We start from the raw sequence: 71,089 nt of genomic DNA, 5'->3' as shown, positions 1-71,089 counted from the left end.
CAACGCCTGCTTCTGTTAAAACAGCCCTGTACCTCCTGTTTTCACACAAAAACGGCATCCTATTTACCCCTCTTTGGTGATCACACTTTTATAAAGGCTGCCAGTGCTTTTAAATCCCCTCAGGACTGCCACTTGCTCTGAAGATTTTGCTGGGTGCCGGTGGCGACCCATCTTCCTCGGAGAGATCTGCTGAGCTGGTTTGCATCATTTTCTTCCCTGTCACCCGTGTTAGTCATTTCATCAGCAAGCAGGTTGCTCTGTAGTGTCTCACTAGGTCACTAGGTGCAATGCTTCTCAATTGTCTAGAAGCTTTGAGTACATATTCTGAATCACCTTTCGATTTAAAAGTCTCCTGCCATTTCTGACCAGCAATTTTTCCCCCTCTTTTTTCTTTTTTATGCAGTTATTGTCTTCATTTCAGCTTCCCCTATCAGGTTGCTTTGCAGACATTTCTTTCCAGTTCTGCTCCATGCTTTGTCTCTAGAATTTCAACTTTAACTTAAGCATCAGTTCTGCTTTTGCTTGCAGATTATCTTAGCTGCGAAAGTTTCATGGGCTGAGATAGCTTTCTCAATATATAAATACCTGTTTAGGAAATTACCAGGTTTTCACCTGTTCTTTTTAACTCTGGTCTCAAAATTTCGTTTACTGAAACCAGTAGGAGGATGAAAAACTTTAGCGCGTAGCTAAAATTTGATCATTCTCTTTATCACATCGTGGTTACAATTCAGTTAAATTCTTTGTAACACTATTTTAGTCCTATCAGAGATTGTTTGCTTTCTAGTAAATACTTTGGGCTGTATTGTTTTGCACAGGTCTGTCCAGATTTTTCCATTTTGACTTTTCAAGTTCTGTTTCTCATATGTGAGATGTGAGAGTTGTTTTCTCCTGAGAATAATTAAATCTTGTCATACCTCAATGAGACACAGTTTCTCAGCTTTTCAAAGATGCAGTGCTGAGAACCTTTCACAATTTTTCTTTCAGTGGCTTAATCAGAAACGTAGATGATGTAGTTTTTAAGCCATCAGACATTCTCTCGTTTCACTGGAGAATTTATTGGGGGGGGGGGGGGAACACAAAGAAAAATGTCAAGACCTGCTTATTGTATCTAAAAGGAAAAAAAAGAAAAAGATAAGGAGAGGGGACTTATGTATCTTACTATATAGGTGATGCTATCACTAGAAAGAGCAATACCAATGAACTCTTCTAGCAGTGATCCTCCAGGGAACAGCACCCACACCGCCTCAAAAGGGAAGTCCAGAGAGGCTCAAAGGTTCTTGCAGGATTTGTTGTGGGATTACCTATTTGAATTGTTTGCATCGAAACTAGAAACCACTGTCTAGCTGAATAGAGCATGAGAACATCTCTCTGTGGTATTGTTCTTTCAAAGTTTTGACTCGTATTTTTGCACCATGCCATAAGCGCAGTGCAAGAAACTGTAAAAAAACAAGGGGAAATACTGCGCTTTGTAACCTGTCTTATCCCCAAAAGCAGATCTTGCTTTCCTATGGAAATGTTATTTCCTCCTGCTTTCTCGTATCAAGCTACAGCTCTGTTGTTTTACAGCCTTTCTTACCGAACCTCAGCCCCAAGTCCAGGCGATGCCCCCCCGCCCCGGCCTAGCCCACCCTTTCTCCATTCTCTTTCTCTCCTCGCTCCCCGCCCCACCGCGGGCAGCAGATCCTCCCCCTGCCCGAGCCGCAGGCTGGAGGCAGCAGCTGCCGTGCCTCTGCGGCTCTCTCCCGGCAGCCGCAGCCAGGACAAGCCGGCTCCCCCGCCCTCCTTCTGGCTGCTTTGGAGGCAGCCGGCACGTAGCTGCAAGACCGGGAAAGCGACCGAGAAACGCTCGGTCGCCCTAAGTACTTGCAGATGTGCAGCAGCATCGAGCTGGAAGCCACAGCAGCGTTCAAAGCTTTCGGGTTTTGGTTTTTTTTTTCGCTCAGCAGGGCGGTTGGAGCTCTTGGGACAGCGGCTTCCTGAGGGGTGCGAAGCTTCACCCCTTCCCCTCGCCCCAAGGAAGCGGCTTCCCCGTCCTCTGACTGCGAGACCCGGGGCTGGGAGGCCAGGCCCGAACAGGAAATGCCACAAGCCTTGCTAATGGAGTCATGAGGCTTGGCACCCCCCGCGGGGCGGCAGCACCGGGGCGGGGGGGGGGGGGGGAAGCGGCTGGGAGGGCGGGCCGGCAGCGGTTGGCGCCGGGGGCTCCCGGCCCTGAGGGAAGCGGCGCCTGACAGCACAGAGCGGCCGGGCCCAGCGGGGGAAGGCAGCGCGCCGCGGCCTCGGGGTGGCCGGCCGGCCACCCGCCCCCCCTCCTTGCGGCTCCCTGGGCGCCCCGCGGGCTGCAGCGGGGCCAGGTCTGAACCTGTTCCCGCCGGAGCCCGTGGCCGGGAGCCCAGACGCGCCGCGGGCCCTTGGCTGCCGTTTGAAAGCGGGGCGGCTCCACCTCGCCCCCCGCCTCCGCCTCCCGCCAGCCTCTCACGGCCGAGGGGAAGGGCTCGGGCGCCATGGCAACCTCGCAGCCTCCCGTGGGCGGTGCCTGGGGGCGGGAGTGGCCGGGCGCCATGGCAACCGCGCCGCCAATCGCAGTGGTGAGCGGCGCCTGCATGGTTTGGCGACAGCCAATAGCAGCCGCTGTTCCCTTGTAGGCGTGGCTGCCGAGGAAGGCCCGCCCCCTAGCGGGAAGACGAGGGCGGGGGGGAGGAAGCGAGTTCCTTTGTGGGCTTTGACAATAAGATGGCGGGCGGGGGGAGGCGGGGCCGGTCTCTACGGTTAGCCCCGCCCCCTCCCTCAAGCGCGGAGCGGTCGGTGAGGCGGGAGCGGGGGCTCCTGCGCTGGCAGGCGGCGGCGACAGCAGCGGCGAGGTGGTGAGTAGGGCAGGCTGGGCTGGGTCGGGCGCGGCGCGGGGCCCCGGGCCCGCCCGCCTCCCCCGGGGCTCCGCGTGGGGACGGCGCGGGCGGGAAGCTGGTGCCGGCGGAGCCCGCGGAGGAGGGAGCCGATTCAAAATGGCGGCGGGCCGTCCGCCGGGAGCGCGGGACGATGAGTAACCACCGCCCGGGGCCGTTCGCGGCCACGCGCGCGGCCCTGGAGCTGTGAGGGGGGCTGGGGCGGGCGGGCCAAGGGGCCCGTTTCCCCGTCGGCGCCGGGCGCCCCTCTCCTCCGCTCGGTCCCTTCCCCAGCCGCGCACTCTCGTCGCCCGCGCCTCCACCCCCGGGCACTCATCCGGTGCCGCCGCACGCCGTGCCGCTGCTGCCCTCCCACCGCCGGCGTGCCGTGGCTGGGGACCTCCCCCGGCTCCCCAAGCGCACGCATCGCGGCTCAACCCCGCCTCGGCCCCCGCCGCGCTCCCTCCCCAGCCTGCCTGTGCCGGGGCCGCGCCCGCCGGTCACGCCTCTCCCTGCCGACTCTGGCGGGTCGCCCCCCCCGCCGCCGCCGCCCCGGCCCCGGCCCCCATCGTCTGCGTTTCCACGAGCTTTCTGCTCGCCGCACCGCCTGCCGTCGCCCCTGCCCTGGGCGTGCGGCTGCCCCAGCTTCCCAGCCTGCCCTTCCTGGGGACCTAGTGCCCCTTCCCGAAGCCGTCGTGTCCTGGACGGGTTGCCTGCCAGCCCCCTACGCCTGGGGGGTGGACCAAACCCCAGTGCTTTATAGGTGCCTTTGTCCCAGTCCGAATAGGGATGTTGCTGGCCCTGCTAGCCCTCTGCTGTGTCTGCAGCCCACCTTACAATTCGACACCACCATACGCACACATACACATGCCTAAACAGGAGTACCTGGCTTTCCATCACACCACCATACACGCACATGCACATACCTAAAGAAGAGTACCTGGCTTTCCATCTTCTTTTCACCATTACACATAGCTTTGATTTCTTCCCACAGCTGTTATAAAGGACAATTTCGGAGTGGAGGGGATTATAGAATCATAGAATGGTTTGGGTTGGAAGGGACCTTAAAGATCATTGAGTTCCAACCCCCCTGCTATGGGCAGGGACAGCTTCCACTAGACCAGGTTGCTCAAAACCCCATCCAACCTGTCCTTGAACACTTCCAGGGACGGGACATCCACAGCCTCTCTGGGCAACCTGTTCCAGTGCCTCACGACCCTCGCAGTGAAGACCTTCTTCCTTACATCTAATCTGAATCTACCCTCTTTCAGTTTAAAGCCATTACCCCTTGTCCTATCACTACATGACCTTGTAAAAAGTCCCTCCGGCTTTCCTGTAGGCCCCCTTTAGGTACTGGAAGGCTGCTATAAGGTCTCCCCTGAGCCTTCTCTTCTCCAGGCTGAACAACCCCAACTCTCTCAGCCTGTCCTCATAGAAAAGGTGCTCCAGCCCTCTGATCATCTTCGTGGCCCTCCTCTGGACTTGCTCCAACAGGTCCAGAGGAGGGCCACGAAGATGATTAGAGTGGTAGAGGAGAGATACAATACCTTCTTACCTTTCCATGCTAACCATCATCACTATACTTATGTCTGTACAAAAAGAAAAAGCACCCTGCTTAAGTGAACCTCCAGTACTGGCATAGGTAGTTCTTGTCTGCTTTCTCGTAAAGATGAACAGTGCTAAAACTTCCTATCTTCTCTGTTACTCCAGCTCTTAGGAAGCGACTTTTCCCCTTAAGTACCTAAGTATATCTTTGGCAGCATATTACTACGTGAATCTGAATTAAGTGTGAATCTGGAATGTTTAAGTTGATGCTCTAGTAAGAATTGGATCAAATTTCAAGCACCTTATTTGTAAAGTAGACTGGGAGTTTGTCAATCCCAAAAGCAAAACTTTTAATGAATTAAGTAATACTGTGCTCTCTGTGCTAGTATTAAAAAAAAAAAAACACCAAAACCCACAAACACTCCTTTTTTCATACTGTATTGTGCTACAGATAGCTGTTGTCTCCTTGACAGCTTTTTTTGTACAGCTGTTTCAAACAGTGGTTAACACACTAAGTTTGGGCTCTTGACACTCGGATAGTAGTGGCAGAAGGGAGATGATACAGCTAGTCTAGATACTGCCTCTTGGACAGAGACAGATGCTGCTGGAAATTATTGGAATTTTGAACACCTTGACTCTAAAGAAGCAGCAGTCTTGCTCTCATGTACTAAGGGGTTTTACACGATGGCTAATACCTTTTTGAGTACGTTAATATGTAAATCAATAGAGAAACTTACTTACATTTTAATGAATTAGGTTTTAAATTTTGTATTCTCTTGAGTGCTTATTGGAGATAGTGCGGGGAAGTCTGGGGAAGGATGTTTATTTGCAAGGTTTTAATTGCATCTGATAATGGCCGTGAAGTTATTTTTACTGACAACTTAGGTTCTGAGGCACGCTCGTATGCCAGTTAATCAAATCTAAAGAAGTTATTGCTGTGATGGGCGTATTCTTTAAGTTTATGCTAACAGAGGTCCACAGGGTTTGTTATTGCTCTAGGGCAGAACCTGGAATCACATGCAGCCGGTCTTACACATTATTATATTGCATGGGAAAACTGTTTCCTTCTTTAGTACGTTAATAGATTACAGACTGGACTGGTCTGCCAACATCCCCTATGTCTTTTCATTTGTGGACGTGATAGTGGCTCTTTGACCAAGAACTTGTGCATTCCCATCAATGGTCCCTTCCTACGGTCCCCTCCTGTATCAGTCTGCTATTTTGGGAGGCAAACGGCCAAAGCCGCTTCTTCTAAAATTGTCAGATATCCAAAATAGCACCAGAAAATATTTTCAGTTATTGTTCTCGTGACTGCGTCATCTTTATCTGTAGTTGTTGTGGGGTTTTTTGTGGGTTTTTGGTTGGTTGTTTTTTAAACAAAGTTTATGCCCTTGTCACCTACCCTAAACTAAAAGCATATCTAGTAGGAACTTGGGGATTCAAATAGTTACCATATACAGGCTCTCAAAGAGATTGCCCTTCATGTATAGTGTTTTGAAAGTATACCCGGGGAGCAAAAACTTCTGAACATCATAAGGTGTTTATAGCATCATAAGGTGTTCGACAGAAATAAGAAATACTTTATTGATTTCATACTATGGTGTCTCACTGGAGTTGTAGTTCATATGCCTCATGACCTTGTCTTGAATGTTGCTGTGAGCTCAGTCTGTAAAAGAGAATGAGACTATGAGTTGGTTGAAATACAGTTTCCATGACATAACAGCATTTTAGTCTGAATATTTTGGGATCGAGTCAAAAGATTTTGGCTTGAGAGTGTTTAAGGTGGGTTTTTTGTTGTGGTATTTTAACAAGTATGCAGCTTGAGAAAAACGTGTTTTCTGCCCCCCAAGTCCTTTGTCAACCATCTCCTCCCCCCCTAATTTTGAGAGCAAGCACTCTTCAAAAATTTTTTATTACCAGCCACAATAGAAAATAAAAATAGATGTCCACATGCATCCTCTTTATTTGTTTCTTTTCTAGGTATGTAGTTCAGTTGCAGACACTGAACTGTCTTGTACTGTACAGACATGTCTAGAAAAGTATCTGAATTGTTTTCATATTTTATCGTATAAGTTTTTGTAGCCTGTTGAGACAGAGCATTCTTTTAGGTTTCAGTAATCAAAGGAATTGTTGCATGTGTTTGGTAGTTGTATTTGGTATATCAAATCTTATTTTGCCTTAAATGTGTTTTAAAAACTCAGCCTTTATAGTTAAAACAATTTAATTACTGTCATTACTTTCATTATTGTCATCTTGCAAAGTAAATCTTAGTCATAAAGTTTCTGTACTGGTAAAGGAAAATTCTCCCTGGTTTTGCTATGTTTCAGTTTTGTATTTGTGCATGCTTGCTCTTTTTCTGTAGATGCTAGAGAGAGAGATACATGGCTTTGTACAAAAAAGGTGAAAACTGTATAGTTTTGTGATAGAAGTAATGAAGACTTGCTTTCAGTATGCTTTTGTGCACGTTTAAATTTTTCAGATGATCGCTGAAGATTTTGTTTGCTTTTTAAGTGGCAAAGGTGTAGGGATAAGGGAGAGGCTGGTCCAAAGGTCAGGGTAATAGCCTAGGACTTGGACTTAAACTGGCAGTTTCCGTCTCCTGCCGCTGATTTTGGGTGTATTCTTGGGCAAATCATCTTTGTGCTCTAGCTGTAAATTGGGTTTAATAGTACTATGCAAGTTTGTAGTAGTGTTGTGAGGATAGAGATACTGAAGCAATTGAAAAGAGAGGTGTGTAAGTTTCTGAAATGGGAAACTGTTTTGTTCTGCATCTCGTGTACTTGCCTGACATCTTGCTTCCCGGTACTTGGTAGGTGGTGCTCTAACTTTTACTGTATGGACTCTTGCTCAGTAGCATGGGAGAAGAGGAAGGACTACATCAAACACAATTACTGGTATGTAATTTTTTGCTTCTTAATGAAACTGTAATCTAGTATTTTGTGCAGTTTCAGGAACAGGGTGACAAAGAACTGTTTTTATGGTGTACGATACTAATTGGAAGTAAGTGTTATAGAAAAAAATCCAGCAAATGCTGTGAAAGGTTTACTTTTAAGAATCCATAAACGTTTTTTCCTCTGCTTCTACACACCCAAGCGTGTGTGATCTGTTGAAGTTTTCAAGTTTTCTGCTGTGTTCTGTTCTTCTGTTGGTGTGCCTTAGAAGGCATTTAAATGCCAAATAGTAAATGTATGAAAACCAGGTTAACATTCAATTGAAGTTTTAATTATTCTTCACAGGAATATAAGTTGAAATAAAAGAAGCTTCAGATTCTGCACAGAGTGTTTAATGTTTTATGACATAATCATACATGGTTGATCAGTAGTCCCAAAAGATGTCTCTAGAGGTCAAGTTTCACATGGGGTGTGTGTTTAGAAATTACTATACATACAACTTTGTAGGAAAAATTAAATGGGATGTCCTCCGATAGGAAGTTGCAGTAATATCTAAAAATCTGGAAAAGGCACTATCAAGCAAAAACTTGGGTTGTATTTAATGGGAATAATGCAAATATGTTAGGTTGCAGGAGAAAATTTTAAAAGAAACTTCTAAAGCATTTAATATATTGGTAATCCATGGATAACTTTTAAGAAGTCTGTGAAAAATGACCATAAGACCAAGTTCATATATTCTATATTGTAGTCTCTGCATGTTATGATTTCTAAAGGGTTTTGTACCTTCAGTGGAAAGAAATGTTTAAGAGTCGGCAAATCCAAAAAAAGGTTATTTCATGGATATATACAGCAATGTAAGAAGTGTGGTACAGAGTCAGACCAAATGTTTATCTAGCTACTGTGCTATCCCCAGGTTTTCAGAGTAGATAAGTATGTAATGTATTTTGAAAGGAACAATGTTGTTGCACTTTGGTGGATTTTTAGTAACTCTGAAAAAGCTGAGAGAGTGCTCTCTGAAAATATGTGGAACATACCGTAGCAACCAGAAAGGCAAGGCAGAGGTTAGGGTTTACCAAGGGAAACGGCAAATGATACAGAAAGACACTGCAATAGTATCTTGGGTTTATCAGCTTTTAGTTGAAAAACTTTGTTTTGTTTGGATCACTACATTAAAAAAAATCCCCAAATATTGGGCAAACAGGAATTCTAAGGATAGAAGACTTAGAAGGGACATAACAGAGGCGCATAAATGTAAAGATCAGGTACTAGCTTTCACTTGCAGCCTAATTTTTCTAAGACTAAAAGAAGTGACATCTACTGCATTAAAAAAAAAGTTACTTTGTATTTCAAGAGATCAGCTGCAATATTTGCATGGCGCACTGTTGTCAAAATTAGTGCAATTCAGAAGAAGATCTGGAGGCTAGTGCTTGAAAGTCATACCTTGGAAAATTCAGCAAGTGATTTTTAGATGTAAATAACGAGAAGCCTGGATGCACCCCACTTATTTTTAGCTGGTGAACCTAAACTAGGAATACGGGAATTTTGCTTTCTTATAGTCAACTGGGAAAGAAGTACAGAAGCCCATACAGAGGATGACTGTGCCTATCCTTACTGGACTTGCACAATTCATATTGGAATTACACAGTTCATTTAGTCACCTGAGTAAGGGAACCAGAAGGACTGCTTTAGGCACCTCAGTTGAATGTCTCAAGTTTTATGGAACAAATCTAGATCTTACTCTCCCTGTAGCCAAAATAAGCTAACCTTTTCAAGTATGCTGCCCATGGTATTTTTTTCATGTTACTCTGTTAGGCATGTTGATGTTCTGGACGGGTCAAATCTTTTAAAGGTGGAGTGCCAGGTTGTATTTTTATTTCCAAAATTAGAGGTTAAGCATGCCAGTAGAAACTCGGGAGGAGCGAGGAGAAGCTGCCTCTCCAATAGGTGAAACACAGCCGTTGAGATGTTTGCTTCTGTGCGAAGCAGCGGCTCCTGACTTCCATCAAGTGTGGAGCTTAATGGGAGCCAGGAGCTGGGAGCCCCTGCCTCTCTCCGATGCCATGACTTGTGGACCTGCTCACCCCTGGTTCCCGAGTGCCGTCTTTGGGACCCAGTCCATATGTTCCTGACCCCTGTTGTACCACACTGGCCATTCTATAACCTGGTATGACAATTCTGATGTTTCTATCTTAAAATAATTTGCTGTTTAAGATTAAAGTTTTCTGTTTTGTTTTTTAGTCTTTTTTTCACCTCCCTCTTGAGCTTTTTACATTGTACAAGATTTTTTTTTTTTTTTTTTAACAGGACACAATGTTTGTGCGAGGATTAAAAAGAAAATGTTTTGATGGCGAAGAAGATATTGAAGGAACTCTGGCTGGTATTAAGGCTATTCCTTCATATAATCTTCAGCGGCAGTCACTTTTAGATATGTCCTTGGTTAAACTTCAGCTATGTCACATGCTGGTTGAACCTAACCTTTGTCGTTCGGTACTTATAGCCAACACGGTACGGCAGATCCAAGAGGAGATGACTCAAGATGGGACTTGGCAGATGATAAATACGCAGAGTACAGGGCAGGCATCCCTGGATCGTCTTGTTTCAACAGATATCCTCTGTCGTTCATCTAGGGAACAAGCTGAGGGAAAGCATGTTCCAGGCTATAGTACTTTGAATAAAGACTTTGAGGGTGACCAGGCACAAGATAGTTCAGAAACTATGTCAACAGCCTCTTCAGTGCAAGCTCCGAGAAGCCTGCAGAGCAATGTGTGGGAAATGGAGAATCCACAAGAAAATAAAGGAAACTTTCAAAAATCATTAGATCAAATATTTGAGACATTGGAGAATAAAAGTCCTAATTCTGTTGAAGATCTGTTTTCAGAAGTTGACAACTCTTACTATGATCTTGATACTATGTTAACAGGCATGATGAGCAACACAAAAATGGGTCACTGTGATGGGCTTGAAACGTTTTCTTCTCCAACAACTACAGCTTCTAACTCTAATTGTAAATCTGATCTTAATGAGCTTGATCATATTGTGGAAATCCTTGTTGAATCCTGAAAATCCTTTTGTAGGAGATAAAGATCTGTTAATGGGAAGAAAAGACTCAAGCAAGCTATTTCCACAGTTTGTTCTATCAAATCTGCACGTGTATTTTACAAATATCTATATATTATATAGATATATATATTAAAAAGCACTTCATATTGCAAAATAGTGTTAACTCTTAAAGTTAACCTGCAACTTGTAGTGTAATAATCCAATTTATTGTCCATTGAACTGTAAGTACATACAGTAAATGTTTTTAAGTTTGGGGTCCAAGGCTCTTGAAATTGGGTTCCTTTTACCAATTTGGTTTAGCCTTTGATGGAGGATATGGTCAGTGAGAGGGATTCTCTCATCTTTTTCTTATACTTCTCCCAGTAAAAATGGTAATAAACGTAGAGAGAAGTTGGATAACTGGTTTCCTATTTTCCTCCGGTTTCCACTTTGTTACACCACAAAACTCCTGCTGCTTCTGTTGTAAGTCGCTACATGGCTCTTAAAGAGCAGTATGCAATAGTTCCTGTTATCCTAGCTAGCTTATTCTGTTTTTTTGCTACAATTTTTACTTCAAAAATAGTTTTAAAGTGTTTATTGGTGTTTAGATTTTTCCAGGTATTTTCCTAAAATATATTTTTACTACAGATGTTATGTCAGCTGCTAACTTAGTAACTTTTGATCATATCTGCAGCTGATGTATTTTTGAAAGATTTTCAAAAAGGGATGGTTTTTTTTACCGTGAGCTACCCAATGTAGTTCAGTAAAGTGTATGTAAATGTAAATATACGATTTTATACTTTACATTAAAATGTAAGAGCTGTTTTCCTGATTCTGTTTTATAGAGTAGTACTTTACTAAATTGAGAATTGTACAATTATGCTTTTCATACCCCATATACTTGAGTATCATTAGAGGAAGAGCTTTGATCCAGCTAGATACAATTACATTTAATTCATTTCAGACCATACTTTTTGTTAACTACAAACCTAAATTACGTAGGTTTTTATTTATGTGTATTTATATGTAAATGTCATCAACTGAATTGTTTATCACTGAAGTCTACCATCAAATATTTGTTTATATGGGATAACTATCTTGCACTAATTACTACAAAAAGTGTTATTAGCGGCCTTTAAATCTCAACTGGTATGTCCTGATGTCTTGTCATAATTAATATGCTCCACTCTTACCAAGGGTTTCCTCTTGGCTTTTTTTAATAACAAAAGATAATACAACATGGGATGGTGTTCTTTTCTTCAAGTACTCACATTCGTTTTAGAGTGTATATAATTAAGCTTATTCCTATGAGACTTTTTCGGGGGAAAGGGATAGGTCAAGTACAGTGTATGATTTTATTATAAAATGACAAATGTTTACCTTCACAAGCTGGTACTGGGGAAGAGCCCCGAACTAGCAGGAAGGTAGAGAAGGGGGAAAAGATTGATTGGTTTCCAGAATGTGTTAGCATTGGTTGTGCCAGGGGAAGACATCTGCCAGTAACTCAGTTGTTTTCTGTAGACCTGAACCAAGCAAGTTGCTGAACATGAAGAGAGTACCTTTCTGCGTCTGACAGACTCTGCCTTCCCACAAGTGACCTTACCTACTACACACTATCCTTTTCAGATTCTCAGACCCCTAAAAAGGGGAGGGTGGGGGCAGGGGGGTGTTAAGGACATTCCAGTGTCACCTCCACAAAAGGAGACCACTGAGCTTATGGTTTCAACAAGTGCTTTAGAAGCATCTGGTTTGGGGAACAATGATATCACTTTGCTAAATTTTTCGAACTCGATAGTTGAATGCATATTAACTCAGTCACATGAAACCATGCAGTTGGTGTGAGTCTTTAGTGAATTTGAAAATGTTTCTTGTATTAAACTTGGCATGGGATAATCCGTAGTTGCTGTAGTAGTTAAACGTTGCTTCTTCAATTAAAGCTTGATTAGTAACTTCATATTAAAGGATGAAATACCATATAGACACTTGCAAGTTCAGTCCAAATGATATAGCTGGACCAAAGAAACAAGCCAATACTACATGTCTTAATCAATAGAGATATCACTCATAACTGAAAGGTGTTGCAGTAGTACATCCTGCTTCAGGAGGATACAAATATTGATGTGAACTGTCATATCTCACAGTGAAATAACAGTCTGTTTTACTTGGCAGTGTTTGTTGTAGTATCAGAGATTGCTTCAAAATTGTAAATCCATAGGAAATTTTTCTTTATGCTTTTCTGTGTGTGAATAGGTCCACTGAATCGGACAGCAGATGCCTTAGGGTAAAGCAGAAAGCCTGGCAGTTTCAAAGTTTTATAAAGGCAACATTAGCGTTGAGTTGAATAACTAAATATCTTCTGTTCCTCTGGGAAAGTTCCCCAAAACTGCTCTGAACTGTGGCTGAAAACCCACAGGTTTGAACAACTGTGGGTGTTCCCCTCTGCCCCCCCTCACCCTCCATTTTGATTAAATGAGCAATTGCGTGTTAAGATATTTAAAAAGATGCTCTCCCCCGCCGCCTCAGTGTGCATCAGTCTCCATGTTACGAGTAGGAATTAGTATAATTTGTTCATAACTCTTAAACTGTATGTCAAATGCACGTGTGTGTATATATAACTATATATCTCACTGTACGAAGCATCTAGCTGGGTGCATTCCTTCACTGAGGAAGCTATGCCTAGTTAGAGCAATTTGTAGAGACAACTTGGCTTAACGGGAAAGGTATTAGGTAAGTATGTGTTTATGTAGTTAAGCATTTAAACAGAAATATATATACTGTTTTATTATGTTCTTAAAACTTGTGCCAAATCTTACGTGCTTTTACATGCCTGATATCTTGGCTCAAGTCTTCAGCAGGTATAAGAATTTGTATTGCTGAAACTTGCACAGTCACTGTACAGAACTGATGTGTGCCCAGAACTGGTCTGACTTTGCAAGGACCAGTCAGCGTAAAATCAGCTTGTCTCCCTACTGCTTTATTGGTGTGTCTCAGTTTAATTCAGCTGCTTGTGCTGGGTTGCTTCACTTCTCCTGTTTAAAAAAAAAAAAAAAAAAAAAAAAAAAAAAGAGCTGTTGTGGTTTAACCCCAGCTGGCAACTAAGCACCACGCAGCCGCTCACTCACTCCCTTCCCTCCAGTGGGACGGGGGAGAGAATCGGGGGAAAAAAGTAAAACTCATGGGTTGAGATAAAGACAGTTTAATAGGACAGAAAAGAAAGGGAAAATAATAACAATAATAATAGAATATACAAAACAAGTGATGCACAACACAATTGCTCACCACCCACTGACTGGTGCCCAGCCAATCCCTGAGCTGCGATGTCCCCTGGCCAGCTCCCCCAGTTTATATACTGGGCATGATGTCATATGGTATGGAATACCCCTTTGGCTCGTTTGGGTCAGCTGTCCTTGCTGTGTCCCCTCCCAGCTTCTTGTGTGCTCCCAGCCTCTGCTGGCAGGGCAGTATGAGAAGCTGAAAAGTCCGTGACTTAGTATAAACACTGCTTAGCAACAACTAAAACATCAGTGTGTTATCAACATTATTCTCATCCTAAATCCAAAACACAGCACTGTACCAGCTACTAGGAAGAAGATTAACTTTATTCCAGCCGAAACCAGGACAGGAGCTTTATTTTCTAACTCGCATTGTCATTTCTTTGCTAGTTGAAAGAGGTCTTAGTTAATTATGCATCACTTAACGGTTAATACAGTATATTTCCCCTCTATGTATTCCTCTAAGATACTGAGAGACATCAGAAATGATAGGATGCCTGTAAGACGGTGAATTTTAAATTACTTATTTTGTTAACTGTTACTACAATTGAAAGAGATGATACTTGCTGATGGTGATTTTCTTAATTTCTACATATAAATGGGAAATAATTTAACCTCTGTTAAATTAGGAAAGGCTTCTGTCAGATTTTGCTACCACTTGTAGCAGCCTTTTTTCTTTTATGTGCTCCTAGGGAAAAGAGTCATGAAACTTGCACGGCAGTCAACGCCGTGTCTGAAACAAGGCTGTTGGTCTGAATGACGTAACTCAGCTGTAGACTTGCACGAAAGAAAGTACTTTCAAGCAAATAGCTAACATCAAATCTGCTTCCTTCTCAGGTAACCTTGACTATCTGTTGCCTTCTGCCTCTGTGCCTGTGGTTTTACTTCTCCTTTTCCCTTGCCAGAAAATCCAGAACACGTGGAGCTTCTGGAGCTCAGGCATTCAGCAAAGGCAAGAAGCGTGAGGATCCAGGTTGCATTAACAATGGCTTGTGCGCATGAAAGCTTGTCTGCTTATCACTTCCCTGTTTGTTTGGTGTTTGTTGGGTTTTTTTAATCCCCTCTCTCTTCCGCAGCTCTGTGAGTTTATCTAGCAAAAGATGTTGCCTGTCTCTATGAATGTAGCCATATTTGCCTAAAGGACAGATTTGGTAAACGAAGAGGGAATCGTTTCTTTGGATGAAAAACACCTTTCCAGACTGCCTCAGAGGCGCAGCAGTGAGGGGTTTCAGCCTTGAGCAGGTTAGGGATTCACATGCGAGTCTTCACACTCCCCAGGAATTACCTGTTTTCAAAGCTGTCCTTAGACTGTTTTTGAAGTCTCAGGTATGTCTGGACTGCTTTAATAGGCATTTTAAAAAGCTTTATTGTAAATTGACTGATAGTATAGTTTCATATTGTAATTATCAGACCATTATGGATGTCTTGTGCCTCAGAATATTGATTTGAGTGTATGACTGCTTTACAGTTCTGCAACTTATTCCATATTCCCATATAACTAAACAAACTGTGAAAAGCTAGGATGAAAAAAATATCCATTTACTTGCTGACATCTAGGATAAGACAAATAAAAATGCTTGCAAAAGTGACTTCTGTTCAAAGTGAAAGTGTTTATGTCTCAGGCCTAGGATGTATAGTCCCTTATGCAAAAAAAACATGACTAATCATGACAAATTTTGATTGCTCATCAGCTCTTAAATGAGTGTGATTTCACACTGTGACTAATACTAAAAGTACAAAAACACCAAGTTCCAAAGAAATGAAATATACATCTTAGGAGAAGATGTATTTTTGTCAATTTGGCTCGATCAACTATAAGCTTTCACAAGGATTGTCTAAACTCCTTTTGGTGTCTCTTGCAAAGTTGACAGTTAAGATAAATTTTCCTATTTTTTCAAGGAAGTTCCATGAAAAGATGAAATCCCGCTGAATAATTCAAGTTGTCAGGAAAGAGTTCTACTTTAGATGTCTGGGTGACTTGACTTTTTTTTTTTCTTAAAGCCAGTGAAAAATACTAAAATTTCATTATCTGACATGATTTTCATGAGTTTGTATGGTAGCTTTTTTTTGAAAAACAATTACTCCTTTGCTTAACCAAGATTCCCCCAAAATGAGTGTTTTATGACCTGAAGAATTATTGTGGTAAATGTTGATGCACGACCAACATGTCAACAGGAAAATATAAAGCTAGAGGCAACTTTCCATTGCAGGGAAAACATTCGGTAATTTCAACTGTCATCTTTTTAGGGAAGAATAATTGAAGATACAGGTGATTACATGACTTCTTGCAAAAACAGAATTAAAAAGAAATTGTATCCACATCTGCTGTATTTGGAAGTCCCCTAGGAGCACGTGGGAAGTGGCAAGTACCTACTGCAATAGTAAAATGCTACAACAAAGGAACAGTATATCGTATTTTTCATGTGCCAATTACAGACAAGTTTTGGCGATCAAGAAAATGTAGTGTAACTTCAACCTCGGGTTGTGCAAGCTTCCAAAACAGGACTTCTAAAGGGAAGAGCAGGTATGTTGCTAAAAAAAAAAAAAACCACCAGAAGAGTTTAATACTCAGAGGATAAAAACAGTACCTATAACAAATTCACTTCTCTGTGTTTGAGATCATTACTGAGAGAAATGCTAGATACGGAAAGTACGGGATGTTGGGATTTTTTTTTGTCTAGTGAGCTGACTGAAGTTTAAGATAAAATTGTTGAATGGTTATCTGTTTTAATTGAAGCCCAGTAACGTGGTTTGCTTTTGTGTCTCTGCTTTGTTTGAAAGATATAGGGAGAAAGCACTTTTTCTTGTAAATTGTGATTCTTTTGACAAAACAGAATAATGGCTTATTTAGTACTCTGACAACTATTCAATAATGTCGTGTGGGTTTTTTTAAATTACCATCTTGAGTCATGGCTTGTTTTTTGTTTTTTTAAACTTGAGTACGTGTGGGATTAGTTAGTAGTTCACAGAGGCTTTACCACCAAAAAGAGGTGGTAAAACTAATCAGGCTTTAGTGCAGTAGGCACTACCCTTTCGCACTTTCCTGGGGAAGTATGGCATATATGATCGTTCTGTCATTCAGCTTCAGAATAGCTAATTAATTTCAACCAAATCTGGCAGACCTCACAATCACTACATTTTTAGAATTTTTTTTTTTTTTAAGTGTGGAGGTGGAAGAGAGATCAGAAGAAAACTGCGTTCTGTACTGATATCCAGTAATCCAGATAAGGGAGAGACATTTATAAGCTTCCAGGCATGAGACCAGCTTCAATTAGAGCTTGTACCATAGACAGAGAGGCAATTAATCACAGGCGTAAATCCATAGGAAAGCAGTCTTCATTAGTTCCTGTGTTCCTGGAACTGTGTTTTTGAATAGATGCCTAGTACGAAGGTAAGTAGAAGTAGCAGACCTCCAGTAATCCTTTCAGATGAGTTATATAGAGACCCTGATTGGTTTTGGGGTTGGGGTTTTTTCTGGTTCATGTGAAATTTGCTGTGAAAGCAAAAAGGCTGCTCATGAGAATGGTATCCTGGCCCGCTGCAGTGAGTATAGTCATACTGAAAGACCATGTTTAAATCATAAAAAAATCATATTAAGTCCTCTGTTTGCCTCGAGGTTAGCTTTAAGGCAAAATGGAACAGCATTAAAGACTCCTAGAACATGACCTCATTTGAGAAAGTAAGGGCCTTTTAAAGAAAGTTTTTGTCAGGAAAGACCTTATATGCAAGCTCAGACCTCTGAATTCTTAAGCCTCTGAGACAAGCATGGCTCCTCTAGCTTAAGATGCGAGTTGCATGGGACATAAACATCGCTAAGCTGAACTAGGTTCCAGTTCTCTCATGAATCCCACTGTTGACACAAGAGAAAAAGTGACAAAAACCTTTGCAAGTAATCAGTGTATTTTGTGTAATTTCTATTAACTTCTCCAAATGTTAGGCCATAAATCCAAAGTTCTGGTGCGTGTATTTAAACAACTCCATGTTAATTTTTTTTGTAGATCTTGTCAGAGCATGTATGAAACAGAACTGACCTTTCTAGAAACGCCTGCTGTAGAAGGCATGCGCACCCTTTTCTATTAAACAGAACAAAAATTGGTTACAAAACAGCAGACCACATTAGGTTAATCACTTAAGAAAGAGCGGGGAAAGCAGGGTGACTGGCGTCGGTGTCATTGCGAGAGCTCTGCTGAACGAGAGGAGAATGGCAGGGTGGCTCAGGTATTGCATGAACTCGCTGTGGCTGTAGAGGAAGGAATTGTCCGCTGTACCAGTGCTACGGGGTTGCCCGGAGAACGTATACTTTTGGCCAACGGGGGTCAAGTCTAGAAAACCTCATTTTTGCTCAAGATATTAAAACACTTTGGTGGTGCTGCTGGTTAAATTACCCCTTTATATGCTGCATTAGACATAATCATTCCAGATCTGTCACTTCTAGACCAGCTACCTTTGTACGCCTATCCTGTATTCCTTGGAGATAATCCCTAGCATATGGCAGGGGTCGGTCCTGGTGCGATGCTCCTGGTTGTCCCTGGTTGACTTGAGCAGACAGAAGAATCCTGAACATCTGAGTTACTCCTCCACTTAAGCCACAGCGCGTGGTGGGAAGGGAAGGGGTATGGCGGGGGGGAGGTATTTGGTCCACTCATCCCCCTTAGTGCTGCCACCGGTCCCCCGCTTATATTTGGTGCAGCAGATGGACTGTGGGGGTAGGAGTGTCACCCCTCAGCCATTCGGGGAGGCATCCTCCTCTCCGACACAGCCCCGGCAGCGTGTCAAAAAGGATTCATTAATGCTTCTTGCGACAGTACTCGCTCCCCTTCTGTGCTGCGTGACCCCCGGCAGCGAGGTCAGAGCACAGCTGTGGCCCAGAAATCGGCGGCGGCACGCTGCAGGAGAGAGGTGGCCTGGCGAGACGGTCCCCTCGCCTCCAGCGATGGATGCTGCGGGGGTCAGCGACGGCTTTCTGTGCCTCTCTGCCCTTCGCCCCTTCCTTCGGGTCATGGGCCCTGTGTGCTCCTACCCCTTCACAAATGCCCATCAGCAGACACAAGGGTTAAAATCTGTTGGACCTGGGGGGTTTCAAAAAACCATCAGTTTTCTTTAGCTGACTAATCACAAAAAGCAACTGATCTTTCATCAAAGTTGTAGTTTATCTCCACCAGACAACTGCAAGTGTTTCTGCAGTATTTATTAGACCAACATGTAATCTGTGTGAATTTGGTCTACGCTCGCATTCAATGTGGGAAGAACCTGTCTGTGCAAATGTGCTTGATCATTGTTTCTTTTTACTGTCCTACGGATTAATCTAAACCCATCTCTGAGCGAGCTGAGCAGCTTTTTGGGGATTCATCAGGTAACCCATGGTAGGGTTTGACAAAGGTGGAAAATCAATCTTTACAAATACTTGAATGTCAGATTTTGCAATCTGGTTTGCACAAACACTTGTGCCAATAGAACTTGATTACGCAAATGCCCGTGGAAAGCAAATATAAGAGGTTTGGGCATGGCCAAAACCGCCTCATCTTTAAAGGAGAGAAAAAAAAAATCAAGTGAATATTTATGGAAGAATTGTGCAATGTTTGATGTAGCTTTATCGCTGGTTGAGAGACATGTGCGCCTTGTTTCCCAACTGCCCTGGAAACGGGAGTTGTAGGAATGCTGCTTTACGGAGGCCCTTGCGATTCCTCTTACTTAAATTTGGCAATTTCGGTCAGAGACTGCGAGTTTAAACAAAAAAAAAAAAAAAAAAAAAAGGCGGGGGGGGGTGTGCAGTGCTCGGGTCCGGGCCGGCCGCTGCCTCCGCGGATGGTTTCAAGCCCCAACGCGCGGCAGCAGCGCCTGCCCGGCCGGGGGCCGCAGCTCCCCGCAGCTCCCCGCAGCTCCCCGCCGCTGCGGCCCCCGCCCGCCCCGGGGCCTGGGGCGGCGGCCGGGGTCGGGCCGCGCCGTACCCTGCCCTGCCCGCGGGCGGCGGCGCGTGCGGCCGCGCCGCGTGCCGCCCCGTGCCTGCCCGCGTGCTCCGCCCCGTTTCCCCCCCCCCCCCGCCCTCGTCAGCAGCACCCGCGCCGCGCGGGCGGGGCCGCCTCCCGGAGCGCTGCGCCGGGGAACGGGGGACTCGGCGGCGCCCGTCTTCCGATTGGGCGAAGCCGGCGCGCGGCCCCGCCCGCCTTAGCTCTCCCAGCTTTCTCATTGGACGGTGCCGCGGGGCCAGTCGGAGCCCAACCCCCTGGCTCGCCGGCCAGTGAGAAAATGGTTGCTGGGCAGGTTGAAAGGGCCGCTGGCCAATGGGAAGGCGGCCAGCTGGCGGGCGCGGTGCACGCAGCGCCCCCCTCCCCCCGCCGCCGCTGTGGGTGCCGCGGGCGGAGGGAAGGGCGGAGCGGAGGCTGCCGGGGCCCGGCGGGGGTGGCGCTCGCCTCCGCCTCCTCCCGGTCGGAGTCCCAGCCCCGGCGAAGGGAGCCTGGCCGGCTGGCTAGGGAGGGCACGGCAGGCTGCGAAAGAACGGAGGGGTTCCTCCGCTCCCAGGTGGGGCGCCGGGCAGGGCAGGGTCGGGTCCGGGCCGGGCGGCGGCTCTGAGGGAGGCGCCGTGAGGGGGTAGGGGGCGGGAGGGCAGCCCCCACCCTCCGCGGGCGCGGGGCTGGCGAGCCTGGGGGCAGGGAGGCGGCACGGCGCAGGGGGAGGGCAGTAACGGCCGCGGAGGGACGGTTGGGCACGGCGGCCGGCCGAGGCGGGGGCAGTCGGAAGCCCCCCCGAGGGGCAGGGGCCCTGCCGGGGGGGTGGGGGCAGGGCACGGAGGCCGGGCGAGGGGAGGGCGGGTGCCCGGCGGAGCGCGGGGACGGGGTGGTGGAGGCAGGTGCGGGGGGGATGGCGGGAGGGGGAGTGTGGGCACGGCGAGCACTGAGGAGTTACGGCTGGGTCCGGTGGTGCGGGGGGGGGGGCGGGGAGCGCGGCCGGGGCTGGGGAGGCCGGCGACCAGGGCGTCAGGAGCGGGGACTGCGGTGGAAGTTGTTAGCGCAGTTATAATTAGCTTGGCCGGGGTCTCTGGTAAGCTGGGGAGGAGGAAGGGGGAGGAGTGTAACTTTTCGCAGCTCGGGAAGCCCAAGGTTGTCTCTGGTTACTGCTGCCCGCTGCTGCGGGGGGAGGCGCGGGCGGCCGCCTGCAGGAAGTACCAACTAGTCTCCTTCCACAAAGGCCAAATGGTGGCAGGCTCCCGTGGGTTTTATTAGTACTTGTGCACTCGCAGGAGTGGCTGCAGGGAGGGTGGCAGGAAAGAGGATTTCCCTGAATCGCAGCTTTTTAATTCTGGCACTCGTGATCGCTGCCTCTTGAGAGTTACAGCTTGTGTATTTGCTGCAGTCACATTTTTAGTAGCAGGTTTTGTTTGTCTCAATAAACGTGTATGTTAGTCTGAACTACAAGTAGGTGGATAAGACTGGAGGAGCATAAGCTTGGTCTCTTTTACATATATCGTAAATTCATCTCACTAATAGATGCAGTTAATAATTTCTGCCCTAGACAGGCCTGGAATTTTTCAAAATATGTTGGAACAGTTCATTTCCAAAAACATAGGTGGGAGCCCTGTGCAGTAGTTTTCTGCTTTGTTTTTCATTGCGCTAAGATTCTTTCGTTCAGGCAGTTAACTGCAATGTGGAAAATAGCATTAACATTGAAATGAGTGCTATAATCTCACATTTCTAAAGTGACCTGTAAACAGGTACTAGGAAACTGCGAGGAAAGACAGTGAAAGAAAATGAAAGAAAAAAAAATCTACTGGACATGTAATTCATAGTGATTTACAGTTACTATGTGTCTTCTGTAGGTTCTTTTTAACAGAATGTAAAAACTAAAACTAGTAACCTTAGCTCTGTACTTCTTCCTGACACTTGTGTGAAATTATATAGGGGAAAAATCATAACCTCAGCAGTTAATTTTGCAGGTGTCCTTTAAAGTCTATAATAAAGGAATTAAATTTGATAACTTCTTGGACTTCAGCTCCTTCTAGCAAAAGGTTGGACTTTCTAAAATACAATCAACAGTATTAATTTTTTATCAAATGCTTTTAGCTTTTTTTAACTAAGGTGCTGAAGTCTAAAACTTTTCAACATTTTAGTACACTTGTTATCTTTTTTAGGATTCTTTAATGCTAAAAAGACTTCACATTCTAAAACTTTTGTTCTTTTATATTCATTGTATAGAAAATGCAATGCATGTACACCTCCCCCGTGATGTAACAAGTACACTTTAACAAACCTCAGTAGTGACCTTCTGAAGTCCTGCTGTTTCAAAGCAATTAGGTTATGAATCTTCACTTGTCTACTTGTTTTTATTTTTTTATTTGCAAATAGCATGGATCCCCTTATGATGGGCAAGAATTCAGTTCTAGAAGGAGGAGGGAGATATTAATGTGTTTATTGCAGCGGTTTAGATTTGGCATTCTTAGGTCATGGGCATTTTACTGCTGTTTTACTGCATCTTTACAGTTCCGAGATTCTGTAAATGGAGGAGTCCTTTGCTAGCATCAGGCTATGAGTTGCTATGTAAGATGAACTGTATTTGTTTACTTGTCCGTCTGTCTAAATGTAAGACTGCTTTTCACTATGTATTATTTTAAGATTTGTAAAATAACATATAAACTCTTGATCCTTGATCATGAAGGACTGTATTTATCTGGATAAGTACTGATCCTTGCTCTTGTGGTAAATTTGTGAAGCAATTGGTTTGCTGTAGTTGGGGGGCAGGAGTCTGTGTGTGTGTATATGTGTATATTGTACGCACGCAAACGTGTTAAATACAATCCAGACGGTAGGCTGTTAGCCTGTATAAGGGCTTTAATTCTTTGATTCTCCAGGCGGAGAGACCTTGAGACCTCAAGAGCATGGATCATGCAATTCCCTCCACATCTCCTAGCCTAGTCCATAGTTTGCTGTCACTTCAGCCTTTTCACATTTCCCAGAGTTTCCAGTGCCTTGATCTAATCCATGATTTAATCCATGTGGTCTCTTGCCAAAGTGCAGATGTTGCTTTATCAAGGTTGTGATGAAAATGATGCCACGCTGAACATTATATGTAATCATAGGACATCCTGACAGCTATTTTCTCATATTGGTTTTGTCTGTGCTGAAAATGAGGAAAGTTAGGGAATTTAATAGAAATCTAACTCCTTTTGCAGCCTGTAAATGTTAGGGGATAATTCCGAAATGTACTACTTTACAGTTCATGGTATTGTCTCTCCTGATGCGTGATTTCTGAGATGATTACAACTGTAAATCGGTGTTCAGTAACCTGAAGAAGTATCAAAGTTCTTATCGTAAAGCCTACCACTTAGAGGACTGGCGTTCTATTCTGTAGTATTAATTTACGAAAGATAATTACCACGTTTTCTGTGTTCATAGGTGAAACTATTACGTCCTCTTATTTCAGTGTATTCATGAACTTCAGTTTTTTGTATTCAGTTTAACTGTTTTAATAGGATTTAGCACAAATTGTTTAAAAAGTTGTATTGAATTGTGTGCTTAATACTTTTGGTTTAAAAAAAAAAATCACATAGTAATGAAATACTCTGGTTTTGTTTTGTTTTCCCCCTTAAGTCACATCATCCTACCTCGGTGGATGGCTTGGCCTCTTGAATAGTTCAGGACTCTTGGATGACCACACTTTATGCAAAATCTGGAATCTTCCTGCCTGGACTCCTTTCTGTTTTCTAAGGGTAACTACTTGTATGTTTTTATGAAATCATATCATATGTGCATAGCGCATGTTTGATAATTAGCTGTAGATGTTATTTTTGTGGGTTAGAATGGTAAACTGAAAAATAATTTTTTAAAATGGGTTATATAATATAAAGTGAAGTGCTTTAGGCTTACTCAATAGTATAAGCTCTTTGGTTTGAATATTCTGAATTTGCACTACTTTTTTTTTCCTTTGTAACAAGGAAGTATTATAATGTAACAAAGAACTTAATATTGCCATAAGATCACATTTCTTGGAAATTTGTTAACTAAGGCATCAATCTTACAGTGAGGTCCACTGTTCAGCTGCTGAAATTGAGTGTTACAGTCTTGTCTTGTGAGGAGAAGGCACTTTGGATACTGAAGAAAAGTTGTGTGCTACTCTGTTAGAGAAAACTTAGTGATTTCTGATTTGGTTATTGGAAATTATTTACCTAAATATCCCATACAGAGAGCTAGAGTAAATGCATGGTCCTCTATTGGGAAAATAGAGCTTTTTTTTTTCTTGGTTTTTACTGTTAATGGTCTGATTTTTCTGTTTAAGTATGGGCATGCTGATTTGATATAGTTAATAAGCTGTAACTTTCGTTATTAATGGATCTTTACTTAGATCACTGTAACCCTAAAATACATGTTAGTGTTATATAGGTGAATACATCCAGTATCTGTGTATTTGAAGTAAATAGATACTGTAAAGAAAACGGATTGAGAACTGTTCAGTTGATTAGAACAAGCTGTGAAGAGGTATGTCATCACATTTGCAGTTCCAATGATCGTTTATCTCTCCAGTGAGATACTTTGGTGGAACCATGGTGGTTTGGTTCTTGTTTGGATTCCCTTTATGTTCTCATTTAATTACAGTTTAGTTTTACTATGGGAGTTTCTAGATTTAGTAACTCTTGATCATGTGCTAGCTTTTGCTAACTATTGATCCTTAGTTTAAATGATTCTGGGCCCTTCTTCTGCTAAAAAAAAATCCACCCAAAATTCCTGAAAAAAACCCTGCTAAACACTCTCATTAAAAATTATACACCTCTGAGCTTTATTTGTAAACGTGGAATTAAATACGCAAGTGTAGAGGGGGAGAGGAAGGAGAAGAGTGACAGTGGTTTTAGTTGGGTTTTTTTTAAGGATGGAAGTCTTTCTCTACCTAATACTGGTACTGCCTCAGCAGCTTTCTATATTAGCCTCTAGTGATAGATAACAGCTGCTGAGAATACAGTTCATTTATTGTTGTAAACAGCCCCGATCCACTTGTTTTAGCTTGTGGAAGGTACACATCCTAACAGAGGAGTTTCTTCTCCAGAGTGGAATGTTGTGCTGTGAAACTTATTTACGGTAGTTTGTAAAGCAAAGCTCTTACCAGTGCTTTATGAAATACAATGGGAGTAAGGAACTTAGGAAGATGTCCTTTAAGTGCAGGAATTTTCCAGATCCCATTAGACATAACATAAACAGGTTGTGTGGCGGGGGTTCAAACTAACTTCTAAATCAAGGTAAAACTTACTCCCAAGTGCTTTGTAAACATAATTTTAGCTCCTAAAATACCGGTGTGTGATACATATTTATTCTCTACTTCCAGAAATAGTGAAGTGACAGTGGGAAGGTTATGAATTCCAGGCTAATTCTGTGCTAGACTCAGTCTTCCTCTCATCCCTTTCATCTAATTAATGAATACTATTCAGCCTATTCTTATTTTGAAAATGCAGGAAAGCACATCCATAGGTGTGGGCTTTTTTCTGTGTGGTTTTGGGGTTTGGTTTTTGGGGGTAGGCGTTGTTTGGTTGAGTTTTTTTTAAGTCTGAACAGTAGCATATCTTGGTTCTGTGTTCCAGTTGCTTTAGTAGTAACAGACTTAGATGTATTATAGGTCAGGATTTGGTGACCAAAACGTTGACATTAATTCTCCCTTCTTTGAGCAGCTATTTTCCGGTCATTTCTAACTCCTGTAAAGAAGTTGTTACATAGGAGTTTAGGTATGGGAGTAAGCTGGTAGGACTGCACTCCTCCCTGTATGCACCCTTTCAGCCACTTGTGCCTTCTCCAACAGTTGCTCATCTTGGCTAAACTGGGGCAGGGCTGGGGGTGGTGGGGAGGCAATGGACTTAAATACATTTTTGTTTATTTTAAAGTGTCTTCAGGTCCAAATTACTTTTTTCTTTGGTGTTTTCTAAGGTGTTTAATCCTCCTTCCCTCACTTAATTTTTGCTAACGGCCAAGATGTGATGTTATGGGGATCTCCAACACTTGCTGAAGACACCAGATCAGATACACTGTTCTGTGTAGTCTGACAGCTTACTGTGTTACCTAAGTCATGTTTAAGTGATCAGTGTTAAGTGTGGATGGGGGAAAGGATTTACACTGTTAACTGTACCTTCAGCCTTACCTTTTTCTTTTGCAGCTTCTTATACATGGAATACTAGTAAAGAGCCAGTCCACCACTTAATTAAAACTATTAATGAAGTTGTGTTGCCTAAGCTAAAATATACGTCGGGTAGGGGAAGGATTATAATTAAAAATAGTATGCAGCATACATCAGATAATTCTGGGAAATAACCGTAACTGTAGGGATGTTTGTCTTCCTTTGCACTTCCTGCAGATAGACGAGTGCTTGTGAAATGTGTGTCCATGGAAGAGAGGGGAGAGCAGGAAATCAGGTTATCAATCAGCTTCGGTCCGTCACTAATACAGGTTTACAGACCAAAGAGACTTCTGTCTGTTTTTACTGTTACATGCTTTCTACAGTTATGAGCCAAAGGAGACTTTGAAAGGGAATTACCCAAATTACAGTAGCAAGGAGTCTCTAATTTTGATTTTAATACTTAAGTTGCATTACTGAAAATGAGACAGGCAGCTTTCACTCATGAGGTGCTTACACCTATTCAAATCTGGTATTTCTGTCCTACAAGAAAAAGTATTTTTTCTCTTTGGGACAGTCTTAGGCTGAAAAATGCAACACTGTGGCTGTATGAAAAGGATGAAGCAAGTCTGCATTTAATAATATCCTAAAAAGAAAAGCCAGAAGGGACCACTATCAATGAAATTATTTTGACCTGCATAGTGCAGGCCAAGTACTTTATCGATGGTCTTGTGATTTAAATGTATTCTTTAATGATAAATGAATAACTCTTGTGTAGTTGACTGTAGTGCTTGTTTTGTGCATGAAAAGTTCGTGTTCAGACAATAACAACTGTGGCAGTCATGTTTTATATACTCATGTTTTTTGAAGGTTTTCTCTACTGAAAATTAAAGCTCTGTGCAGTTGTGAGTTCTAAACATTGTTTAACTTGCTCTTAAAACCTTTTTTGGAAGGTGAGGAAGAGGAAATTAAGAAGTAGTTTGCCCAGATAGAAGTAATTGCGGGTTTTCACATGTTGCATTCTTCTTTGTGACTCTTTCCAGCTGTACTTCCTAACCATGTGTCAGTGGCAGCTGCACTGCACTATCAGACCCTGTGACAGATGGAGCTGTGTTTTTCCTCTGAAATGGTGGCACGAGTCCTGTATTGTCCGCAATGCATCGCAATGTGAATTTTTCTTGGTAGCCTGGAATGTTTCTTCTGAGTAGCTGCACGCTCTGACCAGGCCTGTTTGTCTGGTATTCTGTGTGGATTTGCCAACCAGGGATGTGCCTCTTCCCTCCAAGTTTTTTCAAACCCTGGTACGGTGTAGGATTACAGTGCATGGATGCTTCTTCCCATCTTAGCAGGGAGGAGTTTCTATGAAATGTCCTCCATGGAACTGGAAGGAACTGAGGAACATCCTGTCAGGGGCAGAATTTCTACATACAGACTCCTTTGTAGTTCAGTGACATGGGTGGAGAGTTTGGCACTCCTAAACATTGAGTTCACTTTGCTTCCTTTTCTCTGTATCTGCAAAATAATTTTAATTTAAAAAGCATTCTGCCATAAATGGCCTGTGGCTCAATTTGCATTACTATAATGAGAGAAGATGAGAAAATGCCAGAAAAAAATTATTGAGATGTGGTGTTCCTCATTGTTCTTGTTTTTTTCATGACAAAACATTCTAAAATAGAGCATCTGAACTCAAAAAAATTTGGTTGTTGAACTTTTTCTTAAAGTTCAAGAGAAAGGGGACTTACAGCTTGCTTCTTTTATTATTGAACAGCTATGTATAAACTTCACATTAGAAGTTGGCATAAACTTTAATTTTTGTTCAGTTTATTTACTTACAAATTACAGAGTTATCAGATTGGCATGTTCCAAAATCCTGTTACTTGATCCAGTTTTTTGAGATCTGAGTAGGTTCCTGGAATTAGGCTGGAGTAAGGAGAGTGCAGTTTCTAGATACACTTTGTGTTTCAGTATGCCCAACTTTCGCTTCTTTGAACTGGCGGTGCTGTTCTGTCAGCTGATTGAAAGGACTGACAACTGTGCAGCAGTCACTCAGTAATACAGGATTGTCTGGGCATGGTAGCATGGATTTTTGTGTGGACTTCTGTTTGTTTTCCTTAGTACCAAAAATTGAAGTGGGGGGAGCACTGCATGATTAAATAATGTGATCAACATCTTACATTGCAAAGTAGTGATATCAAAAGAGAGCATTTGACTGGTGTGAGAATTTTGGATTTGGGATGTGTGTGTTAATACGCAGTGCTACAAGAGGACAAGTTACTTAGAAAATATGGAGTAGTTTGTTAAGGATATGACCCTGTCAGAAATTCTTGTGCTAGAAAGTAAAGCAAAAGGCTTGATAAAATGTAGATTAGCTGGTAACAAAGGGGCTTTGTATCTTTTGTAGGTCAGCAGCTGAGTGTGTTTGACAAGAACTGAAATTTAATGTCTCCTGTAGCAACCATGACACTAGTCATTTTTAAATCCAATGTACCACTGGTACTCTGATTTCCATTAGCCTTTTCCAAATTTTTATGTAACCTCTGAAGTATTGTAGCTCCTGGAGGGAGACTTAGGGATCCTTGCAATTAGGCAAAAATCATACTAAACAGGCAGAATTTCTAAAATATAAGATAGGACTATGTTTGTGTATTTAAAAAAAAAAAAGAAAAAAACCTTTGACATCTAGAGAGTGGGGAGTCTGTTAAGTAGAAACATTTGAAGTTGGAGGAAATGTTTCTTGCACTTCATTTTTATAGTTCAGAGTGCTGTCATGCTCAAGCTTTGCTACATATTTCTAGAATGCTCTGGGACAAATTTTATGAAGGAAATTTGAAGAATGAAAAGTAGGGTGTGTATATGAGCATGAAATATTTAGTCTAATTAGACTACTGTATGAATTTAAAAGTTAAACGTCTCATTTTAAGTTGTTTTTGTGAAATTATATATCCTCACATGATAGTTTGATTGCTCTTTAAGCTTGCGTACAGAATTAAAATACTAGCACATTTTTGAAATGTTGGAAATTAACATTATTTATCTAATTCAAATAGATAAGTCTAGTATTTCCTGTGTGTCTAACAAAGTGTAAATATATATTTTAAAATACATTAAAAGCAGTAAATTGTCAAAACCAGGCATTCTGAATGTATAAAATGTCAGAATTGCTGTTACCTGTATGGTCTTAATTTCGTTCCCGTGTGAGTGTGGATTTTGGTCTGCTTTAATTAGTTAGTGGAGAGAAAAAAAGAAAAACAAACTAGTGTGCAGTGTACAGGAAGGATGCTGCTTAGTGAACAAATAGCCATTTTGATGTATATTTTTATTCTTTATAGTAATGGAATGGGGTAGTGCCTTAGGTAGTACACAACATTTAAATGCTACTTAAAATGGAGAGTTAATAGTTTTATTGTGAGTTTTCTATGATTTGCAGACACTAATTATCTTCATGATATGTTATGAGTTGGAATATTTAGCAAGTTTTACTGTAAAGTCCTGCATAACTGTGATTTTTCCATAGATTGTGTCTAAAATTATCAGTTGCTGACAGTGTTGTTGATAGTTTGACTGAGGATGCCTGACACACACACTGCCCCCCAAAATACTTTATATTATTATATTTGATGCCTGAACTTTGTATCCAGATTTCTTCTGATTTTGTTTGTAATTGAGTGCTCAGTACTATCTGGTTCTGTTTGCTCTAAATGGAGTGCTGGAATGGGGGAGCGATATGTGATAAGTGTGGGAAGATCACCTAGGTGAATAGGCACACCACATCCAGACACCCAATGTTTTTTAAAGAGATTCAGCTGGTGCTGTGACAGTTTAGCAGCAAACTTTGGAGTAAAACAGACTTCCAAAGTTAAAAAAATTGCAGCACTGGTAAAATTACAAGTAATTAAAGTTTGTTGTTGTTCTATTAGTGAACGTGTTAGTAAACTGAACTATAGGCCAAACTACTACCTGTTACGTAAAAATGCATTCTTATGACAAATCTAATTTCATTCAGATATGTCCCTAAAAAAAAAAAAAGTGGGTATGATCGAGAAGCCTTAAACCTAAACTCCTCTAGCAACTGTCTGTTTTTTCTTGTGTGTCTTACCGAGAAGTATGCACCACTTGCTTAATTTCTGTTTCTCCAGAGGAGCTGAGTTCTCCCACAGTCTTGTCTAGGGAGATGGATGTAGCCATGGAGCCCTGCAGTGCTTCCTGCAAATCTGGAGAAATCCCAAAAGTAGAAGAGGCTTTATCCTGCTGCCTTCTCCTTGTCCCCAAAAGTCTAGCAACAGGCTAGCAGCTGGCAGCTGCGACAATCAGCTGAGCTGTTGCTGGCAGTATCCAGTGCTCACATGAAAAGGAAGTTGGGAGGCCCTCTGCGGCACCAGGGTCTGGATCGTTGTGTATGAAGGATCTGCCCTTAATCTACCACTGCGTGTCTAGTTTATGATTGCTTAATTTTTTTGGAGGATTTGATTTTTGGGAGTGAGGTGTCTTTATTCCATGGACACATCAAGACGTGTGTAATCAAGACTTTACCAGTGTTTCCTGTGCATGGTATACTCCTTTTCTGTGTTTATACAAGTGATTGCATAGTGCTTGTTGTCCCTAGTAAAACACTTTATATTTTGAATGGTAATTGCAAAGTATCCAAGCATGTATTTGTTTGGATCACGTGTATTTTAGGTGTGCCTGCATACAGTTTTTTGTACCACAGTGTTCTAGACCTACTATATTTCAATGCAAAAGCACACAAAGCAGACTGAAAGCAACTAAATTCTATTTCTTTTCTTTTAGCTTTTTACCAAAATTGGTCACTTTTAAAATGCCATTTGATGGCCTCTTGCTGGATGCCCTTAGTGTTAAGTCAGTAGCAGGTTGTGAACCAGCAGCCACGAGCACTGATCATCATTCTGTGAGCTCTGTGGCCTGGCCAAATCTCCTCCCACCGTTTAGCTACACTACTAAGCTATGGAATGGATGTAAGGATCCCATGGGAGGCCCTGTTGTTGGTCTTGCTGGGTGGTTCAACTGTAGTAAAACAACTTTAAGTCACCAAAGAAGAGGGAGAGAAATGAGTTCTATAGAGAGTTCTCAGAGACACTGAGCAAGACATTAAGAATACCTTAATGAGATAAAAATGGGTGTTGAAACTAGCTTTAAAAATCTTAAGTACTGTACTAGGATCGAATGTTAAAATGAAAATGTTGAAATATTCTGTATAGTTACTATAATCCTTAGTATAAGTATCTGTTTTATTTCATGTGGACATTGAGATATTTCTCATTAATGAATTTTTGTATGCTATGTAATTTAAATGGATAAGAGGCTAAAAAGCTCATCTATTAAAGATTTTAAGTAAATTCATATTCTCATAGTAGAGTTAAAAGTAAACCTTAAAACCAAAACTTAGAAGTATATAGCTTTTTTTAAAAAAGTTACTGGGTTGTTTTTTTTTTTCATGTTTTCTGTTTAAAAAAAAAAAGTTGTTGTGAAACAATAGAGCTGGAAAGTGCATCTTCTCAGTGAAAGTAGTATCTTGTGTAGGATTTTATTCTGTCTTGCAATGTTCTATGGCATGAGAGTCTAAGTTAACCAGTACATTGTATGCTACAGACTTTTCAAAAGTGTCTGTTGAGATCTTGCAGAAGAAGTGATAGTCTTGCCCAAGGTTAATTCATAATTTCTCTCTTTCAGGTTCATGTTGGGGAGAGGTCTAAAACGCAAGCTGAGTGACTATGAGGAGAACATGGCTGGTCTCTCGAGTGCCTTTGATTCCAGTCGAAATCTGCCATATCCGCTTAAGAGGCAGTTGGTGCTTAATATGTGCCTCACCAAGTTACAGACATACAAAATGCTGGTGGAACCGAACTTGCACCGTTCTGTCCTCATAGCCAACACAGTACGGCAAATTCAAGAGGAAATGAGACAAGAGAGTAATCAGCAGCCAATTAATGTCTGCCCTGGCATTACTCCTGGTTCTCACAGCTACACAGGGATGGAATCATCTGGGATTTCTCTTCAGTTGCCTTCAGGTATTAGTCAGCAAGAGTCTAACTGTTGCGACTTGCGGTCTGTAGAAGACCCAATTGAAAATAGCCTGCTGATAGTTTCAGATGATGATATGTCATCTGCTATTTCATCTATTCTGAAGGATTTAGACTTTGTAGAAGATATAAGCCCGCCTACTTGTCTGGTTCCTACTGGAGATGACCAGCCAAAGTTTCCAGAAAATACTGGTCTAAAACTAGAAGATGATAGACAGGATTTGAAGGGAGCTGAATGTGTGTTTGGTTCCTTTGAGATTTCAAATTCAACTAGTTACTTGAAGGATTTGGCAATAGATGACATTTTTGAAGATATTGACACTTCAATGTATGATTCAGACTTTTGTTGCCCTCCACTAATGCCGCCCAGACCACCATCTCTTGCTACAGAAGAACCATTGAAGACCTTTCCATCTTGTAATTCTTCTTCAGCAAGCAACATTCAGATATGTAGAACAGATCTGAGTGAGTTGGACCACATCATGGAAATTCTCGTTGGATCCTGATACTTGTTTTACCCAAAGATACTTTTTAACTGCCACTTTTATTTGGTTTCAGGATAAAAGCCACTGGAAAAGTTGTAAAGAATTCTTTAAAACACAAACTAAAAATAATTTGTCTGTAGTGGGATTTTCTAAATAATTCCAAAACTCACAAACCAAAAAAGTGGCAGATTTTTTTTAAAAAAAGAAATATTTATTTATCAGAACTGTGCAATCATCTTTTTCCTTCCAGGGTGTATGTGGAACAATAGGCACATACCCTTATCACCCCTCATGCCTCTTTCAATAAACTTTTTTATGTGCAATTTTTAATTTGTCAGAAGAATTTACATGCAAAACAAATTTCATATGAGGTGATCTTTTACAAAGCCTCCACTTTATTTTTAATATCAGAGTCTATGCCAAGTTGGCATATGTCAAGTTGCGTAGTTGGATTGCGTGGATTGCAGATGCATTACTAGAGATGGGTATATTTTAAAAATGAGACACATTTTGCTTTCTTTTGGTCAGAAAAGCAGATCAAGACAGTTATCAACAAAGTCTCTTGCATTTTCTAAAGCATTCAGAACTATTTATTTTTGTAAATTTTATAGTCTTTCTACATTTTACTACGTTATTTCATCATAGTTCAAATATAATGGACTTCTAGTTGGATGTGTTTAGCACTACCTCTGAGCTGAAATGCTTTAACGCTTTCCAGTGCTTCGTCTAAGACTGCAGATCTTTTTGTTCCTATTTTTTTCTGGGGGAAAGTACTTCTAACTCATTAAGCTGATCCTTTGACAGTGACCTAGCTGATTTGTGAAATCAAGGGTATTCAATGTTTAAAAACTTTTAAGTATTTACAAATGTAATTTATATGTAGATTGTGCAATTTAACATTTTTCTGTCAGTATTACGTGCTTAGATTTTGAATAATCTTGGCGTTCTTTAAATTAAAACTTACTATGTACAGGTAGCTTTTTAATCTGTTTTGGAAACACTGTCCTTCAACCCTGCTTTCACTACAAAGTTTTAAGATGATTTTTATGTGCAATATTATTTAAAAAGATACACATTTGTATACCTGGCATTGTGGAAAGAAACGCTTCAACCTTAAAACTTCTAGCACCTTTGGAGGATACTCAAGAGTGTCAACATTTCTGTATCCTTTAAGAAACAAAGTTGAGAACACTTCTTACTACACCAGTGCTTACTGCTTTGAATACTCCTGAAATACTCATTGATATGTGGTGAGTCAGTGCTGATGACCAAGTACCATCGTGCAGCTCTGAGAGAGCTCAGGGGTCTGACCGCTCGGATGCAGCGCCAGGGCTGGGGCCTGCGTGGGCTTTGGAAGCATCGTGGTGGTTGCTGCTGCTGATCCTGCAGATTGTACTGGGGAAGGAGGGGGGGGTGTGTATGGCAGGTGTGTATATAAGTATAGATAAGCGCACTCATTAACTGAAGATGAGGTTTGCAGTGAGAACTAATTTTCTGTAAGACAGTTGGGATACTGTGTTTCAGCTTGAACTGAGGTCTGTATTGATCCTTGCTATCGTCTTCTGAACTACACACTTGCACATTAGTTTTTGGTTTGTGGGTTTTTTATTTTTTAATTATAAAACTTTTACTTTGTTCTTGAAAGCTGCAGCACCTGTCTTGTAAGAAAATTTGCAGTTGTAAAAGCTTTGCTTTGGTTTGTTGTTTTTTGGGTTTTTTTTTTTGTTGTTCTGCTGAGACTTTTCATGAATGGGGCATCGGCAGAGGGAAAAAATGTTGCCTGTGTGTTGCATCTCACAGAAGTTGAAATCCTGGCCCTATTGAAGGGGCCAGGGTGTCACCTAGTATTTCTAGTCTTAACTGATGCTGTGGCACACCTACCTTGTGCAAAGATCTCCATTTTTTACTGTGACTTTTTTGGTTAACAGTTAGCTGCCGATACAATTTGGTATCCCAAACCAATGGAGAACCAGTTCAGGTCACATCCTCGCAGCCATCTGGGTTGTTTAGCAACCGAAGGGTATAAATGTATTTATATGCATATGATGTATTGATTCTAATATAAAACTTCTGATCTAAAGTATTTTGAATTGCTGGATAAAGGGATTTGTTTGAAGAGTGTATAAATAGTTCTTGAAGAGTTACAGCTTCAGAATGTACGCAGATTGTGCATTGTGTATAGACTACTCTGGCTTTTCCTCAGCCTCTACTTTTGTATTAAAGATATGACTGAATAAATCCTTGAAATATTAAGGGCCTTCTGCACTGTGATGAAGCAGAGTTGTGGTTAAACATGTCTTTGAATTCAGTGATGAGGGATAAAATAAAAAGACTGCATCTTATTTCTTTTTGCATTTGAAAATACGGAATGTTACTATGCAGTAAAGATATTTTGGTATGAAAATTGTATCATGTAGCAAATAGTGAACACTTAATAAATCCACTTACCTTGCAGCCCCTACAGGAACGTAAGAGAAGACAACTTGCTTTTCAACATTAACATGCTGAAGTTTTTTGTATACTTCAGAGAAAGATTAAATTGTTGGTAGATGTTTTATCAACAATTCAAAATGCAATTTTTGTTCAAGTGCTTGCTACAAAGGTCTGTTTCTAATTGGTTGCTTGCATCACAGTGCCAAGACCATAAGCTGGTATGTAATGCAGTTCGGTTATGTATGGAATTATGTGCAAAGGGAAGTTAAATTTTTAAATATGCACAAACTAATTTTAAAATCCTTCCATGTAAAATGAAGTTAGAGGCTAGTTGTGGTGGACCTATTTATTGTATGTTTGGAAATAAAAGCCACAGTTTTGCAGTTTAACCATTTATATTTTGAAGCCTTCAGTATTTGACTGTTTTAAAAACAAAACAGAAAAACATGGTACCTTGCCACCCTTCATTTGGTCCTTTACTCCCGAAGATGTAACATTTTCCCTAGGTGGTTGCTTTTGTACCACCTCCCCCCCCTCTTCTTTTCTCCCCAGAAATACTAAATACCTTACACAGCTTTGCTGTTATGGAAATTACACATGCCAGCCACCATAACAGGTTCAGCTCTAGGTTTCTGCATAAGCTGAAAAGATAGATTCCTTTATGAAAGTACTTTTTATTAATAGCGCTACAGCTCGAGCTGGTTGCCTCCGAAGAGGGACCCCGAACAAAGAAATCCCTGGGCAATTATACCCTTACAATCGAAGTTCCCCACCCCTCTCACATGATAGTTCGGACCAATAGTAATATTAAGGTCTGGGGTCTTCTTGCTTCTTATTGGTTTGATTTGTTTGCTGTTTCGTTACTAAGCGGTTGCTAAGTGGTCATCTTCTTATACAATATCACATCTTCCCAGGTTGGTTTCAGCTGATTTTGTAGTTAGTTATTTGGCGTGTCGTAATACAGTTGTTACAGTTCATATACCACGATCTATAGGCTTTGTCTACTTTAGCTATTAATATTTAAGCTGCTAGCTTTGTCCACTCTAGCTATTATTAATGTTTAAGCTGTTAGCTCTAAGTTTCGACTAACTTTTTCTACAGCATTGCATCCCCTTTGTGCGTCCTGTCCCCACAGAAAAAGGGATGGCCCACAGAGCATTTTTTCTGGCCGGTGGGGGGGGGAGGATTCCTGTTGTGAACAGGTGACGTACGTTTGTTAGCACTTAGCTGTCCTCTGGTTTTTGTCTCGACTGCCCTATGTAGTCTTCCTGGCCGGTGCAGTTCTTAGTGTTGCTTCAGGGGTTGCTGTGCCTTGAAAGCAAGTGTCAGATACAAGTGTCCTTGATGCACATACTGTTGGCACTTCAGACTTGTATACTTGTCAGTCTGGGACAAAAATACTGCCGCTCAGTGCTAGTGGAAGGTTGTTTGCTAGTCTGTGCTAATACAAATTACACCAGCAACTTCAGGTTTAAAGGTTTCCATCCTCTTCCTGTTGTGGACCTCTAAAACGAGATCCTGACTCTTCTGCAATGAACTTCATTTTATTGATGAGACTGCATGGGCTGCTACTTACAGACCAGGAACTCCTCCTGCCTTTTGTCCTGGAGCCTGCTGACCGCAGTGTGAAAAGCATGGGTCTAGAAGTAACTTCTTCACAGAAATGTGGTTTTGGCTGTGAGGTGGTTACCAATCATGATGTTAGCCCTGTGACTGCATTACTGAGCAGGACACTACTGACACTGCAGTACAGACCTGCTCTTGTACTGATGGGTCTTGAGGTTCGGCAGTAGGAAATGCTGCCTTATGAAGGTACGCTGCAGTTTAGTCTTTAAGAAAATACTTTTGAAGTGTTGCTTTCAGGTCATGTTGAGGCTCTTTAAAGGTGGTGTAGGGTTTCATACACTTTCATCAATTTTAGCCACACTGAAAGATCTGAACTTAAAAGTGCGCTGAGTAGCACAGCTCAGTGCAACGCTGGTTTAAAACATGGCGAGCTGGAGAGGTGCGGGTACTACCTGGAGTGCTCTGTCTGGCTCGGTATTCTGTATGCTGGAAATGAGAGTAAAATACACAAAAGAAAATAACCTATCCGTTAGTTCTGTGAGGAAGATGAGTTACAATTAGTTGCAAAACTGATTTTGAGCTACTAAAAACCAATATTAGAAGTGAAGAGTTAAGCAATTAAGTGTGTCTATAAAAAGTATGTATTATTAAAGCAGATGTTCAGGGAAGCTGGAAGATTTTTGGCATTTAAGTATTTGCCCAGCATTCACAGGCATCTTGCCTTGATTGAAAAAGAAGAAAATGTTGCAACTTCATTCCATACATTTTTCCCTCATTAGGAGCCATTTATCCCAGCAGAGCGCTAAGCCAGGCTGGCTGTGCTTCGGCACCCAGGCTGTTGTGTGGGGTGACGCTTTTGGAGGTTCTCATCTGTATTTCAGTAGAAGGAACAGAGAACTTCTGCTAGATGTGACCGAAGCGAGCCTGTTCCATCTGCTGGCTGGGTGCGTTGTTTCTTTCTTTTCTTTGAATCCTCCCAAGTGGATCTGGCAAGTTAAACTCAGATCCACAGAGAAGCTGGGGGTTTAACAATTAATTTGAATGCAGCTCATTTTTGGCCAGATTCCTTCTGCCATCTTAACTGGAGTAGTAACTATTAAAACTGATCTTCACTATTAAAAAGATGAGAATGCTTTTAAATCCTGTCATGACCCTGTACTTTGAAAAGAACTTTTAAGCTTTTACAAGATTTTGTTTGTTTTTTACTCCAAGTTTTCTGCATATGTCCAACCAGTGGTGGGCTTATGGTATGCCTGGAAATCATCCTAGGGTTTGGAATACACCTCCTGCCCCCCCCCCCCCTTTTTTTTTGTTAAACAAACTCTACATACTATTTGGACTTTTAAAAATAAGTCTACAAATGCTAGCAATATGCTGTTTCTAAAACAAAACTTCCCAAAACTTTGCCTTCCTACTCTGCTCAATTTTAAGGATTGTTGAAATAAGTTCCCTAAAATTTTATTTCTGTTATACCTTTGAACAGAATATGCATTGAAATATTTTCAGTTTTTCACAATGTAGTTGTTCTTTTTTTTGCAAAGCTGTTCACCGTGTTCCTTCTACAAAGGAAACATTTCAGTAATTACATTGCTGATTTGAACTTTTTAAAACTTTGTTCTGTGGGTATATTTTCCCTCTAATCTCAGTGGAAGAAAAAGGCATTTCTGCCTAGCTTTGCTGTCTAAAACTCTTACCTTGCTTTAGTTTTCACCTTTTCAAAATCCTAAGCAAATGTCAAAAGTCGATGGTATTTGCTTTCCGCAAACACAGAGAACAGTAACATGTTTAGTTCATCAAAACTCAGTATTTCACAGCTGAGAGCTCACAACTAAGATGAGAAATGATGAAATTTGCAGCTTAAAATGTATTAAGATACAAAGTTTTATTTCCTCCGTGCACTATTTTCAGAATAAACACCTGCTACTTCTCAGTGCAGCCGTGCATTGGGAGAGCGGGTGCGCAGCAGTTGTTGCCACGCTTGGCTGGGTGCCGGGGAAGGCAGGAACGAGGAAGTGACTAAAGGAAATGAATAGCCAGTATTTGTGCAAAACGCACCAGAGGGGTTTCCGGCACCCCTCGTTTCCTAGGATAACAACAGAAGGCAAAGCTACTTTCTACTATGCAATATGCCTGAAAACGGTTGGCTAAAATTTGGTTCTCCTCCCCAAGCATGCTCTCGTCAGTTCAGAGAAACGGAGTGCAGTTTTCTCTTTGTGAGCACCCCCAAATACGCAAATTGTGTCCAAATTCTGATGAGGGCTGGAGGGCTGCCAGGACTCCACAACCTTGAAGCTGAACTGAATTACTTTGTAATTTCAAATTGGCTAGTCTTTTTCTTTGAAGATATGAACTTGTTCATCTCTGACTGAAGACAGGAGTCAAAAGGTCTCTTGGTTGTCTTGTGCAGCCAATGCTTACAGGCAGTAAGGGCTCAGGGTGGCCCAAAGCATCTGTCCAAAAAAGACCTGAAAGGTGGAGCCTATATCACCTTTGGAACCCCAGTAGTTTTTTTCCCCCCACTGAATCATGAAGGGCTGAAACCTTTTTCTTCCCAATCTGTACTTTGGACAGGGCTACAAAACCTGCTACTATGAGAGAAGGATGATATATTCATCCTTCTCCTGGGGTAACAGTGCAAAACATTCTTCAATACGTTCATCCGATGTTAGTAGAAGCAAAGGCAAACTTGAAAGCCCAGAAGAAAAGAGGGCCTCTGGGGTCTGGTGCATCAGCCAGAGCTATACATGCTACGAATTGCCCCCTCAAGCCCCTCTGCAGGGCCCTGCTTGTCTGAAAGCATAAAAATGGGATTTTATTTTTGTAATTAATTTCAATAATGTTTATTGCCAACCTCAGCTATCCATCATTTATTGGCAATTTCCTATTTTGTGAGTTTATGAGTATATCCTATTTAATACATGTTTAAGTGGTCTGAAAGACTTACAAAGGAAACTAAAAATGAATTCAAATCCAGTGTTAAGTGAAAAAGTTAATCCTTCTCTTGTATCCACATGGAGTTTTCAGTCTGGTGCTGCACAACTCCCTCTAGGGCCAGCGAAGCTGCTGAGCCACTTCCAGGTACCGCTTTTCCAGATGCCCTGTTACCATTTACTGAGTAACCAATACATAGTTCATCCTATGCTAATAGCACTGAGCTATCATAAACTTTACTAAAGTTATAAGTCCTCATAGCAATTGTAATCTCACTGCTGAACAGTTTAAGGGTTGGAGTCTGCCAGTGCTTTAAAGTATTTTTAATTCTAAGAACAGAATAAGCACATCAATTAAATAATTAACTGATTTAGTTTTGGAATATCCAAGTTTGTTCCCTGCTTTTAACACATACAATACCAGTTGCAGTGCTTAGCAACTCTTATTCTCATATTCAGAATGGCCAAAGCAGTAAACAGATTAGTAACTTGCATAAAAGTTAGTACCAATGAATAAATAAAGCTCTTGCAGTTGGCAAGGAAGCACCATGGATTCTATGAATGATAGTGAAGTGCATCCCCTCTGGCACTCAAGCATGCAGGAAGATGGGCAACATAGTCGATAGTTACTCTAAAATTTTAAAAGGGCAGCAGTTTATAGCATTGTGCAGTGCAAGTCCTGAGCCACACCACTGTTAAGCTTTAACAAGCACAGTTATGCGTGGTATAAGTGTTCCGTAGCTGAATGAATCCAAGAAGTCCTGTTAAAATCAACTTCAGAGAGGTGATTTATTTCAGTTAGAGACCAATGCCAGAACAAAACATTTCACTGACTCTACCCATATCACCACGGTAGGCTTGATCAGACAGAAGTTAAGAGAGTTTTATTTTCCTAAGCCCCAGTGAAAGCCACCAGATGTACAAGGCTCCTCTCATTGTGTTCAGCAGTGGCAAAGTAACAGATCTCAGCGGATCCAAACTGGACCAGATATGCAGAGAGATGGTGACAAGGCACACTTTACAACACACCTGCGGTGTGTTTAGTTTTTGGCAGGGAGACAAGGTTTTTCATCGAAGAGGCATTAAGGCCTGAAAGGTCAGTAGTTCAGGAGAGTAGTCCACCAGAGTATCTTTGAAGTGTGATTGCAGCTGGATTTACTGTAAGAGACATGACCCTGCAGCAAAACTTAGGAGGACAAAATTACACCTTTGATTTCACAAGTAGGATAAATATCTTCTAATAACGTGGCATTAGGTACCTCATATACAGCAATATGTCACTTTCCTAAAGAACATATGTAGTCTATAGTACCAAGCCAGTAACAAAATGAAGGTAAACTGCATTCAGTTCAAAAAGAAAGAAAAAAAAAAGATTAAAAAGTGCATTTGGTTCAACAAACACCACTACTGAAAAATTTCATTTTTAGGTTGTGTGTAGTGAAAATGTGCTTCTTCCTTGGGATTGTTAGATATTGCATGTTTCCATTTGACGATGTGGTTTTCAAAAAGAGGTTACAGGTGAAAAGATGACCATGTCTGGAATCCGGTGATACAGAAAGCTGAGTGAAAAAGCAAAACTAAGTTAATTTTTTCTATCCTACAGTAAGTTAATCACTTTGCATACTTCAATCTAATTTTTATACAGTTTTCATAAAAATAAAATTAGCATAAGAAAAAAGGACATAACTAGAAAGATAAACGGAAAACATCCCACTACATGATTTAACTTACCTAAAATTAGAAATGGCAACGTACATTTCCTAATGAGCTTTACTTTGAGACACCAAGCTGCAGGGCTTGTTCTTTCCTTTCAGAGGCTACTCCAGCAAAATACTGTCCATTTACCTTAACTTTGTATCATGATTCTGTTTACTTTTACTCCTCCTTCATCTACCTTGAACCACTTCTCCTTTGCCTAAACCCTGTCTCTGTATTTTGCACATTTCCAAGTACGTGTCAGCTACTGTGATCCCACCCTCATGCACTCATTGAAGAAAGCAGAACTGAACTATGAAGGAATAAGCTGGACAGTCTCTTTTGGTTTTCTTTCGGAATTCTCCAGCCTAACATCTCTTATGCACAAGGTTCCCAAAATGGTTATACATCTTCATTGTCCAGTGCAGTAAATAGAATAAAACAGGGCAATGAAAGTGTGCCTCAAACTATGCATCTCCACAGCAACAACAGTTGCTCAAGTTTATTCTCCACCAAGGAAGCGACCTTGGGTTAAGAATATTTATCCGAAATACTTCATTAAAAACAGAATGTGACTGATTTTTTTTTTTTTAAAGCAATGGGGAATGACAGAATTTTCCTCCCAACTTGCATTGCTTTAGCAAGAAAGAAACAGCGCTTATTAAGGCCTCTTTGACCAAAGACATAAACACACTAACAACAAAGTATTTCAATTTAATTTCTCTATATGTTTTGTAACACAGCTTAAAAACAGTAATGTTCTCAAATCCTTGTAATTAAAACATCAATTCTGCCTTCCTCCTGAAGTAGCTCTTGTGTTCTCCTTGAGTGAACAAACTGAATCTGAATCATTCTGAATATCTGAAATGCAGCTTTGAATGCAATTTCTTCTCTACCAGTGTTGCTTCTGATGTCTCCCTTACTCCCTTTAGGAGTGAGTTACAGCCATCATTCTCAGTGATCAATGTGTTGATCCTTCTACAGACCCGCTTATCTTCCTTTGTCATCAGAGCATCCCGACTACATTTTATGTATCGCTGCTCTCGGTCAGCCAATAAGTAATTTGGCCTAAAGTCCAGCTTATGTAATGAATAACCTTATATTTCAGTATCCCCTATCTTATGTTGCTTTGCATTTGGTACATTATATTGTACCTTTTCTAAAGCTGTCAGATAGGTTTCAAAGAGCAAAAAACAACCCCACATCCAAACAATTATATCAGGACCAAACAGTTACATTAGGACATATGCTAGAACAGCTGGCTACAGCACAGAGGAACACGTAAAATACACTCTGTGGTTCTCTGAAGTGCTTATTTTCAGAGCAACGTTTCTTACCTTGGTCTGGATCAGTGCTTTGCAGTCATTAATACTGACTCCATCAAATCTGAAGTCCTCATTATCTTTAAGATTTGATTCCTCAAAAATGTCATCCTGGCTCTCCGAAAAGTCCTAATAAAACATAATTTATGTTTTCTTTACGAATTTCTATCTGATCTCAAAGCATATAACCTAAAGAGAAGTTTCCCTCAAATAACAATAGCCACTAAATTTTACTTTCTGAAGCTGTATTTTGATTTCTCATGTGCCCCCCTTGCATTAAAACAATTTTATGCCAAAACAAGTTCTACACACATGAATCTAACTGTGACTTAAATTAATAAAAAAGCCATTTCCAATTAAAATTAGCCTTAACCTACACCAGAAAATAGCTGAGAAATACATCTTCATCAGTACTGTTAAAAGCAATACAATTTTCCAGTAACAGAAAAGAAGTAATGACATAAGTTTAAGCTGCCTGGGCACTGATTTAATGCTGGTGTATCTATGGGCAAGAAAGGAACAGAAGGGGAGTTTAACTACATTGGAGAAATGTCTCCCATTCTCTCCTGTTAAGTGACAGTTCTATAAAAGTGACTTTCAAGTGCAGAATCGGTCCTGTACCTTCAGCACTGTCGTTCTGCTTGTATATAACTTGCAGGAAAGGTCAAATATGTCCGTAAAATCAAAATGGAATGCAGTACCCCTGCCCATGCTTCAGCAATGAAATTATCAATTGAAACAGTTACTTCTGAAAACCACATGTGACTAATTCATCCCAACTAAATAACCAGGCTGAATACTAAACCATCTCTGATACCTTTATCTTCTCAAAACAAGAGATTAAACAGAGACATTTCTTTTTGAGATCTTTCAATACGTTGGTTTGGTCTTGATTCAATTTAAAACATACTCTCCCTCAAGCCTCGCAAAAAACAGAATAATCTGAGGAAAAGGGAAGTGGAACACACTTTCAGTTCATATACAGTAAAAGAATCCAATAATTACTTTAACAGCCTCTCTGATTCAAATCTGATTTTCACTTAATGGAAAGATATTAGAGGCTAACAATTTTCTCATACTCTGAGCAAAAAAGAAAACCATCTTACCGTACGCACGTCTGAAAGCTAATTCTACATCTATACTAAAGCTGAACATACCACCTAGCAACAGGGCTACACAGTGGAGACTTCAATGTAAAGACGATCAAAATTCAATCCTGCACAATTTCACAGTTACTTACACATAACTATGAGACAACACTAGACTATCATTTTAAAAGGCTCTCTGTAAGAAAAACTTATGACTCACCCAGATCTAATTCCTCATGCATCTGCATGTATAGCTTACAGAAAATCAGATTCATAACCAAGTGTTTATGCTGGCATACCAGCAAACCGTTGTTCAATTACCTTTTGATTTGCATCTATTCCAAGAACACTCAAGAGGTTTTCTTGGCAATGAGATTTATTCCTGGGATGTCTTAAGCTGGGGGTATTATCAAAGTCTCTAAGTGTTCTCCATATATTTCCAGAATCAATGCTGGGAAAGAAAACACAATTTGAGGTTACATGGTGTACAAAGTTTCCAGTGAACATATATAACTTACTTATTTTCACTACATACAGTTGTGTACTAGCCTACCTTGATCTAAAAAGCAACTTATCTTAAAACTCTTTCTACATTCATTCAAGCTATCAACCCAATGTACTAATAAGCTTGCATGACAATAACGGAAACAGTAAGTCAACATAACTATGTTTGGGCTTCTCAGATAAGAAGTGCATTAGAAGCATATTTCAGAGATTATTTTATGCCAACAACTTGCATTATTCAATTGCTTCTGTGAAATGTGGGTAGAGCTCAGCCCTGTTAATTCTGCACTTTGCATTTTCTGTGTCTCAAACCTTTCTCCTTCCTATCAGTCATGCTTCTCCACTGCAGCAGCCTGCTGCTCAGGTGGATGACCTGCATCTGCTCTGGGCACGTATGTACTACAAAACAAGCCAAAGGCACGCACTACTGAAACACTGAGAATTAGAGAGTTCCCTCTACATAGTACTTGGGGTTCTTACATTGCATTCATCCTATATAAATCCAGTACTGGATGCAATTATCATTGATCTTAGTTATTCACCACAGTAGATCAGGGCTTTTTTGTCTGTAGTTGGTACTGTGCTATAATATTGCGGTTCCTTTTACATATATATCATATTTCTCCACAAGTTTGAGGCTGATGAAAATATAATGCATATACAAGGAACTTGCCGAAAGGATGCCCACATTAAATGATTTAACTACATTTCTTGTGATTTTTATGACATTTCCAAGTTCTTATGACATTTCCAAAGTATGGTCTGGCCCAGCTTTCTAGATACAAAGCCTTAGATGTATGCAAAAAACCCTACAATACTGCTCAGTAACTACAATACTACTCAGAAGCTGCTGATCCTTCAAAAACATGTAACAAATCTAAAAGCATTCCAGCTGTCTTAAGAGAAAGCTAAGTTAATGATACTAATTGCTATTAACATAACCCCAGGAAAGAAGCCAGATGCACCACAGATTCTGAAGCACATCTGGTTAAACATGAGAAGAAGTTACCACCTGGGAGAATTGGGGAGGGAGAAAAAAAAAAAAGCGAGTGGGTTGTCAGTAGAAGTGGTAGCAATGCTCCTGCCTCAGATGATGGAGACGTAAGTCGGATGTGTTGTAAAGAAAGGACAAGCAAACAGGAAGAACAGGCTGCCTGTTGAGTGTTCTGGCATTCCAGAGGCTTAGTCATAAGAAGGCACAGCAACAGCAGGAAAAACCCTAAGCAGGAATTTGTAATTTTGATATATTCCCTTCCTTGTTTTCCAATGGCTAAAACACAATCCATTTCCTTTAACAACACAATACAAAATTGGTAAGATCTATATGCTGAAGAGCATAGTGATTAAAAAGATTTTTAAGTTCACCTGCAAGTACCACTGATTTTTAAATTATGAAATAAACAGTGTAATTGCTGAGGAACTTCTTAATTTTTTTTTTTTTTTTAAACTGTGGATCAAAACGCATTACCAAAGTTGATTCTTCATAAGTTCAGGAATCCCAACATCTTCATTATTTGTATTAAGTACTTGATCTAAGCTTCTTATGCTCTCTCTGGACTGTGATACAAAGACTTCTGGAAAGCCCAACTTAAATATATCCTCATAGCTGTGGTTTGCCTAGAAAAAACAGAGGTTTATTACATATGTTATACAGGCCATCCCCACAGTTCATGAAGGACCTAGTCCAAAGACTACAATGTTTCTAGAAATTGTATTATTGATTGTTTTTAAAACTTATATTAATATTAATGGCACAGAGGGACTGAGTCCATAGTTCAGTGTTTTGAGTATTTACCTAGAATTAGAGGAGGAGAAGCAAGAATCCAAGAGTTTCTGATGAACCTTAGTCTCTAGCTTCCCAGATACTAAGTTATAGACTGGTTTGCTTATTAGCACTCAAGACTCCTCCTCCTGCTCAGCTAATTCAGCCCGGTCAAAACGGATTTATACGTCAATTCAAAAGCTTGTTTTGCTAACTTAGTATTTGAACACACCTAATTCAGCCACATGTAACATAACTACTAAATGCTACAGTTACCAATAAATACTTGCACTGTGTAAGTCTGCATAAAAGCTAGGATGAGTATGTCTCTATATCCTTGCATTTGCACCAAACTTTTTCCAGCCTATGTTAAAAATCAGAGCCAGATTTACATACTTGTTCCTCCTCCCACAGGGAGGAGGAGGAGGAGGTTTGGAGGAATGAACATAGCCACATGAGTGATCCAAACAGGCCTACTGGAAGTAACAGGGTTATCTGAAGACTAAGAAATAGATATACAAGGAAAAATGTGCATAATTTACATTCTATCCTAAAGGGATGTTATCATGCCATCTGGTCCAGAAGCTTTGTCCTTTTATTCCTTCAAAGAAGGAATGACTGCAATTTTCTAAATCAAAGCAATTAATTGACTTCAACACCCTGCAGAGGGACTGCAATCCAGGAGCAGCAATGTTGTGTGAAAACTAGAGAATGAAAACAGTCAGTTTGCTTTCTTTGCCTAGCACTCAACAATTTAATCTGAAAAACATAAGTATGGATATTCCATATTTTGACAGTTTCATTTAATTGTAATTCAAACAGCTGAAATAAATTGAGATATTTCCAGTTTCATTATACTGAACTCAGACAAGTGCAGTGAATACTGAAAGAGTACGGATTTAATCTAATGATGAGTGGGAAAAATCAAGAGAGCTGGTAGAAGGCTTCTGTACTTCTGAGCATCCTTCTATAAACAGAATTTGTGCCCCACACTGCTCCCTCCTGAAGTAAGGCCTTGCTAAACTGCCTATCCTGAAGGGCAACTGCTGGGACATTCAAAGACTCCTGGGTAAAATCTTTTGAATCTTGCCCAAAGTGTCATAATACTTTAAATTGATTTGTAAATTATTTCAGTAGACTTAACTTACAACAGGGATACTATATGGAGGAGAAAGATGTCTGAGAAGCAGAATCCTGTGAAAGCACACTTGCTAAAGCGTACATGGAGAGTCACGGTCAAGGGGAAAAAGAAAACCTTCCAAGTAGGTACCAAAACCGAAATGGGACGGGAGCTAAGGAAAAGTCAGGCAGCTGCTCTTGGCTTGGGGCGGGGGGGGTGGGGGTGGAGGGGGGTAGGAAATTACAGGCACAGAAGTGTGACTCGAGGGAAGCACAAGTCTGCCTCATTTGTAATATCTTCTTTGAGCCTGTGATGTTACTCCGACATGCATACAAGTCACTGGCTTACAGTTTAGCCAAGCCAGATGAAAAATGCAGGATTTTTTTTTTTTATTACCTTTATTACTGTCTCCTTCAGTGAGTGTTTCTAAAACAAAATTTGAGTATATTTCCATTTACCTTGTAGCTTTGTACTAATTATAAAAATATGAATGCACAGATTTCACATCTGGGCTTTTTGATGAAATCCTGGATATCCTATTGTATCCGAATACTCTAGTGTTTGAGCAAGTGCACTAGTCCCTCTCACAAAGGCCGGTATTTAAAGAACACATGAAAAAATCCTTGAAGTTACTCAATCATGCAGGCAAAATATCCAGGTACTGCAAGGAAATTAGTGATTGTTTTCATCTTAAAATACATGATTCTGCTCCAGACTGACATCGTTTAATTTACTGAAGCATTAGATATTGATGGTCAGACCTCTGACCTCAGATGATCTCTACAGGTCCCTTCCAACCTACCTGGACTTTTTTTTCTATTGACCATACAGAAGACAGAGCCCCACCTGAAGAGTTTATGATCTCAAACAAACAATTCAAAAAGCACAGGGATGAAGGACAAGCTACATGTATATTCTACACCCAAAGAAATCACCAGCTCTGCAGCTGTTTCTCTACCCTGAGACAAGAAAAGACAACTTGAAACCCTAGGCGTGGTTAACTTATTTAGCTCGTACTGGACATTTCCTTTTGCCTTTAATAAATGCAAAAATAAAGCAAAGGCTTCAGTAAGATTAAGATCTACCGCTTTTGGAAAGAAACCAAACAATCTGCTACATTGTATTTCAGCTCCAGTTTTTACATACTCTCTTTTTTTCAACATAAGACCTCTTGTCCCCCATTTCCAGCATTACGAACAATTTAAATTCTCTGTTTATGCATACCAATAACCAGGTATCTTGTGATCTCCACTCTTATCAGTGCGGGACAGCTTATCCCACGTGCATCTTTGTGCTTTCCCTAGTAATACCTCTGCAACAGGTGAAGCTTCCAGGCAAGGGCAAGAAAGCCTGTCTCCAGAAAACCCTCAGTTCCCTACGCATACTAAAATCCATTTAACAGACTACACGCAGTAAGCTATTACTGCTACTGATTAACTCCGTGGAAGTCGATTGCTCTCTTTTTTCAAATGTTTTAATTTAGGATAAAAGTAGTAAGAATGAGGGCGTTTTGTTTTGTATTTGTACCTGCTTATTTTCCTTTTGCTACTTTGCTTCGCTTTGGTGATGCATGTTTGGTAAACATGGAAACACATTAATTGCAACAAGGTATAACCCTTAACCTGAACCTTTTTTTGGGCTGATAAGGACACATTATATTATTTATTCAGATTATTAGTTCTAACGTTGTATGAGAGACTGTAACATCCTATGCTAAAAAATGAATGATATTAAATTATTTCTATTCATTTTTTTGTGTCATTAACTTCCACCCACAATCAGTCTAAAATTCCAGAAAGACTGTTGGATTATTCAGGCAGTATATTAAATAACAAAAGTTATTGGTTTTGCCAATTTCTAACTCAATGTTATGTTGGTTTACTTCAATAAGCTTGCAGACAACTCAGAATTTTTGTCCACCCTGTTTTTGTTACCCACCTTCCCAATTTTTTGTTTTCTATGCTCATTCTTGTCTAGCTTTTAAATTGCATGCGCTTCAGGGCAAGGTTCATCTTTTCTACGTGCTTACTTATTCTTAGTGTCTAGAAGCAAAGTAGCCCTTTACATTCTTTAAAGCTCTCCAGCAGGATAACTTAAGTATTTGTCAAACACTGTAAAGAAGTTGCTTTTGTTCCACTTGAGTTAGCTACAAAGTAGCTTGACAGTTTCTCTCCCTGTACAGCATTATCCTCTATAGAGGAGACATTCAGATACAAATCTTGAGATGTAGGAAGCAGTAACACAAACATTTCTGGTCTTTGGTTTACCTTTAACACATACCTCATTTAGAGAGCTCGAAGCCTCCTGTATCCCACTGTGTAGAGATGGCTCAGAACAAAAGTGACCAGCAGAAGTGCTACAGCGTCCGCTGCTTAAGTCCGTATCAACTCTAGAAGTTTTTATTGACTTCACCAAAACTTCAAGATTATGACTGAATCTCTCTGATTTGTCTAAGGACTCCCTGAAGCCTTCAAAATCACCCCAGGAACCGCTGGGTTCTGAGGTACTATAACTGCTCTCAGAAAACCCCTCACAACTTCTCCCTTTGCTATTCACTACAGGGAGGCTTTGCTGCATTACTTCGAGATTAATAATTTCTTCATTATTTGTCCTTTCATTCAAGTTACAGTCACTTTCATCGAGAGACATACCACCTACTTCAACTGCTAGGTCTTTTAGAAACATCCGGTGTGATGTGTCTGTATTAGTAAGACTTTCTACTAGTGACAAGTTCTGCATCTTTAAGAAAAATTCATTTGTTGGTATCTGTACTGCAAAAAAGGCTACTGAAGTTCAGTCACATTAGAAATCTGAATATTTCCAAAACAGAATCAAATTCTTCATTTCACCCCAAAGAATAACAACACTGCTAAATCAAAACAGGATGTCCTTCAGCCTCTCCTCCAGTAATCAGCATGTGCATGTTATTCAGTCTCACTTTCTGTGTAGGATATTAGCCTGCAAAGAAAGAATTATAAATAAATACTTCTATGATAAGGGCTGTGTAGGAATAAAGAAAGATAACTGATAAGGTAGGAGAAAGAATGCTCAGGCTAAAACAAACATATTCCAGTATTCTACAACTGAAAATCGCTTCAGGCAAAATTATTTAAAATTTACACTTAACTATCTGCCCACACCACAAGCAAGCCGTTAAATTAGTGCACGATATTCAGCAAACACTTAACAGAAGTTGTTGGATATTGAGTACTGACTGAGTACACAGGGGACAAACCGAAATAATTACAGACAATAACCAACACTTATTAAATATTTTCTATAACTATTTCATCCACCTCGTGCATACACAAACAGTGCTCTTTTTGTTTGCATGGGCTTTCCTTGTCCGAACGATTACTGAAGAGGTGAACGCGACTTGCAGCAACGCGGGAACTGGCCGTTTAATCCTGCAAAAAATATACTGCTTCCAACTATTTAAGCAATTAAGACAGATTTAATAAATTCAGTTTGGCATCTGTAAATTATACAGGCAATACTGCATTTATCATTTTAGATTAATCACATCTCCTCGAGCATTTTTCCGACTGACAAGCTGTTTCAGGGGGCGGGTTAGGAGCTACACTAAAACCGCTTCTGAAAGACCGGCCGCTATGAGCTATTTTCTGTGCTTAACGGACAGAACAAATCTTGGGGTTTTTTTTTTCCCCAAGTTCACCTCGAAGGTGGCACAGGACCGGCCGGGCACGGACCACGGGAACGGCTGGACCCTCGCCCGCCCCGCAGCGCCGCGCCGGGCTTTGGAGGGCGGCCCCGCCGCCGCGGGGCTCGGAGGGGCCAGCCAGGACGCGGCGGGGCTGTCCGCCACCGGGGCCTCCCCCGGGACGCCCCTCTCCCCCGGGCGGGGCAGGGCAGGGGAAGCCCCGGCGGGAGGCGGCCGAGAGCCCGCCCCCGACCCGGGGGAAGAGGCTCCTCCACCCGCGTTTCCCAACGCCCGGCCAGCCCAGCCCGAGCCCCCGGCGGTGACCGGGCACCCCGGGCTGAGCACCGGCACCTGCCCGCCGCGGGGAGCCCCGCTCCCGGGGAGGAGAAGGCAGGCGGGGGGGGGGCACGGCGAGCCGCCTCGCTCCACAGCCCCCGGGGAGCGGAGGGCCGCGGCCGTGCCTCAGCTCCCCCGGCTGCGGGAGGGGAGCAGAGCCGCCGCTGAGGCGGCCGCGGGGCCTGAGCGGCACTGGCCGTTACGGCCGTTGGGGCAGCTCGGGGCCCCGGCACCCGCGAGGAAACAGCCTTACCGCCGATCCAGGGCCCCACCGCCGGCGAGCGGCCCGAGCCCAGCCGAGCCGAGCCGGCAGGTCGCCAGGGGCGGGGCCTAGGTGTGCCGGGGCGGGGCTGCGGGGCCGGTGGGGGGCCGTTACCGGCCGGGGGCGGGGCCTAGGTGTGCCGCGGCGGGGCCGGCGGGGGAGCCTTACCGGCCGGGGGCGAGGCCTAGGTGTGCCGGGGCGGCGGGGCGGGGCCTGCGGGCCGTTACCGGCCGGGGGCGGGGCCGCGGGGGGGGGGGGTGGGGTGGGGGGGGGTGTGTGCTCGCTGTGCGGGACGGGGCGGCCCGGGAGCAGAGCGGAGCGGAGCCCTCCGCGCCCCCAGGCCCTCTCGGCCGGGGCGCTGCCTCCCGGGGCGGGCGGGAGGGAGAGGCCGTTCAGCGCCCAGGCGTGACGGCGGGACCGATCCCCCCCCCGCGGGCCTGCCCGGCCTCCGCCTGCTCCTCCTGTCAGGCCTGCTCCTGTCAGGCCTCCGCCCCGCCGCAGCCCTTCCTCAGCCTTCTCGCAGCCGAGTCTGGCTGTGGCCCTGCCGCAGTCCCCGTTCTCTCCCCTTTCTCTGTTTTGACAAGTCCTCCTCCGGTTCTCCAGCCTTGCCCCTGGGCCTCGGTCATTGCGGGTGTCTTCACCTGCCTCTCCCTTGGGTTAAAACGGCCCCGCTGTCTTCCAGCCAGAAGTCAACTCCCACCCTCCAGGGAAAGATGGATTTTAAAATCATGATGTGGAAAAGAAAAATAGTCACATTTTCCCAGCTTCTTTCTGCGATCTGGCAGGCTAAGGACATACGGTTTGATGGTGGTGGTTCATGTTTGCTTTTAATTTGAGAATAGCTAAAATCCTCTACATAATTACAAAATTCCAGGATATGGACTTAAAAAAAGTAACAATCAATCCACCCAGTAATATAACCTGTCGTGGTCTAACCCCAGCCAGCAGCTAAGCACCACGCAGCCGCTCCCTCGCTCCCTCTCCCCGCTCCCAGTGGGATGGGGAGGAGGATCAGGAAAGAAGGTAAAACTCGTGGGTTGAGATAAGACCGGTTTAATAACTAAAGTAAAATATAATACTAACAATAATAATAATGAAATATAATAATAATAATTATTATAATGAAAAGGAATATAACAAAAAAAGAAGAGGGAAAAAAAGGAAAAAAACCAGTGATGCATAATGCAATTGCTCACCACCTGATGCCAGAGCAGCAATCCGCCCCTCCTGGCCAACTCCCCCCCATTTATATACTGAGCTTGATGTTCTATGGTATGGAATATCCCTTTGGCTAGTTCAGGTCAGCTGCCCCGGCTGTGCTCCCTCCCAGCTTCTTGCACACCTGCTTGCTGGCAGAGCATGGGAAACTGAAAAATCCTTAAGATAAGCGCTACTTAGCAACAACTAAAACATCAGTGTGTTATCAACATTATTTTCACACTAAATCCAAAACACAGCACTGTACCAGCTACTAAGAAGAAAATTAACTCTATCCCAGCTGAAACCAGGACAAACCTCATGATAAAAAGGTTGGAATAGGCCAGCGACAGTCTCTGAGGATCTCCTCTTCCTCTCTCCCTCCCTTTGCCCCCCAAGGTATTTGCTTGTCCCCCCTCTCTGCTGAGGCTGGGACTTGATCCGCTCGTTGTATCACATAAAGCCAGAAGCTGTGGGTCCGGTTGCTGTGGACAGGTCACCCCGCAGTCTGGGGTGACCATGTCTTCTCGCCTACCTCTTGAGGAGCAGAGGTGTGGGCTGGAGGCGGCATGCCCAAGGCTGGCTGCTCCCACATCTGGGTGGCAGAGGGAAGAGCACAAAGAAAACTTCTCAGCCTCCCTGTCCTTGGGGCTGGGTTAAGCATCTGGGCAGTCCCAAGCAACAGGGGACAGTTGTAAAAGCAAGGAAAAAGGTTTTCTGGAGCAAGGCCCAGAGTAAAAAGCTTTTTCTAGGCATTACAGTACATATGTTTTCCAGCCCAGGCACAGATACGTGCACTCCCCTCCCACGCATCTGACTCTCATTCCAGGCTGTAGTGCTTTATCTGAGGGTGAAAGGCTGAATTTGGGAGCGATGCCCAGATGCAGAGCCAAAGAAACTTTATTGGCAAGCCTCTGAAAGATTTTTTTGTTTTCTTTCTGCTTTGGAGCAGTTTCTTACCCTCCGTGGCCATCCCATGGCAGCCTGCAGCTCTGAGGATATCTGACCAGCTCAGCGAGACTGTGATTCAGCCCCACAGTGCCTGACACTTGTTGGGATAGCGTCACCATCCTACGCTGCAGTAAGTTTGTGCTGCAGGGACCTCAGGGGTTCCAGCTCTCTTTTCAGTTTTGAAGGGAGGTCAGCATTTTTTCAGCCACCGAGACTGTTTTGCACGGCTTTACATTTTCACCTTTGTCTTCTCAAAGGAAAAGGCTACAAACAGACTGCACAAAGGCTGAGATACTCCTCTCCATACCACGCTTTGCATCCGGAGGGGAAGGGGTGCGTGGGTTTTGCAAACCTGCTTCTGCCCTGCCAAGTTCAAGCTGTCTTTGCAGTAGTGCGAGTGGAGCGGTGGGAGAGCTGGTGAGCATCAGAAGCTGCCGCAGACCTTAGAAACCTCAGTGTAGGAACAGAAGAAACTGTTGTGCCTTCTTCCCAGAGTAACATCAGTAACTTTATTCAGGACGTGCCACATGACGGTGGTGTTTATGTCTCGCTCCAGCACACCTTATAACCCACCTTGGGAAAACCAGTTGCTAACCCTGAGTCCCTGCAGAGGAAGCAATCGGCTGCACCATCTGCTGGATGTACCTACTGCGGCCTCCGCTCTCAGGCAGACACAGCTGAAAACCCACAGAATCACCCCAAGAAAAATCTGCACTGGTGTGTTTTGGGCAGGTTTTCAAATCAGAAGGAGTCAGCATGAGGTACAGCCACCCTGCAAAGTGGATTTCACCTGCCCTCGTCTGAATTCACTTCTCTTGACTCAGCCCAGCTGAGTGTGACGGCTGCTGATGAGATCCTTAATTTGTGTTTTAAATGACACCCTCTCATAGACTGACTAGTTTAAGTTAAAAGCATTATCACAGTTGGATTAAGAGTTTTTCCCTCTGAAGTATATTGGGGACAAAATTCATGTTATCTGTTTGGGGGATAAGTCTTACGATTTTGTCTGACATGTACCAGGCCTTGGGATTTACCCCATAATTACTGCATTAAATCAATAATTTCTTTTTGAACTATTACTTTTATTTTTTAAAAGGTAAATATGCCAAAAGCTTCAAATATGGACTATAAGCTTATATTTAGACACTTAAATGTATGCATGTACTAGGGCAGAACCTCACTACTCAAAAATTCACCAACACAAACAACTGAATTGACTGAACACTCATCTGCAGCTGTTATTACTGCTCCTGCCACAATTCCTACTGGAAAATTATTTGAGTTTAGTACGCATACTCTAGAATTAGTCTTTTTTTCATTTTGTCCTTTGGAAAAATACCAATTTGCAACAAAAACACTCAACAGAATAACTGAAAAGTATTTACTTCCAGAGCAAATCAGCACCACACTGCTGTAATACGAATTTTTGTTTGTGAAAGATCTGGTCCTGAACTATTGAATTGTGTGGTTCCCCTGTAAATGACTAGGGTGATATGGATGACTTTTTTCTTCATTCATTTTCTCTCTTGGAAAAAATATAAACAAGCAGTACCTTTGTATGCAGAATTTTCAGTGTTTTTTTTTTTTAATTGAAGCATTAAACAAGATTAAATTGCTATTTAAATAACTGAAATATTTTCTTTAATTATATTAAATATTTGGATGCATTTTCTTGTAAAAAAGAATAAGTTACATTTAGCTAAGCTGGCTTAAAATGTCATTTAGAAAGTAAGCGTAAACATGTTTTCAGAAGTCGATAAATAATTTTGATTGACTCAAAGTGACTTTTCATTAAATGAGCTGTCTTTTCAGTAGATGATTAATAATTTTTTTCTCAGTGTAAGTGTCCAGATTTTAGAAGTGTAGGACATCAGCAATTCTTTCATTTCCATAGTAATAGAGAGTGCTCAGCTTTTTGAAAAAACGTTGTAGATATCAGGTCTAAACACTGATTTAATTGACTAGCTATGGCTTAAATTTGAAAACGTGGTTGATTATTCCATTAAACTCCCTCCTGGAGGCACAGTGGGTTTTGCCATAACTCCCAGCTTTGCTTTGCTGTTGGTATGGATGGTTCGAAAGGTCAGTAAAATCCATCATCTTTTTCCTGAGTTAGAAATGAGAAGAGCAGCATTTCAGGGCAAACTTTACTTCTCCCCGGTGCACGACGGGTGCGCATTTCCTGGACCCCCTGCGAAATACTGCTCTGTGTGCTAAGGCAGTGGGATGGGAGTCACTGGCATTCGTGAGTCACCTGCAGCAGTTGGCAGTGCTTGGGCTAAAAGATGAACCAGAATCTTTCCAACAGCAGATGGCAGCTCTCCCTTGTCTCTCTTTCCTGCGCACGACAATACTGTTAGTTCTCTTGAGCAGGGGAAGTAATTCATCCTCTCTACACACTCCATTAAAAAGGTATTGGACCACCTGCTTTATGTGCTGACCGCAGAAAAGCCATTTCACAGGACCCCTACATTGATGGGCTGTCAGTGTACAAAGACCTACCCATAAAAAAGGCAACATCCTTTGCCAGGAGGCGTAAGATATGCTTGAGGTCCTTCTCTTCTTCTCTCAGGTGTGGAAGATAAGGAAGCTGTAATCCATCTGTCAAAAAAGCTAGATGTGCAAGAGGCGTATGTCCCCTGGGTTCAGTGGCTGCCTTTAGCGTTTTTGTCTAGCCCAGCCGTGTGGTTTTGAAGCAAAGCTCACATTTGCTTCTATGGCTAGTCTGGTTCTCAGAGTGTCATGGATGGAGTGATACACTTCACTCATAAGAGAGAAGCAGCAATATGTTTATTGATATAAAACAGCGATTTAACAAAGTTTGATAGTAAATGCAACAGTGGTTTAACAAGATTCGATGGCAAGGTACACTTGATTATTTACTGCATAGAGGACAGGGTCAGACAAAACTGTCAGGGAGACCCTCCTGTTGAGTCACGAGGTTCAGAAAGGACCCCCTTGTGTTTTGAACTCCTTCTCAGAGGGGAGTTTAGGTGCGGCTGGATCCAGACTTAGTCCCAGACTTGGTCAACGGTTTATGTCTAAAGGATTATATATGCACAATCAATCCTTTATATCACTTAGCTAAGATTTCAAAGTTTAGCATGCTATTAATCACTTACCAAGAACCTGTTGCAGCAAGGAATCTCTTAGCCTCAAGGAGTAAGGGATCTCTGCAGTAGGCGTAACCTTGAGAGGCGTCCCTACTCAAGGGGAGATCCTGTCGTGCAGCCCACTGCCATGCAGGAGAGCTCAACGGGCCCTGGGCTGTCCACTATTTATGGAGTAAGATGATTGACTCATAGTCATATTTGCCTACTGACTACACATGTTAGTTTCTTCCAAAGTGGGCTTGAGTCAGACCTTGACCAGCACCGGGCTGCTCAAATTAGCCCTTGGCTATTGTGTTGTTATCTGTCTCCCCCAAATCCACTTTGAGCTGGATGCAGCCGTCACGACCAGATGCATCCATTATGACCGCCACTGGTGGTTATCCCTTGAGCAGGGTTACAGGAAATACAGGTCAGGTTGGGGCGGGGGGAACACACCGCCACACAGAGTGATTTTGAGGAGCACAAACTAGGTGTCTTCTGGGGAAAGGCAGTGAAATGCCATTCCACTCTGGCACTTCATGGAAACATTGTCTTCCAAATCCATATGTGGGCTACACTACTTCAAGATCCTCCAGCGTGTTATGTAGCACATGTGCCAAGAGAAGACTCCCAAACCATTCAGAGCTCCCACAAGATCCTGAAGTGGTTCTTGTGCTATATGTAAAGGGCCAAGTGCCATAGGCACCTTCCTATTTGCCAGCATCTGCCAGCCTTCAACTCTTTGCCACCACTCCATCATTCACGGTCACTTCTAGTTTGAAATCCTTTCCTGTCTTCAGCTGCTTTCCCTTCTGTTGTCAATCCCACTTGCTGAACCCCTCATTTCTTTTATCAGATCTTTTTCTTACTACCCATTTGCCAGCTGTTCTCTCTTCTGCCTTTAGCCTCCTGAAAACTCAGAGAGTTGCGACTTGGGCTCTGTATGGAAGTGGTGGTGCTTGTTATTCCATGAGAGGGACATGAGAGGGACAAAGGTTTCCTGGGTAGCAGAATAATTTGCTGGCAGAAGCAGGAGGTTGCTAACATCATGACTGCTCTTGGTATGAGAGCACTGGCAAGCAATAGTCCACAGATTTCGGGAGAATAAAGGTGATCCTCTTGAAGTCGCATTACACTTCATTGAGAGCATGGCAGACATGCACCTACTATGTGAGCCCAACACGGCAGCAGCTGCTCACATAGACTCTGTCACTATGGTGAAAACCTTGGAGAAATGACAGTGCTTTGACATGGCTCCAGGGTTCCTATTCTTGGATCCCACAGAAGATCCCTTCGAGGTCATACTGTAAGATACCTTTTTTACCTCCTTCCCACTATAGCTGGCATCAGCACCCCCGTATGCATGCTCCTGTTTCCAACACAGTAAGTGTACTGCTTTTCTATACATGTTGCTTGGCAGGGGGACACAAAGCTTCTGATGGAATTACAGCTTTGGGCTCAGATTTGCAGGGAAGTGACGAATATCACCAGACTGCCCAGGAGAGCGCTGGCACACCTCTAAAAGCAATTCCACAGGGGCTATGAGCTGCAGGAGAAATCATTCACACAGCAGCTACGTGAAACTGTCAACAACGATCGGAAACTGCCTGCCCAGTCCTGACCCAGTATGGATGACTTTGCCTCAAAGCCATGCAACAAACATTGTAATGTATGTGTAAAACAAATGGTAGAACAGCTCCTTCATTCATTCAGCAGGGCCGACAGCTATTCCAGATGCCAGGCTGGCTACTCAGAAACAAAGGCTCTGGAGAGGTGGCATGGCGCCACAACAGTGTCTCCCTCCAGAGCCACCAAGTTGCTGCACACACATGCTGCAGGCAGGCCTGTGGCAGGAGCCAGAGGAGGAGGGAGTTCAGCACCTTCCAGTGATTGATGTGCGAGTCCAGTCCTCAGAGAGACAGTCTTGTGCACCAAATTAGTTGCTACTGTAGGCATAGCCAATGGCCATCTAAAGATCTTGCTTCTCATGATCCACCCGGCCGAGGAAAGGGTCCTCACGGCAGACAATTACACATCTCGTGAGCTCTGAAACTTCCAACTTCTGCTTCTCTTACTGCTGTTTTCTTCTCCTTAAATCTCTCCTTGCCCTGAGTGTAGTCAAAGCAGAAAAACTAGGGGCATATCTTCTCCTTGTGGTACCCCTTCTGAACACAGGTGAAAGTGGGCCCTATACTCCCTGGACCTGCTAGAGCTTGTAGAAGGATGCTACATATCCCACATCTTCCAAAAGGTGGTTGTTTAAATGTATGGCAGTAGTGTGTGGTACCACAGTTGAATTGTATTTGGTGCTTCACAGTCACCTGCCCATACCTGCTCCTTGCTCTATTATCATTTCCCATTAAGCTACTGTTCTGTGTTGCTTTTTCTGCCAATCATTCAAAATCGTCATATACTTACATTGAGTCTAACTCCAACAGTCTCTGCTGCCCACATGGGTTTTTCAGATACGTAGACATTAATTTACTGAAAGCATGCCTTGTAATTCTTGCCAGTCTCCTGCATGCACTGTAAACTGAGTCGCGATCGCTGCAGTTTGCAGCTCACTAATCCTTGTTTTAATGCCTGATTAGGTCCCAAATCCATTATTGTTAGTGAGATGTGGGTGTGGGGAGGGTAGGAGGATTTAATCCTCTTGGCTCCGAGTTAAGCTGCTAGAGGTACACCCGACTGGTGCTGTACCAGTGTATTAATTAGCTTGCCTGGAAATTCCGTTGGTGCTGTTCAGTGAGGTTGTTGAAAGGTCAGACACTCCATTAGAAGTGCTGGGCTTCAACTTTAAGTCATAGCACTTGACACTTAACAAATCTCTAGGAAAAAAAAAACAAATAAAGCATTAGCATAAAAATATTTTTAAAAACTCGAGTCCCCACTTTAAGCAGCATTTGAAAGAACACTGGGTCATAATAATTAGCATCTTTGTAGCTCCTTAATTACAGGGATCTCACTTCTTCATTCTCCAAGTAAGCTTCACAAGGGCTCCAAGGTAGGTGGAGTAGTGGTCACCACTGCACTTTGCACAGGGGGAAACAGAATTAAAGGTAGTTTAAGTTATCTGCCCTCAAAAGAAGACACCAAGTCCCTGGTGGATGTCTCCATGTCCCAAACCCTGTGAAATGAAATTAATTATCAGTAAAGATGTCACTTTATTGCTTAAAGTGTAGCACTGCAGTATGAATGAAAAATACATGCCATCCTTGCAAGAAAATAAAAACATGGCATTAAATGGCAAAAAGGCAGAATTTGTGTGAGTTTTGCATGTGTGCCTTTCCTGCCAGACGTTGCCACCGCTCTGGTAGAGCAGTGTGACTGTGGTACAGACAACAGGCAAGGGCTTAGCTATCAAACAAAATAGGTGACAATTTCTGAAGCTGAAGTAAACTGCCAGCTGAACTTTCAAGCCCTTGCTGTGCCTGCTCTTACCCCTGGGAGGTGGGAACGTGCTGTCTCGGACCTCTCACTCAGCTTTGAGATGGGACACGTGTGTCTCACAGCCGGGTGGGCCAAGAGTATGTGTCCAAGGCATTACGGCAGGACAGGGGACAGCTGGCAGCTGGTGAAGCTGCAGCGACTCGATCACGTTGGGCTGCGGGCGAGCCCGAAGCGGCAGGGCGGGCTGTCAGCTGGAGGGTCTGCGGGAACAAGCCCTTCTCTCCCACCTTCGCTGCGAACATCCTACGTGTGCTCTTGGCTTGTCTCTCCCTTCCCATCACAGCTGAAAATACAGTGTGTACCACGCTCCGACAAATGTTTTAGAAGTGTGCATATGGCATACGGACTGCATTTAAGCCTTATTCAACCACCTCCTCGAGCTGTATTTCCAGATGCTCTTTGCAGTGTGCAGTTAATAAGAAGGCAGGCTTTAACCTCATTTTGTCTGTATTGCAAGTGGTAAACTAAATACAGCTAAATGGATCACAACGTAGCCGTTTTTGAAAAGAGAAAACTGTTTAAACCCACAAGGTTAGAACTAACAGTGAGGAGCTGGGTGGGGAAAGGAGGCTGCTCTCCAGCTCCGTGTGTGTAACGCCATAAACTTAAGGCCGGACAATTTACAGAAAAGATCAAAAGAGGGCAGGCGAGAGTACAGAACCAATTCCTCCTGTGTTAACGACGCTATCACAGCTAAAGCTGGAAGAGGGCAGCATGTGTTTTATTTAATGGTTTATATTGCTCCATTGCTGAGGTCACATTTCTGAGAGCAAAACAAATCAGCCGTAAAAGCAGGGAACCTATGCTGCGGCAACTGGGTCTGGCCTGGAAATTCAATGTTTGGGTCTAGATCCAAACTCTCCCCAAATGCCCAAGGACTTGCATTTTAAGATTTAGATTGTGTTCATTTCTATTTATGGTAAAAAACCCAGAAAAAGCTTAGCACACATCTTTTAGCAGCTGGCCTAGGCTTCTTACGCTATTGTAAATGAGGTTAGCAGGACTCTGCTGAATATTATCATAAGGTTGCAATTAACGATGAGAATTATGCCACACACATTTTACATTAAAGGAAACAGTTGCAGTAAAAGGCTGTTCAATTCAGACAACATCAAAGCACGCAGTTTGTGTAAATTAATAGTACACCAAAATACAAACTTTAGATGCATAGGCACACTAATAGTTTATTTTTTTAAAAAGCTCTTGTTGAGGAGTTTGGTCACACTTTGTATGAATTTTCCACTTTTGAATATTTTATAAAAGGGCACTAATTTATTATTAGCTTGAATACAGACATGATTTACATGGGTATAAATGTGTCAGGGGAAAACATGAGTTATATGGATATGAACATGTCAAGGAAAGGCATTTTGTTAAGTAAAACTCTCTTTAAGTGTAAATTTACTGAGCTATTAAATTTTATAAAATACTTAACCATATACTAGCCTGTCTGTCTATTCACCGGTTGCTCTCTACTTACAAGCTATTGATGCTTTATATGCTGTTTAGGAGTAGAACCTTGCAGAATAAGGTGACTTGAAAACTTCAGATTTTTGAGTTTATAGCTAACACCTGGATGTGGTTCTCCCTGCAGTCAGTGAGATCAGTTCTTTAGCTATAATTGGAAAAAATATTGGGTCCTCTCTTTTGAAATAATGACACCAAGGTTTCTATATTTAAATCAATTTATATGGAAAAGCTGGTTGGCAAACATATTCTGAATACCGAGAGGACTGAACTGAATATAGTGAGGTAACTTTAGTATTTCAGATCTTTGCCTTGTTTAATTTTAATGTATTAATTTTGCATTTCTATACAGCATCTTTCAACATAGAAGTACTGGGCTAAATTTAGTTCCAGTTAATGCAAGCTCCACTAAGTAAGTACGGGCCATGAATGCATTTGACAACATCTTCATGAAGGGCTGTAACAGCACAAAGCACCTTCTTGCAGAGAATCCCAAATGGAGGCTCAGAAGTCAATGACATCAGATGGCAAATGCACGCAGTCAGCGCATCTGGATCAGCACATCACGACAGCATTTGCTGCAAGGGGTCCTTCGAGCCACAGTCAGGTTCAAGCTGCTGTTTTCCATGCAGAAGCCTTGTGGAGGACAGCAATGTAATTTTCCTAGGCCCTCAGCTGAGGCTGCTGGTGTATTGTGTGTGTGTGTGTGTGTTACAGTATCCTGTTTTCCATACTCCCCCAATGGGGCAAATTATGTCTAGAAAATCTCATTGCAGGACTGCTGAGTATTTGAAAGGCTGTTAGTGAAGTGGGAAGAAAAAAGCAGCAAAGCAGAGCCTGTAATATAGGAAAAAGCAGCCGAGGTAGTTCCACAGGTTGAAAACAATCTTCAGACACAATGCTGGCAAGGGGAATGTCAGCTTAGCCAGAGAGCCATTGCAGTGGGAGCTCTCGGACCAGCAGCGGCTGCGGCTGAGCCATTGCTGTGCTCCAGCAGCTCTTGGGCTGCACTGCAGCTTTGCTGTGAATGCTTTATGCCATGGCCATGGAAGCGGGAGGCAAGGCTGACTGCTGCTCCTCTTGCAGCAGGGATGAGGAACAGGCCCTCTGACACCACACTCTACACCCAAATGGTTGGTTGGGCTCTTACTGTCCACCCTGTAAGTCTCAGGATGTTTGCTGGCGAAGATGACATTCATGTTGTCCACTCTTGGTAGCGGTCAGGTGTGATGAGAAGTGCAGGCTCGGATCTGTTTTCAGCTGGCAGTGCAGGTGAGAGAGGCTAACCCTCTTGTCCCGTGAGCCACATGCCAAAATTTGCTAGTCTTATGTCACAGGCATCCAAAGAGCTGAGGGAACTCCAGCAGCCATCCCTCCATCCTACTGATAAACTGAGCAAGGCTTGGGTTGGTACTGGGCAGCCTGGTTAGTTCAATTTGAGCATGCATATTTCATTTGCCCCGCAAGCTGGGGATTTTGCTAACTCAGCAGAACATGAGCTATAGGTCTGGAGAGGATCTGCAATTCACGTACTTGGAAGTAGCATGTGGCTGCTGGTTGATCACCCCTTGTGCAGAGAGCTGCAATCTACTGCCCAGGTTTCACCTAGCTCTGTGCGAGGACACCACGTGCCTCAGCTATGCCCTGTGTCCCTCACGTGTTGGTATATACGGTGGGTGGGCTGCTAGAGGTTCTTTCCTTTCTCACCCATGGGCATGAGGATAAAAATATGATTGTCACTTGCTCTCCTTCTCAAGCTTAACTGTACATGAGATGGTGGTTCAGCCAAGGGACTAAATGGATGATTTGCACCTCATTCCCCAGACAGCCACGCCAGCAGTCTGCAATTCAGAGCACTCTATGTAAGAGAGTGATCTGTTCTATCATGGTTTTGCTGTTATTTTTACCCTTTTCTTTTGCTGTATCTCCAAAAAAGTCTTAGCTAATTTGGCTTCGTTTACTGCAAGGATTTCAACATTCAGTGAACCAGACCAAATTACTGATTTCAAATGTCTGATCTATAGCATGGGTAGAGTCTTGAATCAATTACAACTAGCAGAAATGATGTGTGTGCAGAAGTGCAGACTGGTTCTAGCACCATAGCCCTTTCCGTCTCTACGCTTTTCCCAGGAACTGAAGAGACTTTTTCAACAAGATACAGAGTCTATGGTTTTACAACAGTGCTTTCTAGAGATTGGTTTGCTGGCTATGCCCTCGAGTCCCTGACATTCTACAAAACAAGGCTCAGCAAGAAACTTGAAAACAGTGTGTCTGACTGGAGCATACATGTTGTACGAGGAGACACCTGGGGATGACACAATTTTCCTAAATTTTCTTTGTGAATGGGTAGTTACCTTCCTGGCTGTTGTATACTCTAGAGCCACTATGAATAAAACCACACAAAGTGTAAGTGGCCACTGCTATTGCAATTTATAGCGGTTTCAGCCATCAATGGATCACAGCGCAAAGCATCGGTTTTCTTAGAGCTCTTTGCTGAGCAAAGGGACCGTCATGGCTGAAGGAGCTACCTCCCTTCAGCTGAGCCCTGGGAGCTGACCCTATACGCATTTCCTATGGAGTTAACAAGTGTGTTTTGTTCCTTCGGTGAAGCAGATGGGAAGCACACAAGAGACAGTTACCAGGGTTGTGGCACCTTAATAGCTTTTGATGTTTGACCACACCTTTCCCATAACTGGGAGTCGCCAAGGCTGACCTGCTCATCCCAGTCACAAGCGCTGTGTTTATAACGAATATGTTTTGTGGCTACAGAGCTCTGCCCTAAGGTCTCAGCTGCTGGTGCAGAAGAATAAGCCTGCCTGCGTGTTTCACTAACAACTCTTCCTTCATTTGCTCAGATTTTCTACCAACTTTATCACAATTTAGTAATAACTAAGCTCAGGAAACACATTTGCAAAATCCATACTAAAAGATTCTTCCCTCTTCTTAAATAGCAATTTACGCTAACATCATATATGAAATAATTGTATGATATGATAAATTCACACCAAGCTTTGGCTGTTCCAATTGATCCAACAGTTTTCCCCAATTAATGACAACAATTTTTCTGTAATACAAAAATGAATTGGGTTATTTTAGAGACTTGCAAGCTGAGCTTTTGAATGAATTAATCCAGAATTTTACATTTCTGAGGTGGATTCATAGTGCTAAAAGAGTAGGTGTATATGCAGCAGTTTAAATAATCAGACTAAATGATTCACAGTGTATATATAAAGTTGCAAAATAGTCATCTTAAGGAAAACACGTTTGAAGAACACTTAATGTTTATTTTCCTATTATTTGAGTAATTTTGAAAGGGATTTTTCATGGATACAGTGTGTTAAGTAAGAAATATGACAATATTTTGCCTTAGGGGGATCGTGTTCTTATCTTTTGACTTGCGAGAGGCATGGGGTGAAATGTCCAAGCTGTTCTAGCTGTCATAGCTACATAATACCACTTTGAAGTATTTTAATATTCTTTCTGAGCTGTTCCACTGCTCTCCACTGAAACCCTCCCATTACAAATTGTCTTCAAATAACAGAAACAGCTCGAAGAACCCGTAATCTGCAGGGCTGTGCAATGCTGCTTTAGACATATTGCAAGAGGGGACAAGAAAAGACAAGAAATTAAAACTAACTAACTGATGTGGTTAAACTGTGGAAATTCATGCATCTTGAATTCCATGGACTTACTTTAATCAGTCCTGCGATCTGTTTAGTTAAGGTGTTGTAAATCCTAGTGTAAGCAGTATAAGGAATATTTAGTAAGGCTAAGACAAGGAAGACTTGTTTCCCTAGGCTCTTTCCACAGTCCCGGGAGAGAGAAAAAGGCTTTCCCAGGAGAACAGCTGGGGCTGCGGATCCACTGAACTGATCTCATGAAAAGATGCTGAAAGAGCGATGTCCCTTTCTCCAGTCAGTCTGCTTCCTCCGGCTAGCTCTTGTACTCACTGGACTTGCCCATCAGCCAGATCAGCTCTCTAACACAGAAGAAAACGATGCCGTATTTTTTCTGCCGGCTTACTCTGCTGCCAGGCTGGTGGCTGAACTGGCACACGGGGTGATCTGGCCTTCTCTAGGTAGGGACTCCCCTCACAGGGTGGTGAGCAGTACTTTGAATCACTGAGCATCTTCACAGAACTCAGCGCCTTATAGGCATCACCGCTATTCTGCATTACATATATGTACATATATATACACACATATATACGTACACAGATACATATCAATACGTATATATGCCTCTTTAAATACCGACTATAGAGACATACATACCCCTACATTTGCCTAAGAAGGGGTTACATAGACAAATAAAAACTATGTTGAGGAGCACTTTGTTTAAAAAAATGTTGCTATGGCTGCAGTGGCTTTTGTGTATGGTTGTTTAAAAGTGGGCTTATGCAGAACGAAGTGACAGACAGATGTGTATCTTTGTGTGGTCAAATTGCCACTGGCTGTTGGTTCAGCTCTGCTTGCTAGTTATGACAAAGGACAGCATCTCTCTGGTGTCCTGGGTGAGCAAGTCCAGAGCTCACTACTCATAGCCATCTTCAGGCAGCTGTGACTCAAACAACCACTCTGAAACTGTTTGCTTGCTTGAGAAAGGAGATGGATGTATGTCACTTCCTTGCATAGACACATAAGCATCATTTTCCTTTTTCGTTTTTTGTTTGTTTGTTTGTTTGTTTGTTTGTTTTATGAGATGGCAAATCACTTGGGACCTACAATGCAGTGCAAACTGCATAGGAAGGCCAAGGCTTCTGAGCATGAAAAGACTGAAGGATCTGAATTTTTTAATGGGTCTTCATTTGAACTCCTAAAAAATCCAAGAGGCACCTGAAATGACAAGGCACTTAAAAATGTTGTCCTTGGATTACACAGGGGGAAAGCAGCCAGTGAGCCTATCAAACAAGTCATGAAACTTAACTTGAGAGGCATGGGAAGGAAATGTGGCATGGAGTCTGTGGCTGAAGGGACCGCAGGAGAAGTGATTTTAAGGAAGAACAAGTGAGTGCTTGGCAGACATGAAAGGAATACTTGTTCATCTCTATGGGATAGTCCAGCTTCCCAGAAAGAAATATTTCGATGGTTTGATATTGGGGATTATTTTTGTCCTTCTTGTTTGTTGTCTTCTGGGGAATTGAATCAGTTAGTGGCCTAATCACAGATTTGAACAGTATGATCCATATTTGATGGGCTGTAACAGTATTTCCAATGCTCTGTTCATTGCTCTGTTGCTTACCATTTTAATTTGCCTTCTTAAAAAAGCACATGCAAGAAAAAGGCAAAAATATAACAATGAGAAAAGAGAGGAAAAGGAGAGCAGTCATTCAGACTTCAAAGATCTTAACACAATTGATAAAGCTCTGAGTGTAAATATTGAAATTAATATCATTCCTTTCTTCCTCCAGTCTTGAAAATGTTTATGAACAGTATGCCGTTTTTCACTTACTTGGAAAGCCCAAGTCCAAGAACCGTGCCATTAGTGAGGTGCGCACAGTGCAGATCCCTGTAGCACGTTAGCAGAAGTCTGCACAGTTGCTCATTTGTAAGTCAGAGTCTGTGTTTTGCCCATAGAAAGGGTAGGTGAAGTTTTGAGGCTCATGCTCTGCATAGGATGCCAAAAGGTTTAATCCCTTTGGAGGAGGAAGACTAAATAACAGGTTGGTCCCAAGCCACCCATCTTTGTAGGTCAGTAGTGATCTGGTGCTCTGTACAGGCCCTTGGCTTCCCCAGGAGTCGATGGGCAAACGTTGTATGCAGCAAACAGATTCAGATCCTGTGAGACCCTCTCTGCTATTTCGGATCAACTCTGCCAAAAAAGTCTGCCAAAAGTCAATTTGCAATTTTTTCCATAGCTGTGTCTTTATAACGGGGTCATTAATTATCCTCCATGTTATTTGCGAAACAGTTCTAGTGATTTTCGGACTTGGCCTTTCCATGCTGACATCTGTGCTCCAGAGGTGTATTGATGACCAGGGCCCTGATGCCCTGTGAGCTCCACCTGGGCAGATTCTTGCTCAGGTGACCTCTCTGGAGATGCAGACCCTCCACCGAGCAATCACAATGGGTCAGGGCCCAAAAGTTTTGCTTCCGGGAATTTCAGAGGTGAAACGTGCTAGAGCTGGGCAGAGAGGAATGCCAGGAGAGCTGCTCTCTGCCTGCTAAATTAGGAGAAAATGAGTGGTCTTGATTTTATGGATGAAATTTTTGGATGTAACTTGTATGGTGCATCCCTAATGCATACTATCTAAGTACATATGCCACCATATGCATGGAATATATGCTATGACATGTTTAAGTGCTGACATTGAAATACTTGCACTAGCTGAAGGTGTTATATTTTTTTTAGAGTTGCTCATCTTCATAATTACAATCAGTGGTTTTATTTCCCATTCAAAACTTTGGAAGAGTGTTGATTCTTTTCACTTCCAGCCATGACATTATCTGTTGGACTCATCTGGTTTTTCCTCTGAGATGTACCTCAGCAGGATTTCAAGTAACAAGGATTTGTTCAAACCACCCACTTTTTGGCAATGGAGGTAGAAACACAAGTATGAATAAATTCCCTAGCAACTCCTAACTTAAGAGACAGGGATAGAGAGATCAGAAAGATAGTACTTAGTTGGTGAGGGTTCAGACTGGTTTGGCTAGAAGGTACCTTTCTATCCACAAGAAAGATACAGTCTGTCATCAAAGACTTTATAACCTGATATACCGATTACATTTGTGTGGGTGGTAGTCTGTGCTCATAGCTGTGCCAGCATTGGTATACCTGTTATTCACCATCAGGTGTAAATACTAACAAGAAATAAAAAAAATCTGACAATCCTTATCTGGGAGGAAGTGTAGCAGAAACAGAACATCTCCCAAGGGATGCTGGTACACTGCGAAGTAAACCCGGCACCTCCTTAAATAGAAGTATGGGCCTCCATAGTCGGAGCTAGAAGTTCATTCTCTGTAAGTAAATAGGGCAAGACCTGGATCTGAGCACTGCACATGATCATCCTCATCACTAAGCTGCTGGTGGGCACCATGGCATGGTTTTCTCCCCACGTTCAGAGTTAGTGGGGTCAACATTGCTCCTGCAGGCCTCTTGGTCGTAGCCACTACATCCCGGGCAGTAAGAGAGGTGAGCTGTATCGACGCAAACTGTGGCACGCCCTGACCAGGAAACAGCCTGTGCACCGTTTTATCTTCTAGCTTGGATGCAGCCAAAAATCTAGTGCTCAAGCTGAGCAGTCTGGCCAGTCCTTGGCCTCTGTATATCGGGTACCACCTGGGAGATGGAGCAGATGCTGGTGTCCATCACACACTCAACATATTGGGCCAAGTACATGAGTGAAACTGTGGAGCCTACATAAGGATTAGGTACCTAAAATCCTCATTGGATGTGGGTCTTAGTCACCCGATTGGGTACTGATTAGGCATTTAAATGGGTAACTGTAGCTCTGAAAATCCTCCCTCAGTAGAGACCAAGGTCCAGAGTATCTAAACTTCAAAGGTCCTTCATTTCCTGACGTTAAAGTTCCTCTGACTTTTGACCATCGTGCTCTGGGCCTGCGGATCTACAAACAAGGCACTTGTCCATGTATATCTCATGAGCTTGATACAGGAGGCTATCACAGTACATGGAGGAGACTTCAACAGAAAGGGGCTCCCACCAAGTGTAGACAGCTGCGGCTGCAAACCCAGCATTGTCCCCCTAGAAGGGGAGGATTCCATCAGCAAAGCACTCACTGAGATCGTAGGAAAGCCAGGTTCATTACTCACCTATGCCTACAGGGATGCACATTCCCACTTCCTAGGACGCCACTCTAACCACCAAGTCTCAAAGAGAAGGCCTCTCCGAACTTCCACTTGAAAGATATTCAAGATACATTTTGTCAGAAAGAGAGCAAATACAAATGTTAATATTAAGGTAATCTCTTGAGGGTCAGGAATCCTGTAGTATAAACTTTCTTCCTGGATCTGCTCATGCAGACAATTTTCACATGTAGTGCATGGATAGTCCCTGGAACAGGGGTTGAAAGTCAGGTTGAAAGTCTAAGTGATTGTCCCAACCACTGGTCAGAGACTGATACTGGATGCCCCATGTCTTAAATGCTCTGAACGCCCCTCATGGAAGAGTGTGCCTACAACACCTTCCTCAGTATGATGCTGTCTCCCACGTTTTGAAAGAAAAGAGTGGATTTTATTCCTATGAAAGAAAGTGCTGAGGTCCCTCTCTTGGTGGGGTGCAGAATATGGATCCCAAGTGGATGGGAGCCCAGGTTGGCAGCTCTAGGAAGGAGCCTCATCACTGCATGTGGGTGAGGCCTGTACAATTGTTTCTGCTCTTCCCCCAGCAACCTGGTGATCCTGGATTACACGTTGAGGGCCTACTCCTTGTATAAGGAGCCCAAGTATCCAGCACTGATGATGGATTTCTCTGTGAGCTATGGGTGCACATTGCTGTGATAATGAGACACTTCCATCAGCTCCTGAGCTCGTACTGCTGCAGGAATGCTGAAATGTGTTGGCTGAATGCAGCCAACACAAACCACAGGTCTACGTCCCAAACAAAATTGTGTTGTGCAACCTTAATAGGGAATTATATAATTTATTCATAAAACACTGTATGAGCACTAGGAGGAGTTGTTAGTCATTGGATTGAGCAAACACACTACTGTTGACTTGTCTTTTTTGCCAATCACTTCCTCTGTTGGTTATTGAAATGTTAAATGCCCAGTAGAACCAGTTGATATTCCTGAATATTACCTTTGTTCCCCTGAAGTCAGGGTAGGAAGGACAGATGGCTGGACTGTATGCAGCACTTGCTCTGTATGCGTTTGTGTCTGTATGTGTGCATACGTGCCTGGACTGGCAAATCCAGACCATGTTCTGGTTTATATTGCAAGTACATGTTGCAATACTGTACCACTTAGAGAGTGACATTACAGTATTCCAAGCAGGCAGTATTTTACAAGAATCAATAATCCTGTTAATTAATAATGGCTAAAACCTCTACAGACATGTTTTCCAAGGATATCAAAGTACTTGGCAAGCATGGGACTAATTCGTGTTCCTATATCATTGTATTGACTTTATTGGAAATGTTTATGTAGAAAAGGGTATAGGAACATTTGCCTATTTCATACCAATGAAAGCACAAAAGGTGAGTGAATCTTGTGTGGTTTCTTTCCGGAAAGGACCTGGCATTCCTGGCTTGACTGCATGCAATATTGGCAGTCCATTTTATTCTCTTCTTTGCTGTAACTTCTGTGAGACAATGCTCCTCCTCAGGTTTACCTTTCAGTGCTTTTGATATTCTGCTGGATTAGACTGCTGGTTTTACTAAGTCAAGAGAGATGATTCAAGATGCCTATCTTCACATTTGGCAGTGTGCTGGAGTAATCGAAAGGAAGAAATATACTACCATAGAAAGAAGTCCTTGTATTAAGGCATAATTAATGAAACCTGCTCCAGGCATCTTCTACTGGTGTGTGACACTGTCTCCTTTCCTCTTACCAACCTGTGTAACACCCATCGCAAGTATTTTTTTTTGCTGCTGTAGTAGCAGAACAGAAGTTCTTAGAGATTGGAAGGTCAATGAAACAAGCAAGCCATGATTTATAAATGAGGCATTTGTGAAGGTGAAAGAATGACCACTTTTCCTGGATCCCAAAATTCTCATTCAGTAAATCTTCAAATCTGGGCCAGCCAAAATTGTTTCTCATGCAGGTTTCAGAGGAAATGACTAGGCACAGCCACAGAAAGACACTAGCACAGAAGAAAACAAAAAGGAACAATACATGAGAAATCAGAGAAACATTGAAAAATTCAGATTGGAAGGGACCTCTAGCTGTCACCTAATCCAGCTCTTCACTCAAAGCAGGGCCAACTACATGGGTTGCTCTGAGCCTCATCTAGGTTTTTACTGTCTTCCAGGATGGAGATTTCCCATCCTCTGGGCAGCCTGCTTGCCCAGCGCTTGCTTGTCCTCATAGTAATTTCTTTTTTCCTTAGTAGAAGAGTTTCT

At 42.5% G+C, this 71,089-nt stretch overlaps 3 protein-coding genes across 6 annotated transcripts; 2 read left to right on the top strand and 1 right to left on the bottom strand.

The window, feature by feature from the left end:
• The first annotated feature begins 2,837 nt into the window (after positions 1-2,837).
• CDCA4 (cell division cycle associated 4) lies at positions 2,838-11,189 on the top strand. Its single transcript, XM_050897355.1, is given in 5 exon segments — positions 2,838-2,864; positions 7,241-7,321; positions 9,205-9,364; positions 9,367-9,482; positions 9,623-11,189. Coding segments are annotated over 4 exon segments (1,071 nt in total). The 5' UTR covers positions 2,838-2,864; positions 7,241-7,282; the 3' UTR covers positions 10,379-11,189.
• An 8,895-nt stretch (positions 11,190-20,084) lies between these two features.
• LOC127016785 (SERTA domain-containing protein 2-like) lies at positions 20,085-33,628 on the top strand. 3 transcript variants are annotated; one of them, XM_050897506.1, is made up of 3 exons: positions 20,085-20,148; positions 23,211-23,329; positions 31,399-33,628. In XM_050897506.1, the coding sequence occupies exon 3, from the start codon at positions 31,403-31,405 to the stop codon at positions 32,252-32,254; it is 852 nt and encodes a 283-aa protein (XP_050753463.1). In that variant the 5' UTR covers positions 20,085-20,148; positions 23,211-23,329; positions 31,399-31,402; the 3' UTR covers positions 32,255-33,628. The 3 variants fall into 3 exon arrangements, with proteins under 3 accessions (XP_050753463.1, XP_050753465.1, XP_050753464.1); XM_050897508.1 differs by lacking the exon at positions 20,085-20,148 and adding an exon at positions 21,567-21,631; XM_050897507.1 differs by lacking the exon at positions 20,085-20,148 and adding an exon at positions 22,131-22,160.
• A 6,326-nt stretch (positions 33,629-39,954) lies between these two features.
• On the bottom strand, positions 39,955-50,968 carry CLBA1 (clathrin binding box of aftiphilin containing 1). Of its 2 annotated transcripts, none has more exons than XM_050897954.1 (6): positions 50,904-50,968; positions 48,934-49,611; positions 45,240-45,388; positions 43,589-43,718; positions 42,195-42,308; positions 39,955-40,721 (listed from the first exon to the last, which is right to left on the bottom strand). In XM_050897954.1, exons 2-6 carry the CDS (start codon positions 49,390-49,392, stop codon positions 40,554-40,556), a joined length of 1,020 nt encoding a protein of 339 aa, XP_050753911.1. In that variant the 5' UTR covers positions 49,393-49,611; positions 50,904-50,968; the 3' UTR covers positions 39,955-40,553. The 2 variants fall into 2 exon arrangements, with proteins under 2 accessions (XP_050753911.1, XP_050753912.1); XM_050897955.1 differs by lacking the exon at positions 50,904-50,968 and adding an exon at positions 49,950-49,984.
• Between the last annotated feature and the right edge of the window lie 20,121 nt (positions 50,969-71,089).

The sequence above is a fragment of the Gymnogyps californianus genome, chromosome 5, assembly GCF_018139145.2.
Source record: "Gymnogyps californianus isolate 813 chromosome 5, ASM1813914v2, whole genome shotgun sequence".
NCBI lineage: Eukaryota > Metazoa > Chordata > Aves > Accipitriformes > Cathartidae > Gymnogyps > Gymnogyps californianus.
Note: the sequence above shows the minus strand (reverse complement) of the source record. Positions and strands in the feature narration are given on the sequence as shown.

What these genes read in the sequence shown, in the direction of transcription:
- LOC127016785 (XM_050897506.1), top strand. Translation starts at nt 31,403, where the DNA reads ATGTTGGGGAGAGGTCTAAAACGCAAGCTGAGTGACTATGAGGAGAAC.
- CLBA1 (XM_050897954.1), bottom strand. Translation starts at nt 49,392, where the DNA reads ATGCAGAACTTGTCACTAGTAGAAAGTCTTACTAATACAGACACATCA. An exon ending in CTTATGAAGAATCAACTTTG is followed by an intron (nt 43,719 to 45,239) that starts GTAATGCGTTTT and finishes TTTCTTTCCCAG; the next exon opens with CATTGATTCTGGAAATATAT. An exon ending in AAGCACTGATCCAGACCAAG is followed by an intron (nt 40,722 to 42,194) that starts GTAAGAAACGTT and finishes TTTTTCACTCAG; the next exon opens with CTTTCTGTATCACCGGATTC.